This window comes from Leiobunum rupestre, chromosome 5 (genome assembly GCF_980474605.1).
Source record: "Leiobunum rupestre chromosome 5, qqLeiRupe1.1.hap1, whole genome shotgun sequence".
Taxonomy (NCBI): Eukaryota; Metazoa; Arthropoda; class Arachnida; order Opiliones; family Sclerosomatidae; genus Leiobunum; species Leiobunum rupestre.
This window is the reverse complement of record NC_143388.1, coordinates 16,161,471-16,233,559: the sequence shown is the minus strand read 5'-3', so window position 1 is coordinate 16,233,559 and position 72,089 is coordinate 16,161,471. Positions and strand designations below refer to the sequence as shown.

Below are 72,089 nucleotides of genomic sequence, written 5' to 3'. Positions count from 1 at the left end.
TCCGCATCCCGTAAAAGTAATTGTTTGACGTGAATATCATTAGCAGGCACATTGATACTTATCTTTAAGATATATATGATATTACTCCTTGTAATCCAAAGCCGCCATCGACAATTATTTCCCTGGCGCCGAACCGCCGCCGCCGATAAATTTTGATCCCACCGCCGAATTTTTTTTTAGATTTTCTAAGTAACTTTTTTTTTCCTTCAAAAACATTTTGGAATTTTTTTCCAAATTTTCAAAAGGGGGGGATAACCTTTTGCCCGTTCGCAAATTAAATCGGCGCTATGCTTTAATGGTAACCACTAAAATCTAATTAAATTTTCAAAATTAATTTCACTTTTCCAATGTAAAGAAACTCCGAAATGGTTGAGCGTTAAGCAAAATCCTGCCGTATTTGTAATGGATATGTCTACCAAACACCGCGAATGCACACCTTGCCGTTCAGAAAGTCGAGTGGCTTAACCTCGCTGTGCCAACAATTAGCAGCGTAGATCACGCCGGGAGAGTTTTCTGTACGTGGCACGCGGGGGAGAATAACATTGGCGCGAGGGTATTAGCTTACAAAATGCTCACGTATTCAAAGCAAGTACGCCAGATCCATCATAACACTGTCCTTATAATTTGCGCTCCACCAAAACATTTCAGCTGAGCCCCAGCATCTACATGTTACATTATATTATTATTATTTTAAACCACCTTCACCCGCGAATTACTTACGCTACGATTCTAACTGTCCGTCTCTGAAATCGATTAGCGTCGAGGATAATGAAATATAAAGGATATTTTATCAAGAAACATTCAGCATACTAGGCACTTTTTGTATTATACCATTTTCGTTGGGTTTTTAATCTTTTTAGATTTACATTTTAATGAGGTCGGTTATTCGCGATCGAAACTTATCGATGCGCCCCCTTTGGTTTGCCATGGAAACCTAGAAAGGTAGCGGCTATTAGTTTTTCCTCATCGTTATTATTAAATTTGACTTTAAAAATAATGATACTTACATTTTAATATGATTTTTGCATTGCTTGATTATATTTTGATAAGATTATTCAACAAAAAACGTTCTTATGACTTTTTAAATCGTCTGTAGCAGACACTAGATCGTAGGTGCCAGTGGCGTCACCAGACCCTTTGGGGGGGGGGGGCATGGCCCCTCCAAATTCAAAATCCCCCCCCCCCCCAAATGTTTGCAAAGGCCCCCCCAAAACGTGTGCCGTAACTCCCCCAACTGCAAAAGAATGTATAGACTACTAAGACAATACTTTCGTATCGATCTACCCAAGGACAGTAGATACAAGGACGAGAAAGCAGGAAAAAAATTCGATTTTAAACGTCTCCATATTCACGGGGAGTTAGATGTAAACAAACCGCGGCCATTGTTAAGACGTGGTTCACCATGGACAGTATTATTGTAGTTAGTTTTTACCATTTTGATGTTAAATTAAAAATAAAACTACGAGCGTAAATAAAAAATGCCCATTTGTTTTGAACACTTAAGCCTCGTCAAGAACCTCTAAAATTAGGTGACCGCCATTTTTTTGTTTACAACTAACTCTCCTTGCGTTTAGGTCGTGTTAGGTGATATATTCCAACAGAGGCCGCCAATACACTTTCTCGTCCCTGTATCTACTGTCCTTGATCTAGCAGCACATCTTCAGTGGCGTACCTATAACCTTTGACGCTCGGGGCGGATCACGAATTTGCCGCCCCCCCGAATTTCAAACTGAGCAATCGTTTAATAGTTAAAAGCAGTAAAAACTATGATACTATTTTTAACTATTTACTGGCTGACTTGTGCATAGTACTCATTTAACAAATAATCACACCACTGTTGCACAATAACACCTTTATTTAGAAACGCTACTGCTGTTTCGGGATGACTCGCTGTAGCGTTTCTAAATAAACGTATTATTGTGCAACGTAACCATTACTAAAATCGCAATTTTTTTTGCCGCCCATAGAAAATGCCACCCGGGGCGGACCGCCCCTCTAGGTACGCCACTGCTTATCTTAGGGAATCAGGTAGCTTAAGTGTGTTTTGTAAAACCGAAGGGAAAAATATATATTCGGCATTTCATCCTATCTAAGTTCTACTAGAAATAGTTGTCCCAGACTGGCCCCCCAAAATGAAATCCCTGGCGACGCCACTGGTTGGCGCTACCTCGGCTCGTTCAAACACTTAAAATTTGCAATTACCTTATTTTAATGGCATATTTTAGCAATTAAATTTGGTAATTTACTAAATATAAAAACACTTCCTGTTAACACAATCCTATATTTTGAAAGAAAAATATTGCAGCAATTAGCTACGCGTAATCTTAAATATCAAGCTGAATTAAATTAAAAGTTGCTTAGGAAAATAACGTTGATGTTAGAGTTTGAAATATAATTCATTTCCTACCGCCATAGTCACATGGCAGTCACAATACACTAAAACTAAAACGCGTATTCTCACTAGCCAAAGTTTGTACAAAACATTCTTGATCAACCAGGTTGCTCGGTGTGAAGGAGAAAATGTTTTCACAAAGTGTTGGCAACAAAAACGCTATTATTGGCCAAGTTTTGAAGAAAATGTGGTTTTTGTGACCGAGGCTTAGCTTCAATTATTTAAATCAAATACTTTACATACACATCCTTTAATGCTGAATTAAAATATTAAAATTAAATGCCTTTATTAATATAAATGGACACATTTTGTAATATAAGATACATTTTTTAAGACTCCCAAGTTATTTCTTATATGACGAGAAATCTCGATAAAGTTGGACAAAAATGTTCGTTCGTGTGAATATTTTTTAAATGGTTTCATGTATCCGATCGTGGAATAAAGCATTCGCCCACTTACTGTTGGAATAAAACAGGATACATGAAGAAGAAACAGTGATTGGACGAAACTACATCAATGGTTAAAAGCCCAAAGACCTCCAGTCCACGCTTACAATTTCGTCATCGTGTACCCTGCTGTATCGAAAAACACTAGCCGATCATCTTAAAGGACCTTAGTTGATGTAACGAAACACTGCTCGGGAGTTAATATTATTTTGTTTTTATATTTTGGGAGAGCTAATGGTTCATAGGAGTTATATAGGTTTTTGACAACTAAATCTAAACTTTTCTTTTATGTTAAATCCCGTAAAGAAAAGTTTAGATTTAGTTGTCAAAAACCTTTTTGGTTGCCATGGAAAAAGGAAGCCCATTGCAATTTTTCCCTTGGGGATATTTCAAGTTACATGAAGGTATACTAAATTCCCGAGTTTGAACAAAATCGGTGAGTAACACCTCGGGTCGTCTCCTTGTTAGTTCATTATTTCACAGTTGGTATTCCAAGGGTCACGTGAACTAATTCGAAATAAAATAACATCGAAATAGTTATCAATAGTTACTTTTAAATGCAATACTGAAACGCGCGACCGTTGCAGTTCTCAAATTTAAACGAAACTGAGCCCCACAAAGATCGAAGACGGCGCGAGACCAAAGTCAAGCGATCCGGCACTCGAAGCCAACAGTACGAATTCAAGCGTGAAAATTCGCCTTGACAAAATGCTCAAAATAAAATAAAAACTTGGCACTTTTCCGTAGCATCCAAAGCACGTACTTTCCTCTCAACTTCCCCATATCTCGCTCGCACTTCGCCTAAAAGTTAGAGATGTAGGTTAAGTTGCTTTTTGCGCCCGCGAGTTTTGTAGCCCCTGTCGGCGTACCTTCAGCGAGAGGACTGGCGGGGCTGGGAAGGGGAGATTTCGCAGGTGATCGATTAGCGTTTAGCGCCCGTGTCTGGCCGCGACCACAATCATAGGACACACTTTTCCACTTACCAGCACCGGCCGTCTCTTCTTGGCGGCGTGCTGGCCTTCCTCGAAGGCCGAATGTCGATATTTTGGGGAAGTTCCCCATCACCATTCCTCCCGCGTGGCGCGCCGGTAGAGATGTAGATGCGACTAACGTATGCTTTTGGTTTCTTCAATCTAAATTGGATAAGCAAAGAGTTTTCAAAATGTTGCCGGGATCACCGTGTCTCTCTCTCTAAGTACGCTATACGTTTTATAAATTTAAGCGAACTATAGGTATCAGGGTGTCCGATTCGTTAATGGCAAATGCGTGTTTCTATAAACAGCGGTCATTAAAGGGGATATATTTTTGTATAAAAAGCTCCCTCCCTTCATTCCGTCGACAGACACTGACGTGCCCCGAACCTTATATTTTTAAATCGATTTACAAAGTGACGTCTCTGTAACAAAAATCGACTGAATTCCGGAATTGAGAAGTGACGGTAAATATCACGATTTTAACGTTAATTGTGACTGTGCAGATATCACCGAGCAGTAAATAACTAATAGGGAGGTTTTTCGTATCCACAGATACCGTTTAAATTTTGGGGGTAGGTACATTTGTTCGAATTTCAATCGTCCGAACCGCCGAAATAACAAATGTTTCAATTGTTCGAATTGGACATCTTGTTTGTTTCATTCGTCCGAATTCTGTCGCTAAATTAGTATTTCTTATTGCTGTTTTTTTTTGTCCGGATTTTTTTTAGTGCAAGAATTACAAATAAAAAACTACATTGTAAATATCGTTGTATGTTAGTAAGTGGGAATTGCGTTGAATGTTGTGGATATTTTAGGTTAGGTTAGGTTCACGTTAATGTTACTTTTTTCTAATATTACCAATATTTAAAAAAAAAACAACCAATTCCTAATGTTCGAAAAAACGGACAAATGATTATTCGAACAAATGAAATTCGCCAGTAAAGTTAACATAAATTGAACGACTAAATCACCAACAAAAGTTGTGATAAATTTTTCTGGCAAATGAAATACGTTTTCGGACATACGATCCTGTTTTCCGGCATTCGGACAATTGATCATTCGGACATTTGTACCACCGTTCGGACGAATGAAATTCGAACAAATGTACCCAAATCAAATTTTTGGGTTGCGTTTATTCCTAACAAGACTGCCAGTCATCAAAAACATCGATGAGTAATCGAGGCCAACATTTTGTTACTGTACGATTTTTCACTTTTCCGATTTGGCGTCACGATGGGCATCCGATGCTCATCAAAAAACCATCTCCGGGAGAATGTTTTTTTTTCTGTCTTGCTGGCGGAGGAGTAAAAATTATACAACTGTAATTTAAATCAACAATTCTACTGGTTTGGTGAAAGGCCTATCATATAATTGGAATGCCTCAGCTACAGCAATGGCCGTTTTCACTTTTTTAATATAACACTGATCGCTGCAACAATAAAGAATATGGTCGTCAAAAATTTCGTCATTTACCAACTCATTAATTATTGAAAGTAATATTTTTCGCTTCCTGTGATTTTTGGGCCCCGTAACACTGGTAACCGCCATCTTTAAAAACAGCGCTGACTAGAAATAACACCGTTCAGTACCTTCCTACGTCACTATGACGGCAAGCGCTCATCAAACCAACATCAAGTAAAACGGATTTTTCCCAGATTTGCGTTACTGAACGTATCCATTTTTTCTCCCAGCATCTGATTCAAATCCGGAAGTTGAATCCGCCATCTTCCCTGTATCCTTGAGCGTAACCTCGAAGGTCAATTGTCCATTTTATTTCCGATTTTCAATAATTTTGTTTCAGATCGCCTGCTAGGTGGCGTTCCCGCTAAAAAACACCACCTGTGAAGCATCTCTGTGAGTTCATTACTCGCTGTATTAATCTACCTGAGTACATTATAAATATTTCTTAATCTTTCATGTTTGAAAATAAACTGCTACTTTTTAGAGTATAATTTGAGCAATTTAAAGTGAGCTGGAAATCATAAAATATCTTTGTAAACCAACAAACTGTCAAAAATGTTTGGATAGAATACCAAAAATTTTAAAAATATAAGAATGTGCTTCTTAAGTTTAATCACATTTTTGAAATCTAAATCCTATACACTCTTTTACGAAGTCGGCCATTTCATTACAGGCTTAATTTAAAATAGTACAGGCAAGGGCGCGTGCACCTGCTCATCAGCTCGAGACGTCGCGTGCACTTGACCGAGTGAATTAGCGGCCTTGCATGCACTATTTGAAATCAGACCTGTAATGAAATGGCAGCTCTCACAAATAAGGATATAAAAGAGTGTATATCAAGATAGTTTATTTTCAGATTGTGGAGTATGATTTTAAATATGATATTCAAGTATTTTTTTTACTCCCATTTCGAAATTATAGAGTAAACGGCTTTTTAAACTGCTTTTCAAGTTATCCTTTATAATATTTAAGGATACGTTTACGGTCTTAGAGTTGATTTCGTAATTTCAAAATCAATAAATCGATTCCAAAAGTCACTGTGTGAAAATTTCTCATTGAAACCGTTACATAACTAATTAGCCTTTTCAGTTTACATAGACGCTTTATTGAAAAATATTCCGCTTAGCAGACGAAAATCCAGCAGTTCATGAGCTTCTCGCATTTGCCACTACGTGGCTCTATGTAAACTGAAAAGGCTAATTGTCCAAATATATACTACGAAATTCGTTGTTTTTATTAGTGTATCCAAACCAAAAAATAAAGAAAAACAATTCAAGTCTGTACCCTTACAAACTAAATAAATATATAAACAAAAGTCTAGATAAACAAGCAAAGCGCGCCAAGAAAAAATAAATAAAAATATATAAAGTAAAAAGACCAAAAAAAAAGTAGAAAAAATATAAAGTCAATTAGATTTTTCCCTTTTCGTTGGAAAACTCCGTAAAGTTTCTCCCCGTCGAGAGTGTATACCCTCTATTAGTTGAAGCGGCGGCCGTTCGGAGGCGCGCGTGTCCCCCTCTTTAGCCTAATTTCATCACGTGCTCCATTTGGTGCCCAACCTAATTCCCCTTTTATCGAAAGAGACTTCAAAAGAAGAGCCATTTCTCAGCGCGTGGCAGCCTCTCCTTAAAGCTAGCTTCTCGGCATTGGATAAATTCCCCCAACCAAAGCGTTTTATGCTTTTTGAAAGGAACGAGCCGGCCCTATACACTTCGATCAGATAAAGCTCCAGATATGGTGATATAACCTCCGTACGGTTATCGCCCGGTAGTAGCGCCACCTGATACCGAGTTCGAACGCCGGCGCGAGGGTAAAGTTTATATCGGTTGACCTTGTAAGGGCTCCGATTATGGAAAGGAATGACAGCCCGCTCTGGTGGACGGAGGAGTTATAATTCACTTACAACTTCATACTTTCCCCTTTTTTTGCATCTTTGGAAGCGATGGATTCGAAGAAAAATGCTTATATCCGCATTAAATTCGGGTTTAAATTGTTGTGCCTTATCGATGGATATTGGTATTGTAGTAATAATCGATCACTTACTAACCAAACTAATAATAGCAAAAGTAGCATAAGACCCAAAAGTGTGTCAGCTGTACCTTCGCGCCTATTAAAATTTCTAGTGAGACCTAGTCGCACTATAGACTACATAACCTACTAGTTGGAATAGTACTAGCAACATTATATTTAGTCTATATTCTGGCGCGATTTTCTATCTTCGATTTACTCGCCCGTTGACCTACGTTCTAAAACGCCTCACTCGGCGGCGCTGGAGTACCTCGACTTTGATGACGTATTTTCCGACCCCCTCTTCGTTTCCCTTTTTTACTTTGCAACAAACTCTCATTAACTACTATACCGTTCTGACACCCTTTTGGGTCTTATGCTACTTTTGATAATAGGCTTTGAATTTATAAATGAAAATATATTTTGCCAAAAGTGTTATAATAGAGCGGTTAAGTCGACGCTAGAAAACGCGTAGGGATAACGTATAGAGTAAACAGTCTGCGCTTAATGAGACTACGTCTACACTCCCACACTTTACCCTAGGAGCAATAAACACAAGGCGGACGCAGCTTAACTTTAAACACGCTAACACAGAGTTGTGTACAAATTTCATTGGACGAACCTTTACGCTGAACGTTTTACGGGCGGGGGGAAGACAATTTCCCAATTTTCCCCTTCCGACGGCAGCAGGCGCTAAACCGTCTAACCAATGAAAATTGTACACAAGAAAATACACGACTTTTGACTGGCTGTGTTCTCCTCGTAAAAATTAAGTACACTCTGTACTCAGTTGCCGGTTTTGAAAGGCCAAATATCTACATTAATAGAGCATTTGGCGGAAAGATTCTAGCACGAATTTCCGGTAAATCGGCGGCGGGAATCTCGAATTTCGCCTTTTTTCTGTTGAATTCCTGGAGGTTCCTACGCGTGTTATAGTAATCCATTTTAAAAATGTCTATTTCGTAAATTTACAAGTGATCAATAAATAGTTAATGTAGATTATTATTTTTAAGCTTCATTATAGCGAATGTTTAGTATTATGCTCCTGAACAATCACCAAATCGCACGTTTGTGTACGTCAATGTGGTATTCTCGGCATTACCCGTTCTATACTTACCCTGCACTCGGAATTTTTTAGGTATGCCTCAGTTGTAGAACTAAAAATAAATTATTAGAACTGTTTTTAAATCTTATCTATGTTATCTATGTTAAATAATTAACATAATGATCACTTTGAAATATATCACAATAAACGGTATTTTCCAAAATTATATAACGCGCGCGAGTATACTTAGAAACTCAACCGGAAACAGACCAATTTCGAAATTCCCGCCACCGATTTACCGGAAATTCGTGCTAGTATCTTTCCGCCAAATGTACTAGATATTTTGCCTTTCATAACCTACAACTGAGTATAAATAAATGTTATTTTATAATTAAAAAAATCAAATTGAAATTCCCAAAATTTGTCCGAAAAACAGTTTCAAAATCTTGAAATCTGCCTAAAAAACCTGAAATCACACAAAAATCCTACTACCAAATCTCAAAATCAGTTTCTAATTTCTGAAATCACTTTGAGATTCAAAATCCCGTACTCAATGTTTTCAATACATTAAATTTAATTATTAAGATAAATAACTAACCTTAAAGTATTAATTATTTACCTTTAAACTTTTGTATACATTACCTGAAGTTATAGAAATAACCTAATAACATATTGCAATTTTTTTCCTCGAAATTAACTTATTTATTTTTAGCTAAACTTATAGAAATAACCTACTAACATATTGAAAATAATTTACTTTGAAATTAACTTCTTTATTTTTACCTGAACTTATAGAAATTAACTACTAACATATTGAAAATAGTTTACCTCGAAATTAACTTATTTATTTTTACCTGAACTTATGGAAATAACCTAATAACATATTACAAAATATTTACCTTTAAATTAACTTATTTATTTTGACCTGAACTTATAGAAATAACCTAATAACATATTGCAATTTTTTCCTCGAAATTAACTTATTTATTTTTAGCTAAACTTATAGAAATAACCTACTAACATATTGAAAATAATTTACTTTGAAATTAACTTCTTTATTTTTACCTGAACTTATAGAAATTAAATACTAACATATTGAAAATAATTTACCTCGAAATTAACTTATTTATTTTTACCTGAACTTATGGAAATAACCTAATAACATATTACAAAATATTTACCTTTAAATTAACTTATTTATTTTGACCTGAACTTATCTAAATAACCTAATAAAATATTGAAAATTATTGGCGTCGAAATATAACTTATTTATTTTTACCTGAACTTATAGAAATAACCTAATAACACATTGAAAATTATTTACATCGAAATTTACTTATTTTTTACCTTAAAAAAGAAGTTAAAGAAGAATTATATATACAAATTTAAATAAATAATAACACTCAAATCAAAGGTTACATAATATTTACGGGGAAGTATTTTATTCAAATAAGCGAAGCGAATAATACCAATAGTACGAAGGCGTATATTAATATAATAATGTAATATTGAAGAACATAGTGGCTTTGCCAAAGTAGGGAAGCGAGTTATCCATCTCTGATCAAAAAGTTGGTAAAAGGACCCGCCGACTTACAAATTGAATCAAGATAAAAATGTCCTTCAATTTTTTATACAAGTAATATATTAATGGTATGACACGAGGGAAAGGTTCGGCGGAAATTAGATTAGTTTCCGCTGTAGTGTTCTCTCCCCTAGCTAGTACCCTCACCTGGACTGAGTTCGTAAACGTATTACGCCGAATTTAAAAGCTTTTCGGATATCCCGACTTTACGAAATTTGGATTAGTACTTAGCTTTCGTAACTTTTATGGCTTCATCTGCCAACGCATTTTTGGTCGAAATCATAAGTAACAAAGGGTTTTTTTTTATCATATTTTAAATATTAATTATCTTTATAATTTTGATTCAACCGTTTAGCTACTACACAAGAGATGTCGCTCCGATAATTCATAGTTTTTTAGCTCTGAAGAATCTAGATATTATTTTCTGCTACATAATGATTCGGTTACGTGTAACGTTTCGACATATGCAGATAGTGTAGTTACGATATTTTTGATTACCAAGACACAGGCGCGTAGGAACGTTTTGGATTAAGGGGGGTACAGCTTGGATGCTAAATTTGGCGCACCCTCATCAGCATCCTTTTTGCACCCCTTCTAAAACAATTTGGCGCCCTTTTTATACCACTTTGGTGCCCCTTTTCAATTTCAAGGGGGGTACATTGATCCCCTGTACCCCCCCGTTCCTACGCCACTGCCAAGACACAGGGCCGGATTAAGACTTTATGGGGCTATAGGCCCAAGTTAATTTTGGTGCCCCCTTTCAATAGTTAGCGAAGCGTGCTAGGCGCTTCCTCAATTTATAATTGAGAAATGGAAGTAAAATTAATTTTGCTGCCAGATTTAGTTATGTCGTCAGGGGCTAGACGGCAGTCCGTCAGAGAATGTGACAATGTGACGTTTTTGGTTCATAGGGGTGGACGCATTTACTAAAATTACTCCGGAAAATATTTTGTGAAAAGCAAATGATTAAAGTTTTGTACTTTTATTTTTTTTCGAACCCTCTTGGTGCCCCTTGTAGGCTTGGTGCCCCTTGTAGGCTTGGTACCCCTTGTAGGCTTGGTGCCCCTTGTAGGCTTGGTACCCCTTGTAGGCTTGGTGCCCCTTGTAGGCTTGGTGCCCTAGGCCCAGGCCTATTCGGCCTATTGGTTAATCCGGCCTTGCAAGACAGTAGTTGAGATTTGCTTGCTAATTTTTGAAATGCCACCTGTTTTTGGTACGACACTTACGAGAACCGTGGATAAAATTTGATTTCCAAAATTGGATCGGAAATTGGTCTGTTCCAAATTCGTCTTTGATCGAAAATTACAATCCAAAATGCGTTATATTTGATACAATTACAATGAATCACATTCAAGTTTATTCCGATTTTATCAAAATTACGTGATTCAAACAGAATTGGATAAGACTGGATGTGTCTTGATTGAAGTAATTTTAGTTAGCGGTTCCATTTTGGTATTAAGTACGTACAAGCGGGTAACACAATGTTTCGAGTTTGAAGGACCACATGTAGAAGCTTAATCTTGGTTAATGAGATTCACGAAAGTAGCGCAAAGCACTAAAAGCCCTAAAAGGTGAAAGGTTAAAAAATGTAAGCTTAACCAAAGTGATTTTTTCCTAAGCACTAATTAAATGATGGGATGCTTTTAGTTCGCCATTATTAGTGCGAAAAATAAAGTAGCCTACATGCCTTTGCAAAGTAAATCGCCTAAATGAAAAGCAAATTAGATTTGACAGTTCGAAATGGCAACGCAAAAAAATATTTCCTGGTGCCATCTGAAGGTCCGTATATAATCAACCAGCTATAGTTGATTTAATCGTAAAATTTGTACAACAAAAACTGAAAAACTAAATGTGTACGTTGAAAGGGGATATAACCTTTAGTATTTCTACCACCCTCTAAAAGTTCCAATATTGGAAACTTCATTTGACGATTTGTGAAATTTTGAGCGTAAAGCCTTGTTCACACAGGCAGTGTTTTCCTGGTTTTCTATATTTTCTAGTTTTACCGCCTTTTCCCGTGGTTCTGAAGCGCAGAAACTCGACTGTACACACAGACAAAATTTGCCGGATTTTATCACAGCGAACGCTGCCGGGGAACGAGAAAACGGATAACTTTTTTGAGGGGCGTTGGGCTCGACCAGTCAGCGAGCGTTATGCCGTCACGTGGTAAGTAAGCCTACTTTTAAAGACTTTCAAACTCGCTCCTTATATCACGTGACAGCGAAACGCTCGCTGATTAGTCGAACTCAAAGAGCTTCAAAAACCGGGAAAATAAAGTAGAGATATTTCAACATTTTTTTCTCCGTTTTCTCGTTACCCGGCAGCCCTAACGGCGGAAAAATCCGTTAAATTTTGTCCGTGTGTACAGTCGTGTTCCCGCGCGCCAGAACCACGGGAAAAGGCGGTAAAACTAAAAAATTAGAAAACCAGGAAAACACTGCCCGTGTGAACCAGCCTTAACACCTCATTACCTAGTTCGCGCAAATCTTCTTTACTGTACACTCCTAATTAAATTTGAAACTCTAATTCAGAAAACATTTTCCCTTTTGCAAAACGCGATTTTCGTGCTAAACTGCGTCGTTCATTTTCTAAATAGCATTTCCTCGGCCCCTTTAAAGTCGGCTTACAGAAAACCGGATAAACCTTCTAATGAAACGAAGCGAGGCTCTCATGAATTTTGCACTATAGCTTAGATACTTTCAACTAGGAGCAACAAACACAAGGAGAACCCAGCTAGCTTTTAAACACGCTAACGCCTTAGACCAAATCCGACACAAGCACCAACGGAAACCACATCAAACGAGATCACAACGCTACCAACAACGACTGAAGTAGTCGTAAACGACACGGTGCTAGATGAAACAAAAAGACCACTATACGTTATGGGTCACATGGACAACTCCATAGATGAAGTGATAAACATGGTCGAAAAAGGAGCCAATGCTATTGAATTTGACGTGAGCTTTGACCCATCAGGTACTCCTACTCGCGTATTCCACGGATATCTGTGCGACTTGGGATGGCTCTGCGACAGACACGAGAAGATTGAGATCTTCTTAGACGCCTTAGCTAATATGACCAGTCCTGTTTAGAAATTATATCCTGGCACCTAGGAGCAACAAACACAAAGAGAACGCAGCTAGCCTTTAAACACGCTAACGCAGTGTTGTGTACGAATTTCATTAGACGTACGTTTACACTGAACGTTTTACTGAAAGGAGGAAGACAATTTCGGAATTTTCCCCTTCCGACGGCAGAAGTCGCTAAAGCGTCTAACCAATGAAAACTGTACGCAAGAAAATGCACGACTTTCGACGGGTTGCGTTCTCCTTGTGTGGGGTGCTGTGTTTGCTGCTTCTAGCTTTCATCATTCCAAATCGATGAGAATAACGCTTCATAGGTTTATTTTAGAACTACCAGATCTACCAAAACCAATAAGAAACCTAGGAAAACACGATAGCTAAGACAAAGGCAATGGAATAATAAAGATATACTCTTCCGAATCCTCCGAAATCAGCTTTCGGCACCGCGAATTTGAGTCCAGAGAGAGAGGAAATTTCACTGAGTTGAAGCGGCTAGGCCAAGACAGATACTGAAGTAAAAGGCAGGAGGCTAATAAATCTGTACTCTTTCGAGACCTTGCCATTGACAAGGAGAGTACCCGAGGTGTTTGTGGCCGATTTTGTTCAAAGTCGGCCGTAATGTAGACCTATATGAGATATGAAATTTCCCAAAAGGAGACGTTGCACTACCCATTCGATTTGCCATGGCAACCGAAAATGTTTTTTACCACTTAAAACAAAAAAATCTCCATTTCCTTGTTTTACCCAAAAATTGTTACAATTTTACCCCAAAAATGTTCTAATTTACCCAACCTTGATGAAATTTACCTAAGTGTGGTCCAAATTACCCAATTTCGTGATTTAAAAAAAAATTAAAAATCCCATGCTTTTAAAATGGAGATTTTTTGGTTTTAAGTGGTCAAGAACATTTTCGGTTTCTTTAGTCTACGCCTACCGTGTCAAAAACCCGTGAATTTCCAGTCCATGTGGTGAAAGCGAATCCTTAAAGTCACATGAATAGGTGAATTCCGAAAATAAGTGGGTTAAATTTTCCTGTACCCTACACTTTAACGTTGCCAGTTTCGTCGTGTTCACTTGATGGTTGGTTTTCACTAGGGCAAAACACCGTGTTAGGTCTAATGGGGATTAGTGAAAACCAGCATTAAGCTTTGGAAAGTTGGAGTCTTCACGAGATACGGACCGAAAATTTTCCCCCATTGACTTTCAAAATACAGGCTCAAAATATTATTTTCTAACGTGTTTCCAGTTGAAATGAAGTTAAAAACCTTTATTTTTCTATAGACTCAAATTTAAATAATTAGTTTGCAGTCGAAATGAAGTTAGAAATCTTTATTTTTCTAGAATCAAATTTAAATAATTAGTTTGCAGTCGAAATTAAGTTAGAAATCTTTATTTTTCTAGAATTAAATTTAAATAATTATTTTTCAGTCGAAATGAAGTTAGAAACATTTATTATTCTAGTATCAAATTTAAATAATTAGTTTGTAGTCGAAATGTTCAAAGTTAAAAACATTTATTATTCTAGTATCAAATTTAAATAATTAGTTTGCAGTCGAAATGAAGTTAAAAACATTTATTATTCTAATATCAAATTTAAATAATTAGTTTGCAGTCGAAATGAAGTTAGAAACCTTTATTTTTCTAGAATTAAATTTAAATAACTTATTTTCAGTCGAAATGAAGTTAAAAACATTTATTATTCTAGTATCAAATTTAAATAATTAGTTTCTAATCGAAATGATGTTAAAACATTTATTATTCTAGTATCAAATTTAAATAATTAGTTTGCAGTCGAAATGATGTTAAAAACATTTATTATTCTAGTATCAAATTTAAATAATTAGTTTGCAGTCGAAATGAAGTTAAACACATTTATTTTTCTAGTATCAAATTTAAAAAATTAGTTTCCAATCGAAATGATGTTAAAACATTTATTATTCTAGTATCAAATTTAAATAATTAGTTTGCAGTCGAAATGATGTTAAAAACATTTATTCTTCTAGTATCCAGTTTAAATAATTATTTGGCAGTCGAAATGAAGTTAGAAACCTTAAATTTTCCAGAATCCAGTGTAAACAATTATTTTATAATCTAAAACAAGACATCCGCTTTGATTTTACAGTTGTCTAAGCAAGAAAATGAAGGTCTATAAGACCTACGTGGTTCATGTCGGAACACGAATGTAAATATTTATTTATCAAACATTTCCAGAAACTGGAGAAGCGCGTTATTTTTCGATGCAAGCGAGAGAGATCCGAGATCCATGGCTAAATTTCAGTATAGCTTTGAGCGATAGCTCTTCTCGCGTACCGCGGACATGGGCCCGATTCTGTGTGTTGGAGTGTTAGTTTTGGCACCTAACGGACCGTGGAAAGAGGGAGGGCTCTTCGCTAGTGAGGGTGAAGAGTGGGCCCCGGGGGAGTTTTAATATTCATAACGGGTTCGTGGGTGCGTTGATTGCATTAGAGTCAAGGCCAGCGGGGATCGGAGGAGGCCAGCCATCCAGATACCTCGCGTACATCCCAGCCACGCTCGCGGTAGAACTACAGACTTGTAAAACAGGAAAAAAGGAAGAAAGCTCAACGGAGTAAGAGGATACGATATAGCTTCAATTCCCATGTTGCTAAATTGAGCGGTAGACTACGATATATTTCCTCTACCAGGTCTCCCGGTACTCCGGTGGGCCGCCTTGATGAGTGAACAAGTTGCCACGGAGCTCAGTCGCATTTCACACTAAGTAGACATTTTAGTCTTTTATACAGTCTCGAAATGTTAAATGGCCATAGTCGAATTTCGGAAATTAATAAAAATTATATTTCATTGCTATCACAGAATACGGAAAATCTGATCGAATTTTTCAAATGATTTCTTCTGGAAATCCGACACGAAATCGAGAAATCGAAAAATCCCGAAATCCGACGAGAAATCCGGTTATCCGTCAAGAAATCCCGAAAGCCGATGAGAAATCCGGTTATCCGTCAAGAAATCCCGAAAGCCGATGAGAAATCCGGTTATCCGTCAAGAAATTCCTAAATCTGACGATAAATCCGGTTATCCGTCAAGAAATCCCGAAATCTGACGATAAATCCGGTTATCTGTCAAGAAATCCCGAAATCCGATGAGAAATCCGATTATCCGTCAAGAAATCCCGAAATCTGACGATAAATCCGGTTATCTGTCAAAAAATCCCGAAATCCGATGAGAAATCCGATTATCCGTCAAGAAATCCCGAAATCTGACGATAAATCCGGTTATCTGTCAAGAAATCCCGAAAGCCGATGAGAAATCCGGTTATCCGTCAAGAAATTCCGAAATCTGACGATAAATCCGGTTATCTGTCAAGAAATCCCGAAATCCGATTATCCGTCAAGAAATCCCGAAATCTGACGATAAATCCGGTTATCTGTCAAGAAATCCTGAAATCTGATGAGAAATCTGATTATCCGTCAAGAAATCCCGAAATCTGACGATAAATCCGGTTATCTGTCAAGAAATCCCGAAATCCGATGAGAAATCCGATTATCCGTCAAGAAATCCCGAAATCTGACGATAAATCCGGTTATCTGTCAAGAAATCCCGAAATCCGATGAGAAATCCGATTATCCGTCAAGAAATCCCGAAATCTGACGATAAATCCGGTTATCTGTCAAGAAATCCCGAAATCCGATGAGACATCCGGTTATCTGTCAAGAAATCCCGAAAGCCGATGAGAAATCCGGTTATCCGTCAAGAAATCCCGAAATCTGACGATAAATCCGGTTATCTGTCAAGAAATCCCGAAATCCGATGAGAAATCCGATTATCCGTCAAGAAATCCCGAAATCTGACGATAAATCCGGTTATCTGTCAAAAAATCCCGAAATCCGATGAGAAATCCGATTATCCGTCAAGAAATCCCGAAATCTGACGATAAATCCGGTTATCTGTCAATAAATCCCGAAAGCCGATGAGAAATCCGGTTATCCGTCAAGAAATTCCGAAATCTGACGATAAATCCGGTTATCTGTCAAGAAATCCCGAAATCCGATTATCCGTCAAGAAATCCCGAAATCTGACGATAAATCCGGTTATCTGTCAAGAAATCCCGAAATCCGATGAGAAATCCGATTATCCGTCAAGAAATCCCGAAATCTGACGATAAATCCGGTTATCTGTCAAGAAATCCTGAAATCCGATGAGAAATCTGATTATCCGTCAAGAAATCCCGAAATCTGACGATAAATCCGGTTATCTGTCAAGAAATCCCGAAATCCGATGAGAAATCCGATTATCCGTCAAGAAATCCCGAAATCTGACGATAAATCCGGTTATCTGTCAAGAAATCCCGAAATCCGATGAGACATCCGGTTATCCGTCAAGAAATCCCGAAATCCGATGAGAAATCCGATTATCCGTCAAGAAATCCCGGAATCTGACGATAAATCCAGTTATCTGTCAAGAAATCCCGAAATCCGATGAGACATCCGGTTATCCGTCAAGAAATCCCGAAATCTGACGATAAATCCGGTTATCTGTCAAGAAATCCCGAAATCCGATGAGACATCCGGTTATCCGTCAAGAAATCCCGAAATCCGATGAGAAATCCGATTATCCGTCAAGAAATCCCGGAATCTGATGATAAATCCGGTTATCTGTCAAGAAATCCCGAAATCCGATGAGACATCCGGTTATCCGTCAAGAAATCCCGAAATCTGACGATAAATCCGGTTATCTGTCAAGAAATCCCGAAATCCGATGAGAAATCCGATTATCCGTCAAGAAATCCCGAAATCTGACGATAAATCCGGTTATCTGTCAAGAAATCCCGAAATCCGATGAGACATCCGGTTATCTGTCAAGAAATCCCGAAAGCCGATGAGAAATCCGGTTATCCGTCAAGAAATCCCGAAATCTGACGATAAATCCGGTTATCTGTCAAGAAATCCCGAAATCCGATGAGAAATCCGATTATCCGTCAAGAAATCCCGAAATCTGACGATAAATCCGGTTATCTGTCAAGAAATCCTGAAATCCGATGAGAAATCTGATTATCCGTCAAGAAATCCCGAAATCTGACGATAAATCCGGTTATCTGTCAAGAAATCCCGAAATCCGATGAGAAATCCGATTATCCGTCAAGAAATCCCGAAATCTGACGATAAATCCGGTTATCTGTCAAGAAATCCCGAAATCCGATGAGACATCCGGTTATCCGTCCTGAAACCCCGAAATCCGACGATAAATCCCGCTATACGACGTGAAATCCCCAAATCCGTCGACAAATCAAGAAATCCGGAAAGAAATCAAGAAATCCGGAAAGAAATCGAGAAATCGAGAAATTTCAAAATCGCGAAATCCGATGAGAAACCCTTTTATCCATCGGGAAATCGTTAAATTCGACGAGAAATCCCCAAATCCGTCGAGAAGTCTTGAAATCCAGCGTAAAATTCCGGATTTCAAAATTCCATACACATTTTTGGTGAATGTCCGACCTCTCGGGTCATTTTAAATAAAATTATCAGTTTTTAGTCTCTTAGACTGCATTTGTTTCTCCTTAAATTCGAAATTAGTTTTACGAAGTATATAACTACGGTCATTTTGTAGAACGGAGACTGGTAATGACCTTTTTCAGAAATATCAAGATTATTAGTGTATCTTCGGTGGCGTGGAGGAGTGGTTAGCACTCTCACCTCGCAGCAAGAGGAGCCGGGTTCAATCCCAGCTTGTAGCACTTTGTGAAAACTCGGAACAAATCCTTCCGCGTTGAGTTTGCAAGTTCTCTCTCCACTGGTTTAAGGGGTTATAGTAAGTGTAGGGAGCTGTTTGCTCGCGTGGCATGCAGGGCTTGCCACCACCCTCCTACGGATTGTAACCCGGCCACCTGAATTAATGGCTTTAAAAGTCGCTCGAAGACTTAGGCCTAAGGTGGTGCCTTGGGTATTAACCTAGCTGATTATTTTTATTTTTGAGCATTACATATCCACAATGCGCCAAAACGTATGGTGTAAATGAAGGAGTTATCTCCGTAAGAATACTCAAATGGGAGTGACGATAAAAACTAGATGCAAGCCAAGTAGAGTCGAATGACGCGGAACAGTTTTAGACAATTTATCTTTGGCATTATCACTGGGATGGACCTAACACCTTTCTCGCCCATCAGACACGCCAGAGCATTTCTCCCCCATCTGAAGATCGGATCGGGATTAGCCCGGGCTTTCCTCTTTTTGGACACGCGCCCGCCAACCAGTGTTAAACAATTCCACAGGGGGATTTTATTTTTCTGATATCTACCGGCAAAATCGAGGTTTCGTATGCAGGTGCTTGCCACCAAAGTAGGATAGCAATCTCTTTTTTTATCTATTTTTCCTCCGTCATAAGGGGAAAACGGTGGTATCATTTTCCAATATTTCGTATTCTACTTTGATTTCATCCGAGGGAGGTTTTTCTATTGTATTTTTGATTCGTGGTTTGAATTGCCATTCGTCCCGCGAGGACTACCATTAATGTAATAAACCATTTGAAGAAAAAGAACATCATGTTTCACATTATTGGTGCTTGATATCGAGAAGCTGAAACTTACAATGAATGTTTCGTACATATCTACAGTCATGCCTTTCACGATTTTGTGTCAAAGTGAATGGGAGCTCATGGGTTTTGGATAGTGTTGTTAATCGGAAAATGACCGAAGCCTTTTTTCGGAAACTTTTTCGTATTTTTCCGGAAAAAAAAGTCGTTCCATGATTGGTCTAATATTGTTTGCAGATTTAAATAAAGCGGCATTTTCGCCTCATTTTTTCGAATCTGAAAGTAAATCTAAACCCCTAGACTAGCTATAAAATGATTAACAATGTAACACTATAAATGTGTTTTAGTATGTTTACTGTTATTCGACATTTTATATCGATAAAAAGTTAAAAACATTAAAAACCCTATAGACCTTTATAGTCCCTTTAAAAAATTAAAACGTTTTGTAAAGTATTCCCTTTCAAAGCAACCCGAGGTTGGATCCAGCGTTGATATCGAGCCTTTTGGGAAAGCGTGGAAAGTCAATGACCTTGAAAGAGTATGCTAAAATCGCCAACGGATGCAAATCAAAATCGAACACTATCCCCAACATTTAGCGCTACTAATGCTTCTTCCCCCGCCGGCACGATTGTTATTATTAAGGCCGCCACCGGGGGGCGCCTTCGTTCGAAATTAGGCACGCTTCGACGCTACAATCACAAACTGAAACCACCTCCCTTTCCCTTAATCGCCGCAGCCAGCGCCGCTACCGTAACCTACGCGAAGCCTGACATCTAGTAGACAGAAATTTGAACAATAAAGATGGGGAGTTCGCTCGAAATAATTCAATGGCACATCTGCGCCCTCTATACACTAATCAACGTGTATTGTGCATTCTTCACGCGTAGTGGCAAAGCCGACTTTAACGGGGGAAATATCGTGTCGAACATTCTCTCCGCCAGGGGCGACAGCTACCAATAGGTCAGACGGGTCATGACGAAAAACAGAGTGTTCCGTAACCCCCGTCCGCCCGTCGCGTTATAAAGTTTTATTTATCACCAAAACGTGAAAAGACGTCCATTTTCCGTTGACGTCGGAAGATGGCGCTTTTAGGCCTACCTATATTTGTTCGCGTTCGTGCGACACGGTCGTTGCGGTTGTTAGTCGCGGCGCGAATCGGGTCAGATCTAATGGTGCTTGAACGATACAATGAATGGGGGCCTTGTCGCTGCGTTGCAATAATTATGGTTTTATTATGGAAATCAAAAGTCGGCCCTCTGTTTTGGGGATTTTCGAGTGCGGTTGTTCGTACTTTCATACACTGTCGAGGTCAAGTTTGTGGCCTCTAAACAACAACAACCAAAATCTTAAAATAACCCGATACTTTTGAATGCGTTACTTCGTAAATAGTTCTCGACAGTAGAGGTCGGGGATGGTTAACTTTTATTCAATAGATAAAACTCTCAAAATTATTCGTAAAACATTTTGATCAAGTAATTTATATTTCTGTATTATCCGATTAATTTTTTGATAAATTTGTAAAATTAATCGGAAAAACAACGTTTTTTTTCGATAAAAAGCTCAAAATTTACGAATAATTCATGTTTTTTAATCATTTTCCGAAATATTAACCGGTAAATTTCTTTGTTTACATTTTTTCCCCGAAAAAAATCAATTTAAACATGGATAATGATTAACCGTTACCGACCTCTAACTCGACAGTCAAAACATTCAAAAGCGACCAATAAAAATCTTCTACGTGAGCGGTCAACATCCATACTTTTAATAAACGTATCTGAAAAATCAGTTCGTCGGACAGATTACTTTTAGCGTTTTCCATTTGATTGCTCGAGACTCACTCCGAATCTGTCTCTGACGTCATAGATCTCACCCCGATCGATTAGAGTAAAACTGCATATGGAACATTCCATGAACATATTCCCGCAAGTTGGTCAATTTCCCATATTAGTGATCATTGGCGATTTTCAACTTTAAATCTCCATACTTTTTAAATTAGGACCAACTTGGTTAAAAATTATATTCTTAGTTAGTGCTGATCATTTCCGAACTACGTTTACGGTTGCATTAATAAATTTTAATTTTAAGTGACATTTCTAGACAATTTGCAGGACCCCACAACCCACGTATACACACTATTGTGATATTTTAATTTCGTACCAATTGAAAACTTCGATTCTTTCGGCGTGGTTTTTAGCGCACCGCACGTTTGTTATACATGTATGTGCTATGCTACGTTATACTATGATATCATGGGTATTGCTATACAGGGTTTTGGCTATGCTATATTTGGTACTTTCGGAGTTAATTTTGAATTTCGCCAATTTTGGTTTTTATACCAATTTTATTGATAAAATTTATTTTTTCAGGATGAATAACATGGTGATTAGGATCGTTGTTAATGCACTAGGTTGTTGAGTGGCTTTTTGTAAAAAAAATTCCTTTTAGGTTTTTATAGTGTGCCAATCAAGTTAATGTACGATTGTAACCTCCGAAACCTACCGAAACTTTGACCCTAAACAAATTACAAAAGAAAATATATTACCCTTGACGTCGTTCGATTATCATACAGTGCACGTGTTTAATATTTGGGTAGAAATATTTTTGGTATCGGACACAGTGGCGCTACAAGCAGCGCTACTCAAGTTATCAATCTAGAATCTTTGAACCGCATTACCCACCAGAGCTCCTACCGAGAGAATCGTGAAACTTTCCCCCCAAATATTAAGCGCTTAAAAACGTAATTCGTTTATCATACATTGCACGTGCTTAATAAATGGGTAGAAATCTTTCCAATATCAGCCACCGTGGCGCTAAAAGCGACCCTACACTAAAAGAACCAAGGGTGCCATCTAGATACGCGTCCTGTAGTTTATTTCCCGCACGGTACTGACGAGTCTCAAATAGGACGAAACCGGTCTACCGTTGGAATTTCTGGCTATTTAATTTAATTTAATTTAGTTTTTCACTCGAAGATCTATTTGGTCCGAGTTTCGCGTCTTTTTGTTCGGTCGAAGACCTATCGGTACTAGCTATTAGTAAGTTTTTAAATTTCATCAAATTTGTAGGGTTTAGCTTTATTATCCCTTTTCATAATGGACTTTTCTACTTATTCGCTAATTATATAATCCTGTAGTTTATTTGTCTACTTATAATAAAAACAATATTATGTTTTCCTTTTTTTTTAATTTCTAGTATTTCAATATAAAATAGAGAGTTTTAGAAAACCCATTTCTGCAACGTTCACGAGATTGGTAGACGTTAGCCTAAACGTTCACGAGATTGGTAGACGTTAGCCTAAACGTTCACGAGATTGGTAGACGTTAGCCTAAACGTTCACGAGATTGGTAGACGTTAGCCTAAACGTTTACGAGATTGGTAGACGTTAGCCTAAACGTTCACGAGATTGGTAGACGTTAGCCTAAACGTTCACGAGATTGGTAGACGTTAGCCTAAACGTTCACGAGATTGGTAGACGTTAGCCTAAACGTTCACGAGATTGGTAGACGTTAGCCTAAACGTTCACGAGATTGGTAGACGTTAGCCTAAACGTTCACGAGATTGGTAGACGTTAGCCTAAACGTTCACGAGATTGGTAGACGTTAGCCTAAACGTTCACGAGATTGGTAGACGTTAGCCTAAACGTTCACGAGATTGGTAGACGTTAGCCTAAACGTTTACGAGATTGGTAGACGTTAGCCTAAACGTTCACGAGATTGGTAGACGTTAGCCTAAACGCCTAGAAATGGGTTTGCTGAAACTCTCTATCGACGAATATTGAAAAAAAGCGACCACCCTACAAATAAAAATATATTTGGGGCATTAAGTTTAGAACCCTTTTTACTCTTGTAAAAAAGTGGACCTCTTTTTTTATTCGGTGACTTGCTTTACATAAAGAAAACAAGCCTGGGACGCTATCTTACTCTGTCCAGCTTTAAGACTGGTCTATTTTGTCTTTCAAAAGATTCCGGAAGTTGCCCCTTCTTTTCGTGGAAACTTCGAAACGTATCCATCCCAGTAAGCGAAAACGTCTGAGACATAGACGTCATGAAATCGCGAAGACCTCGAAGCTAAGCTCCAGAAGCAGTCAGAATCAGGACGAACTTGGCTATTTAACTTAAAAGCATACTCTATAAAAATACGCTAGAATAAATATAAAAAAACTTTAGGATAGCGAGGATCCTGCAGATTTTTTTGGCTACATTTTTCCGTCCATACAGAAACACGGGTAATCTGAGTGATGGCGAGGTTAAACTAGTCTTCCTTATCAGCCTTCGGCTTTTTATACCGAAATTGTATACAGGTTTCTTTTTTCCTCGCTTGTTTCTAAATGCGTCCACCAGGGGGCCGTCTTGGCTGATGTAGCCTCAAAGGTGGGAGGAAGCGGTTTATCCCCCCTTTTTATTTTACGCTTTTGAACTTTGCGATTTATAGTATATTGAACGATCCCCGGTGGTTTCATTTTTGGTTTAAGAAATGAAAAACATAAAATCTTTAAAACCATCTTTTGCATCTCTTAATTGAGGTCTTTATAAACCAAGAATATATTTATTTATTTTCAGGGAGATAATTTTTAGCGTTGTTCCCAATCCCTTTCATATTGGAAGAATAAACTCATTCCACCTGCAAAAAATCAAATTTGTTCTCTGCAAATGACGTACTCCCACGCGATTCCTTCCATCCTCACGTGCCCGGGGGTAAACTTAGAGGTCGGGGATGGTTAACTTTTATTCAATAGATAAAGCTCTCAAAATTATTCGTAAAACGTTTTGATCAAGTAATTTATATTTCTATATTATCCGATTAATTTTTTGATAAATTTGTAAAATTAATCGGAAAAACAACGTTTTTTTCGATAAAAAGCTCAAATTTTACGAATAATTCATGTTTTTTAATCATTTTCCGAAATATTGACCGGTAAATTTCTTTGTTTACATTTTTTTCCCGAAAAAAATCAATTTAAACATGGATAATGATTAACCGTTATACCGACCTCTAGGTAAACTCGACCAGGACGGTCATTCTCCCGACAGTAGAAATCGATCAATTCTTATTTAAACTATGTTTGTTATTTAATTAAAAAGACTGCAAATTTTAGGGTTTTAAGAAGGCTTATTTGAAATCCGTTAATTAGACTGAAATTAATGACCATTAAATCACATTATCAAAATTTAATCACCGAGACACAAATTTTAAGACTCAGTTATTAAACTAAAGCTTCTATAATTAAGATGCTGTAAATGTTATAAAACCATATATTTATTTTGGTAGTTTAAAAATCTTTAAGCCCAGTTACGTAAGCCGATGATTTTATAATTAACAAGATTTAAATGAGCTGAAATATATAATAATAATAATCAGCTAGGCTAATACCCAAGGTACCACCTTAGGCCTAAGTCATCAAGCTACTTTTAAAGCCATTAATTCAGGTGGCCGGGTTCCAATTAGTAGGATGGCATGCCACGCGAGCCAACAGCTCCCTACAATAACTATTACCGTTAACCTCAACAAGTTTTTTATAACACGTCAAGGATAAGACAAATTTGCAAATTTTATTTGGTTAAATAAAATGTCAAATATACAAAGTTGAACTTTAATTTAATTAAATGATTCTTATTTGACAATACTCATAATTTATTTATCATTATTTTTTATTAATTATTTATTTATTTTTTTATTAATTATTTATTTATTATTTTTTATTAATTATTAATTTATTATTTTTTATTAATTATTTATTTATTATTTTTTATTAATTATTTATCATTATTTTTTATTAATTATTTATTTATTATTTTTTATTAATAAACAAAAGAAATGTACTTAAATACATTTTCGTACCTAAAATTCATATTTAAAGAACGCGGACCGATAGGTCTTCGAGTAGGAGTTTTAACATAATTTAGCCCAGGATAAGATAACATTATTTGATCTATTTAAAGGTTTTCCTGTACAAACATAGCATCTATGGCGAAAATTCGATTTAAAATCCAATTACGTAGTCAATATCCTCAACTTCAACTTTGTAAATAATTCGCAACCAATACCACAACCGGAATTCTAACTCGAAACCTTTTGCTACCTATTTGCAGCCAGCTTTTGGAACCACTTCTAATCCATTGAAATACGTTTACCCGAGCATTCCATATCAGCCGGGCTTACTGCAAAAGCAAAAGCTGTTTTTGGGGTAAGAGAAATAGCAACGATAAAATATCCACCCACAAGATTCTTTACTTAGAGCTTCACCCAATATTCATTAGGCCTATTATGCGAGTCCTTTCGCGTCGGGCGCAAAGGCAGAGCTGGAGAGCGGAGCAATGATGGATGCGCTCCCGGGTCCTCTCGCGATAAACCATTACACGCTCTCCCATTAAGACTATCTAGAAGGCGACCCAGAATACTTTTAGCGGTACACACCAGGGCCGCGCCACTATACGCTCGTGTAATGTATCTTTCCAGCTCAACTCAAAAAACGTTTAAGATATACACAAACACACGGCGCTAGTAGCGGATATTGGCGACTGAAACATCTCTGCCTTTCGCTCTTCGATCATAGTTTATCGACGGGTATTTATGGCTGATATGTTTCGAAGGCGCGCTCGAAGATAGCGAAAACATGCCATTTACATTTTGTATCCTGGAACGTCAGATGCGACCAACCAACAATCCCTACCTCTATGGATATATTTTTTAAAATGGCCTACTTTGTATTTTGAGCGACTTGGGATAAAGAATTATTTTTCGCCAAGGACTGCTCTTTATTGAGTTTGCCATTTCTCTCCTTACTGGTTTAAGGGGTTTTCCCTCGAGCTCTTGGGTTTCCCCTTCCCATAAAAGCTTGTTGAGGTTAAAAGTAATAGTAAGTGTAGGAAGCTGTTGGCTCGTGTGGCATGAAGGGCTTGTCACCACCCTCCTACGCATTGTAACCCGGCCACTTGAATTAATGGCTTTAAAAGTCACATGATGACTTAGGCCTATGGTTTTAGCCTAGCTGATCATTATTATTATTATTATTATTATTATATAAACGAATTTTTAATACACTAATGTTAAAATTATAATTATTTGTTAATTTTGAAAAATTGCAAAAATTTATTATAATTAGAAATATTGGATCTAAAATTTTTTGTTAATAAAGTAAAATTTGGAAAACGGTCATTATTTACGTTATTCTTTCAATTTATACTGTTTCCGTTATTTTACTTACAAACAACCCTTTGTAACATAATATAACAAGAAGTTGAATACCCATAAAATAACATTTTTGAGTTTGATTTTACATTGATTTATTTAATTTTAAGTAGAAATATCATTATCCTCTTGAATTTTATACTGGTTTATGTTATTTTACGTAGTATATTACGCCATATTATACTATACGTAATAATATTAATTGTTATAATGTAACATAATATACTACGATAATATTACATTCTTCAGTTTGATTTAACATTGACTTACTTTATTTTACGCAATACATTACGGCATTATTAACACGTACACTGTAAAATGATAGTTTTAACATAAAATACTGTGGAAAATAGCACTCTTCAGTTTTATTTTATTCGGTTTTATGTTATTTTACGTAGTACATTATATCATAATTTAAAACATGCATTGTAAAATGATTCAATAAAGTAAAAATGATAATAAGTTCATAGTTTTAATATAATATACTACTAAAAATAACATTCATCAATTTGATTTCATTATGTTTTATGTTATATTACGTAGTGCATTATGTCACAATTTAAAACATACATTTTAAAATGATTCAATAAAGTAAAAATGATAATAAGTTCACAGTTTTAATATAATATACTAATAAAAATAACATTCATCAGTTTGATTTCATTATGTTTTATGTTATATTACGTAGTGCATTATGTCACAATTTAAAACATACATTTTAAAATGATTCAATAAAGTAAAAATGATAATAAGTTCACAGTTTTAATATAATATACTACTAAAAATAACATTCATCAGTTTGATTTCATTATGTTTTATGTTATATTACGTAGTGCATTATGTCACAATTTAAAACATACATTTTAAAATGATTCAATAAAGTAAAAATGATAATAAGTTCACAGTTTTAATATAATATACTACTAAAAATAACATTCATCAGTTTGATTTCATTATGTTTTATGTTATATTACTTAGTGCATTATGTCACAATTTAAAACATGCATTGTAAAATGATTCAATAAGTTAAAAACATAAAAATGTTATAGTTTTAAGATATTTTACGAAAAATAGCACTCTTCAGTTTTATTTTATTCGGTTTTATGTTATTTTACGTAGTACATTATATCATAATTTGAAACATGCATCGTAAAATGATTCAATAAAGTAAAAATCATAATAATGTCATAGTTTTAACATAATATACTACGAAAAATAACATTCTTCAGTTTGATTTCATTATGTTTTATGTTATTTTACGTAGTACATTATGTCATATATAACACATGCATTGTAAAATGATTCAATAGAGTAAAAATCATAAAAAATGTTATAGTTTTAAGATAATTTACGAAAAATAACATTCTTGAGTTTGATTTTATACTGATTTATGTTATTTTACGTAGTACATTATATCTTAATTTGAAACATGCTTTGTAAAATGATTCAATAAAGTAAAAATAATAATAATGTCATAGTTTTAACATAACATACTTGGAAAAATAACATTCTTCAGTTTGATTTTATTGTCTTATGTTATTATACTTAGTGCATTATGTCACAATTTAAAACATACATTGTAAAAGGACTCAATAGAGTAAAAATCATAAACATTTTATAGTTCTAGCATAATATACTACGAAAAATAACATTCTTCAGTTTGATTTTGTTCTGTTATTATACTTAGTACATTATGTCATAATTTAAATTGATTCAATAGAGTAAAAATCATAAAAATGCCATAGTCTTAACATAATCTACGAAAAATAACATTCTTCAGTCAAACTAGAAGACCGTAGCAGGCTTACAAGTAGCGTGGCCTAGCTGTCTTGGCATTGCAGCGGTGGGAAGCAGCAACTATAAGAGAGGGGATGCAGGGAGGCGCAGGAGGGGATGCAGGGAGGCGCAGGAGGAGGCTGCCTTCATTTCTCTCTCGTTTTACTCTTCATATTTTTGGCCTCTGCGGCTGACAGCTCGGAGGGGTTCTTTTAGTCCGCGCGCGAGACGATATGACAAGGGACAGAACCTAATTAACTGCCAACCAATATCGGAGGCTGGGCCGAGCACTCCACGCGCTCATTCCGCCTCAGGTCGGTGCAAAAGGGCGCGCTTAATGTATTACTTTTCAAGCTTGGGCGCTTTCACGATGGACTTCCCTATCATATTCCCCGCACTCCCCGAAATGCGTCGTGGCTTAAAACCCCGATAGGTAAACACAGGTAGGATATTCAAACAAGGGATCCAAGTGCCCTTTAATTTTCCAGGCAAGGGTTTTACGTCCCTTTGTTATTATACCGCAGCCTGGCTTCCCATCCGCGCCAATCTTGGTCTAGAACGCGGTAAACGATAAACAAACCGCCGACACATCGATCCTTAAAACCCGGTTTAAGTCGGTTTTGATTGCCAGTTTTGACCAATGAAATGTATAGTTACTCATCGTGAAACTTGGTTTCGAGTGATAACCGTAGTTACTTACAGCCACGTAAGTCGGTGTTTTCAGTTCAGAAAATTCGCGATTAACTAACGAATGATAATATTATATTTAATTGGCCGCGCCACGTACACCATACTTCAGAAGCTAAATCATACCTTTTTTAGACAGGGGGTTACGATTAACAAATCAAAAACGATATTCGATTTGTGATAGAAAATATGTATAACGTAGACTGAAAAGAAACATTTTCGGATATGCTGTTGCAAACTTTTTCCATGAAAAATTAGAATAAAATGGTATGATAGTAGCTTGGTTTTGCGCTTGTTGCAGCCTACTAAGTGTGCTGGCTATAGTAGGCCACACTTTGAAGCTCTTTTACTCATCGTAGGAAAATGGGGGAAAAAAAGGCATACTTCTCAACTCACCCCCTACAACTCCTTCAAATATTTACATAACCTTACTAGCCAAAATTATATAATTTTAATTTGTTTTAAAATACACTAATTTGCAAGCAGTTCTGGGTTACGTTTACTCATTGGTTCCCTACAACTGACGTCTTTTGAAGGGCACTTCGGTGACGTTTTTCTCCCCCCCCCCTTCGTGCTGTTATGAAAATCCACCAATGATGCAAAACGGCTCCACCCCCTTATTAAAAATCCCGCGTTTGTTTTATAGTATTGTGTTAATTTATAACAAAACATGACACCAATCTTTATACAATTCCGGGGTACGTCTCCGCGATAAGGATAAACGTGAACCAATCCGCTAATGTTTCTTGATAAAGCGACCGCGTTTTGCTGCGTAGCTAGAAGGTCGTTCGACGATGGCGAACATACAAAGCTAGTTTCGTTTTATACTGAGCGGCGCGCGGTGCCACGGAGGGAAGGGGTAATGGCTAACGAATGATAATAAAATGTTTATAGAAGGTAGAGAGGGCCGTTCCTGTTTGCTCCCTTTTATAACACGCCAGCGGGCTCATCGCGTACGAAGTTTTTAATCTGCGGGAATTAAGCGAAAGATCAGCTCCCCGGAGCGCCATCCGAATTATTGAGACGTGCCATAACGCCAATAATGTTCCCCGGTTTCCTCATCACTTTCCGGGTGTTTGACCTGAAATGGTACGCTTCGCCTCGTACGTGGATGTAAAAGTTACGTTTAGAAAGTTAGGCATTGTCTTATAGACTTATACAAAGTGGTTCGCATTTCCAAATCTTAAAGCAATAGTCGGCTCTATCATTGCCACTTGTTATTAAAGATTCGCAATGAATCTATCCGATTCTTCGAACAAACGACTTTACTGGAGATCGTAGTGCCATCTATTATTGACAAAGGAAGCTAATATTCAAAATGGCGAAACAATAACGTCGTCAAAGAACCATTGTACAGTATTATAACTAGACAACTAGAGGTCGGCGGAACAAATAAATTAATCGTAAAAATTTCAACTAATCATTAAAATTAGTATTATTTGATTTATACGAATAAATTATACGATTAAACAACGATTTAACATGCAAAATTAATCAATTTTTTTCGAATATTTCTGAATAATTCTCGGTTATGGATAAATATTAACAATCGTATAATTTCTTATTCAAACGCCGACCTCTATAGACAACTTATACTCTAATAAGTGAACTTTGACCTAAATTGTATATCATATAAAGTAAATTGTGAAAAATTACTAAAATTTAAGTTATTGTCAAATTTGAAAACGAGCCAATCAACGCGAGGGGTACTTTTATGTCCCGCCTTTTGGGTCAAAATGTAGCGTAAGCATCTTGTTTTGATTTAGACGCTAGCGACATTTTTAAGTCATATCTGTATCTGTTTTTCATACTCTAGTTTTATACGTATAACCAGAAGTATATGATATTTCTATTACGAGATAAGTATTCACCAACCTAATAATGATCTACAAAACACGTTTGGGAAGAAAAATTGTGCATTTTCTAAAACTATTTGATCGATGAAATATGGTTTATTTATGGATAAATATCCATACGCGGTGTTATTTCTATATTTTACGTCTTTATTTATAGACTCGGTCAATTTTGAACCGTAATTTGGCGTGCAATTCGCGGCCAATGAACCAGCTAAGCTAATACCCAAGGCACCACCTTAGGCCTAAGTCATCCAGCGACTTTTTGAAGTACAGGTTTCATTAAAATGGCGTGATAGAACACTGTAAACCAAACTCGTTCATCCTTCGTTATCTGATCTGACAGATCAAATCGGATAGTCTTATTTGATCTGCTTTTAAATTAGTTTTTTCATCCGTTTATGAAACTACCAATATTATGCTAGCTTATTAATATACAGGGTGTCCACTAAAACGATCCTGGGTTAATAATTGTATAGCACGGGCAGAGTAAATTAGACGAAACAAAACTCAATGACCTTGAACCATGTCTTCAAGGTCATTCAAAAACTATCTCGAGAACCGTTTGGTTTAGAGACTCTGTTCCAATTAGAAAGGTGTGCGGCATCGTATTTTATGTCCAAGTGGCTCTGAGCAGATGTAAATTAGCCAATAGGTAGCTAAGAAAATAAATTTTAAAAACATTTAGGGAAAAGTGTCTCTATTTTAGAACAAAGTGATTTCTTCAGATTGTAAATTGGGTAAAAGAAAATGGTTGATTGTTTTTAATATTTTTATTCGGATTAATGTTATTCATTTGACTTGATTATTTGTATTAATTTCTTTATTACAAAAATTTGTTCTAAAATTATCTTTTCAATTTCTGAACGCCGAATGAGCACTTGATAAAAGTAGTATTTTTTATTAGTGAAATTTGTCAATTTTATTTTAAAAGCATGTTTTCCCAAAAATTATTTAAAAAAAAACCACAACTTTTAAAGATTTTCTTCAACAAATCCATATTAATAAATCAACTTCCGTGGAATTCTAGAAAATCAAGCGGAAGTATGTGATGGTGGTGTTGCTCGCTCTCTCTCTAAAAAGGACTCGCTCTATTTGAGCATCCATTAAGGGAATTACGGGAAAGCACGCTTGAAGGGGCAATAACAAAACCCATTTACAGGCATCCTCTCACTCTCTGAGCCAGATCGAAAATTCGACCAAGACCGCTGAACGCCAGCGTACAAGTACTCTACGAAGAAGCGTATCTCCTTTAGTCGACGGAGCCAACCAACCCACCAGTGTTGAGTGGAATCTGGCGTTACCAGAAGTAGAAGAAGAAAGAAGAATGAAGCCTGGCCTCGGAGCATTGTACGTCTGCGAAGGGTCCATCCAAATTAATAAAGTTCTCCGATGTGATTCCTGTTTTATACCAACGCGCAAAGAAGAGAGATTCTTGACGGAACAAAAGTTTGTCATTCCCAAACACCAACTAGGAAAAATGGGTGAATTGCATAGAGGAAAACGTGCGAATGAAAGGTGTTAACATCCTTAATTTCATCACGATCTAATTATAGCGGAAAGTTGGACTGTTCTTAGCTATACATCAACAATGGATAACATTCTTGAGTTGAAATACAACGATAAAAAAATAGTTATTTTATAAAATAAAATGAATTAAAGGGGAACGGTCAAGCTTTAACCAGTTAGATAGTCATATAGCCCTTTAAAAACTAAAATTTATGACGAAAACCGCATCAAAAATATCAAGCGGTTCATTTTTAATAAAATAAAGAAATTTTAGGAAATTGAAAAGCGCGCGTTGGCTTCGACACCTGGTGAGAAATTGGTGAGCCACTCCTTGCTTGATTAAAATTGAAAAACAATATAAAAGTGCACGCTGCTGAAGACGCGAAATAATTGTTTTTATTTTTATTTTGCACGCGCGGCGCGTTCCAGTTATACGAAACCTTAAGCCTAAATTGCGCGATTTCAAAAATTAGGATGCTGGCACTGGATAAGATTTAAGATTTATTTACTGACAACCCTTTTGGAACAGGGCAGCTCACTCACAAACGAGGAGCACAGTCGAAAAAATACAAAATACATACACAAAACCAGCATCGAATATAATCCAGGAAATACCAAAGACCCAATCCAGAATTTTAAAGCAGAAATAAAACCCGCCAAAAACTCAATTCAAAATAAGCATATAAATAAAAATACAGATATATAATACCAGAAATACATGTATTTCTGATAATACTATAAGAGCGAAGGAAACCGATTAATTATTATTCAAACGACGCCAAGCGTCCTTGGCCTTCTTCCACAACCCAAGAATCCATTTGACCTGATGGACATCTGAACCAGTATTACCGAAGCCTATAAGCACCTCTGTAGGGAGGTGTTCGTGATCCATCCGCCATTCCGACACTCCCGGATGGTTCTCCAAAGCTGGACACGACAGAAGGATGTGACTTAGGTCTTCGACCTCATGGTTACATAGTTTGCATGCCGGCAAGTCACCGAAACGTTGGGCCTGTCGTTGACCAGTTAACAAAGCACCACAACGGGCATCAAAAAGTAGGCCACTCTGCCACGATCCGTCGTAGAAGGGCTCTGGAGCTGGAACACTTTTCAACTGATATAGGCAGAGGCTACGCTTCTCTCTTATTTCAGTCTTCCACAGTTTGCTTGCAGATTCCCGCACGTCCTTTGTTACAATAGTGGCCCATTGATGTTCGTTCGTAGCCTCACTCCTTTTAGTGCCAATACCGTAAATTTTGTCAAGATGTTCTAGCCGCCGAAAAAAACCTGTACTAACATTTTCTTGACGCAAGGCCCGAAACACGATACCAGGAAACATGTGGCTTGGCATCAACATCAGCCGACCCAAGTACTTCAATTTGCTGACCGCCTCACGCTCACGCATAGTGCTCCAACCAAGCTCCCCCTTAATAGCAGCATTCGGAGTACAGGGACCCGCAGACAAAGCACTCCTACCGGCTTCTCTTTGTGCATAGTCCAGCGCTGCAATGGAAGTTTTCGAGAGTGCCATCACCTCATTTGCATACGTAAGGGCGGGAACCGCCACCGACTTCCATAAAGTGCGCCCAACAGAGTAGTTGTTATAAGAATTTTTCGCCAAATTTTTCACTGCCCATCGGAGACTCGTCGCCTTAGACACCAACTTCCGTTCGTAGGCTTCCGAATATCCATTTCCGTTTGAAGAAAAAATAATTCCTAGGTACGTGTACTCTGTAGCGACCTCAATTTTAGCTCCATGCAAAGTGAACGTATCGCTTCCATCCTCTGAACCAAAGATCAAAACCTTAGACTTATCACTCCCAAAGCGCAATCCACACTCTTCCGCAAAAGAGGTGCAAGTATTCAACAATTCCTGAAGGCCTCCCGCTGAATCCGCCAACAAGAGAATATCGTCTGCGAAGAGCAAGCAGCTCAAACGACGTCCATATTTCCCGTTCACAAAAGCACCATGAGGGGACCACTCCAGGTGATCAGCCAATCCATTTATGTAGATAACAAACAGTAGGGGGGACAATGGACAACCCTGACGAAGGCCGACAGAAGTCTTCATAGGAGTGGTGTTAACTCCTTGCGCTTTATAGACACAACTACTTCCTGCATACAAGCGCTCAATGCTGTCTATCGTATCAGAATCAACTCCCATGTTCTTCAAGGCCATCCAAAGTTGGGGTAACCTAACACTATCATAGGCCTTCTGTAGATCCAGGAAACCGCAATAAAGCGGACGCTTCTTTAATTGGTAAAGTTCAATAAGTTGTGTTAACACGAACAAATTATCAGCAATTCGTCGACCATGTCGAAACCCATATTGCGCCTCGTTTAAAAAACCATTCAACTCCATATAAATAGCAAGACGTTCCTTCCACAAAATTGCGTACACCTTATACATAATAGAAGTAACGGCTATCGGCCTATAGGAATCCAAATCATCTTCGGGCTTCCCTTTTCCCTTGTGAATCAAGCTGACCCGACAATCCTTCCAACTACTAGGAATATCGCCAGACTTTCGGATTTCATTATAGATGGACAACAGACATTGAAGAGCTGAAGAACCAAGAGCCAGAACTAGTTCCCCGTAGAGGTCATCCATCCCAGCTGCTTTACCCCGTTGTAATTTTTTAATAACGGCCAAAAACTCCGGTAGTAAGAATGGTTAATTAAGGCGTTCGGCTGGAGTTACAGTTGGAACTTTCACCACGGAGTGCGCTTGGCTATCCGTCACAGTAGGACGACTCAATAGCGTTGCCTCCATGTCGGCTATATATTCTTGAATTCGGGCTTGCATGACGGATTTTTCATACAGAAGAATACCAGACTTAGACCGAAAACCCTTTAATCCAGAATCAGATTGGGAGGATAAACGTCGCATTTTAGAAATATACCTCCAGAACTTTTTCCCCTGTGCTTTGCCAGCCTTGATAATATCATTCTCAATACGTTTATTAACAAGTTGGATCTTTTTTCTTATCAATTCTTTAGCTTCATTTTTCTTCTGTAGATAATAGACCCACTTTGTAAGCACCACTTCCACCGTGCAGCCCTGAGATTTCGCCTGTCTATGATCCTTACACGCTCTTTTCCTGGCACGAATGGCATCAGCAATTTCCTTATCCCACCATTTCTTTGGCACAATACCTTTCTTCAAAATGACACTAGGTGATTTTTTTATTAAGTTTTTCCGCGCTGCTGCTTCCATAGCCTCCACAAAATCACCATACGAGGGTTGAGCAGTTAGCGTAGACACCCACTCTTCCATTTCGTCACTGTAAGCCTTTAGAGTTGTCTCGTTATCGAAGTCCCAGAATGTCTTCACTGGTACACCGTCAGGAACTGAATCAGTTTTTGGTTGATCGTTGTTTGCTTTTAAATTGGAACGAGGCTGAAGTGAAACGGAAACCAAGTTATGGTCACTACCAAGGCTATCTGATCCAGATTCGTCAATTTCCATCGACATAACATTATCGACAATGTTAGCACTAAAGAGGACGTAGTCTATGGTAGACTTACTGTTCCTACTACTTCTAGTAGTGCGACCAACACAATTGTCTAACAAATTCCCTATGGTAAAACTTTGTTCTTCTGCAAATTCTCTCAAAAGTTTACCGTTATAGCAATCCGAACCATCAAATTCAGTAAGATGTCCATTCATATCTCCGCCGATGCAAAAACTAAGAACACCATTAGCCCGAAATTCCTCAATATCCTTAGCTAAACAGTCGTAGATTTTATGATTGTAAACTCCACTACATTTACCCGTAGCACAATACACTAGAGCTATGACAAGATCCGGGAACCTTTCATGAGAAAACCAAATATGCTCTGAACAAGACTTAACAAGTTTACAAGATTCACTAGCTCGGCACAGAACTCCCAACCCTCCACCTTTCTTCTCACGACCCTTACGATTCAAACCGAACCATGTGAGACCCTTTAATGGAGGAGGAAGGTTCCCCTCCCGCAAATGAGTCTCAGAAAGGCACAAAAAATTTAATTGTTTGTTACTAAAAATTGAATCTATTTCCATCCACTTTTGTATGGAAGCACCCTGCATATTAAGAAAACCAAATTTTAAAGAACTATTTACACTATTTGCCAAAAGAGATCGAACACGTCTATATTTTTTACGAATTCCCCCGCGTGTCCTTCGGGTAGCCAAACGGCATCCCACATTGGAAATCGGGGTTTCGTGAATTACTAAACCTTCACCATCCTTGAGGTTTTTTCGCCACCTCTGAAATTCGGAGAATGTTCTTTCCTCCCTAGAGCGATCGGGCGCTAGTCTAACGCGACTATACTCCGGTACTTGATGGTTTCTCAACCTTTTGGCGACAAGAAGTATGGACTTTCTACTTTCAGCACTGTCCAAGCAGATCAACACCGGTTTGTCTTTTTTATCCTCTCTTCTACCAAAGCGTTGACACGATTTGACACTGAAATGAACAGTTTCATCAATCCCCAAATTTTTCCGAAGCCAATTTTCAGCGCCACTAGGTGAGTCCAGATCATCAAATGCCACACCAAAGGCGACTAAATTAGTAGCTAGATCATCCACAACATCACTTTCCTTGGAAACAAGAGCAGTGTCAGAGTCTTTAAATTTCATAGTCTGACCCTTTAGCGTATCAACTTGTCCCGAGAGAGCCGAAATCGAGTCACGCATTGCCTTGGATTCGTTTTCACGTCCCTGCATTGTAATTGCAACAGCTTCCACCTGTAATTTTAGACCGCTGATATAATCCTCCTGGTCAGTCTGTCGTTTTTCCATGGTTTCGAAACGTTCTCTGTTAACCAAATCACGTCTATCCAGTTCACACAAAAAGATAGATTGTACATCCGTCAACCGCTCTTCCATGATGGAAAACTTTGAGACAATCAAAGACTCCAGACTAGAGAACAAGGCCCCCAAAGCAAGAGTATCTTTAGTTCCACCCAAAATCAGATCGCCGCTAGTTCCAACCACAATCCCGGAGTGACTCGCAGATGGTAGCTCTTGCAACTGCTCCTTCACTAGACTTTGACTAAGCTGACTTTGGCTTAGGGAACGGGTTGCCACCGATCGAATAGCCACTAAGGGCCCTTGACTATATACCGAGCAATCCTTCTTGAAACAGTTACTGCATTCCCGCATATCCTTTAGCCGACGGGCATCCCCTATGCGCAGCTCCACACATTCCACATGAAACCACTGCTTACAAAGCCTACAATCAATCCATGTATTCGGTTTCCCCGTGCCTTTATTTTTAGGAGCATCTTCCTCTTTGCATAGATAGCACAAGTCCTCATTTGTTACGTCCGCTTTACTCGAATTCATTTTCGCCCTTTATTTGCAAGATATAAAGACAACAACAACCTAAGACTAAGCCTAATACCCTACCACTGCAGGATGGCGCCTCTTAGCCCGTGCTTTTGGCACGGGCCGCTCTTCCTTCGCTACAGCGGTAACTCCGCTAAGCCTAACTAACAGAACTATCGAAAACTTTTTTAAAACCAAGAAAAACACCTTTTTGTTCAGAGTAAAAGAAAAATGGACGTATCAGGAAACTCTCTCAACAAATAAATTACAAAAACCTCACTAAATAACACTAAAACGAAGATAATTAGGGAGCAAGCAACGTATCACTCAACTTCAAATCACGCGCCATTTAATATACACCTTAAGATGGCGGCGAAAATTCAAACCCAAATACTTTACATTATTTGGCGTTTCAACGTTTTGGGCCAAAAACTATTTTTTCAAGACCAAATAAGGTACGTGTAAGTATATTGAACGTCTTGTTGATCGTTTGATATTTAAATAAGGCGATATTTGGAAAAGCTTGGCCGTTCCGCTTTAAAATAAAAATAAAATATGTTGCTCTTACGTCACAAGACACAGCTTTATTAGTATATTTTTCACACACGCAATTTAAAGGGTTTGACTCCTTACCTGTGTAGGTAGGGTGTCGGCTGGAGTTGCTACAGCATCCATTCTTAATCCCACTGCTGTGTGCGAAGTGGGAATTGGTCCACCCATTGCTGCACCTTCTGCTAGGTTGAGTGGCTTGCGTCAAAGGTGCGATCATCAGTAGTAGGGTACTACTACCCATGCTGGATTTGTCACCTGTCCGGGCCAGGTGGACGCTGGCGTAGGGCACTATGATGATAGGCCTCCGGTGGTATGGTCTCTGTTACTAGGTACACCGGGCTATAAATTCCGACACACTGCTACAAAAATCTATATTACTCTGGCAACTTTAGCACGAGCAGGTAGACTGGTAAAAGTAAAAGACAATGACGTAAAAGATACATTAAAACAATTACAATAATGTCTTAAACTAAATAATTTGTCCTAAATCTCGTACCGTAAAGAAGACATTTTCCGAAGTACTGCGATTTTATTATTAAATTTTACTCGGTATGTTTTACTCTTTTGTAGTTATTTATTAAAACAATAAGGCCAAAGTTACTTTATAAAAGGTCGATTTATTTATTTAGTTATTTGATAATTTATCATAATTTATGAAAGGATAATTTATCATCTTCTCAATAAGCCTTTAAATATGAGGACGGGCTTTTGTTTGATCATCGATACATCCAAGTTGAGTTAGGGTTTGTTCTGGAACAAAAGGTGTACACCCCTTACGCTAAATTAAACTATTAACTAATTGTACTGATGGAGATAATTATTCCACATCGTGAATTATATTTCGTCAAGTTCAGAGTATTGGAGCTACACCTTCTACTCCTTCTCAAAATTATTAGTAAAGAGAGCAAATTTATAAAATCACCTGCTTTATCTGGTAAAGTGGCCTTAGGAATCCATTTTGGGAAACCGTTTTTACTCTGACTCGAAATATTAACCACCACATAATCGAAGTAAAATGACGTGGTAGGGTTACTCCAAAATCCCAGAACAAGTGAAATGTATCTACTTACTAATACCATAAGTTTATAATATTATTCCATAAGTTTGTCACTTTGGGGAATATTTTACTGAGAGCTTGTAACGGAGTGACGTCATCACAAGAATAAAATCTCCCCCTAGTAGCGAGGCGCTGTCAAAGGCTACGTGTGACGCGTTAGCAAGCGGACGCAAAACAGCGACGAAGCCCGTAATGCAGTCTGCCTTGTAAATAGCTCTAAGTAAAACTTTTGCATGTGAAGAATAGAAAGTATCACACTTATGTAAGAATATTATACACTTATGCTAATAACTATTAAAAAAGAACTACTGAAAACATAAAGAACTAAAAAAGGATATCGGCTCGCGGGGTGGATGCGCGCGCCGGATTTTCACGTTTTAAAAACAGATCACGTGAAACAGCGCGCGCGCGATGAAATAGTCAAATTTTAAGCCTAATATCGTTTAACGAGGTACAATAGCTTAAATCTGTAACGTTCTCCACAATTTCAAGATGTTTTCTAAAGCAATCTTATTCGTATCAATATCTATAACGATTGGTAGGGGAGAAATAGTTTGCGAGAATCGAAAGCCAACGGAGCTATATTTTCGACGCGTCAATATGGAAGACACTACCAGCGCCGACGTTTGCGAAAATCGAAACGTCGTTTATGAAGACCGCAACAACAATACCCACGTTTATTTTCAAGCCTTCAACAAGCAGTTTCACTTAATTTTAACCAAACCCTACGAGCCCAGTCTGTTGAAAATGGAGGCTCCTCCAATTTCAAGATCTTTTAACGAAATCTTAAGCTTAAGAGCGTTCGCGGATATTAAGTCACAGATGAAGATTCTTCGAGGGCGAGTAGATGGTTATAACAACTCGTTAGTGATAGGGTACGTGGAAAAAAACGTATTTTACGGATACGTAGAAACGGAGAACGACTCCTACTACGTGGAATCGAAAGGATCGAAAAACTCCGGCGAACGTAATAAAAGTAACGCCATCGTGTACAGATACGATGATATCATTAACGATCTCTGTTTCAAAGCCGAGAATACCTCCAACTGTCACTTAAGTACTCGATTTGAAAAGTTCCAAAACACAAACGCCATGGTTGGTTCCGTATTCGTGACGGAAACCACGAGTAAAGTCCGACGACCAAGATCGGCGCCTTCGATTCGCAACGGGAAATCCAACGTTGCTTACTACAAACGCAATAAGAACATTTCGTGTAAATTAAACGTGATGGCTGATCACACGTACTTCAACTATCATAAAAAATCCAGAACGCAGGTGGAAAAGGAAATCGTACAAATAATAACAAGCATCGCTGAGATATTTAGAAAACTAGATTTCAACGGCGATTACAGAACCGAAGATTTCAATTTAGAGTTGAAGAGTTTAAAAATATATCCCGATAAGAATTTAAAAGGGTATCCGCTTAGCGACGACAATCTTCAACCCGTCGACCTACTCAAGACGATCAGCGCGCACAACGACGAAAATTCGTGTCTGTCCATCGTCTTCGTATCCAGAGATTTCTACCCCAAAAGGTGCCTCGGCGTGGGCTTTTTGGGCAATTCCAATCCCAAAGCGCCCGATGGCGGGATCTGCTCTCCTTACCAGTACTATCCCGGTTTTGGCAAGGGTCGCTTCAACACTATGTTGGTCACGAATAGACACGGCCAGCTCAATCTACCCACGGGAGTCCTGCAAATGGTTCTCTTTCACCTCATCGGACACGCCTTCGGCAGTCGCCACGACCAGAAGGATAGTAAATGCTTGCCCAACCTGAAGTTACCATCATCAGTCATGTCGGAAGTGTCGACGAGTGAGAGTTTTCACGCCAGCATGGCTTTCTCTACGTGCAGTCTCATGAGAATGGGGCCCTTGATTCGAAACAAAGGCTGGTGCCTATCCCAATCTTACGCCGATAAGTACATCAAAATAAAAGGCCCGTGCGGAAACGGGAAAGTGGATCCCGGTGAAGAGTGCGATTGCGGGACAGCCACTACGTGCCCCTTCGTGGACAAATGCTGTATTCCCGCCGGAAAGCCCAACGAGTGCAAACTCGATAAAAGCAAAGGTTACGAATGTAGCTTGCACACGACGTGCTGCAACCAAATGTGCCAAATAGCCACGAAGGACCAAGGAGTGATTTGCGAACCGTGGACAGAGTGCAAAGAGCAGATCTGGTGTACCGGAAAGAGCTGGTGTCCCGCTCCGGCGAACCTCGCGAAGAAAAACGGCCATCCGTGTATGGGTGGCGTGAAGACTTGCAATGGTGGTGTCTGCAACAGTACTATTTGCCTAGATAATGGCTTGAAGGACTGCGAATGCTCGGAATTGGAAGATCGCTGTCGGGTGTGCTGCTTGCGCGGAACGAATTGCGTTCCCGTTACCGAGACCAATGCCAAGTTCCCTCAAAACATCGAACCCATCTTGTTCAAAGCGGTCGGGAGCTCGTGCATGGGTGGATTAGGCAGTTGCGACCATTTCGGTAGCTGTCAACAACAGTCGAAAGAGTGCTTTTTCGTAGACAACATCCTCGGTTTGGATCGACGAGGTGACTTTCCTATTTTTTTCATCAACCACGGCTTTCACATCCTACTGATCCTCGTTTTGGCGCTGATGGCAGTTGTAGCCATCGCGGGGTTGAGCGCTCTCACTTCGCTATTTCTGGGTCCTTTGAGCAACTTTCGGAAGGCCGTTGTAGTTTCGGAGGCAAAGATGTTGGGCGTTTCTCCAATGAGCGAAAACGAGTTGATGTTGAAAAGAGCCAGTAGACTGTCAGCCATGTTTCCTTTCGCGACACCGGAAGAAATCGGGGAAGTTGTCAGTGCCACAGATACGGAACTTGAAGCGGTTACCAGTTTCCTCAATAAAGGTCACGCCATGAGGACCAGCTACAAGACGGTAGAACCGGCTACTATTGATCTACCAATCGCGTAGATTATTTCTAAGTTCTCGTTGTATATACAAAAATATCTTAGTTTGTAAAAATATGTTAATGTAACCATTGAAGATATTAATTAAATGTTATTTAGTTCCACTAAAGTCTTTCATTGCTACAAACCCTCTTATGTTACTGTCAAATTGATTATAAATTATCCTGCTAAATTACTTTAAATAAGAAGTTCCCAAGGATATTAGTAAATTTTCGTATGAAGCTTTACTTAAGGATAATGAATATGTTTGATACGAATCGAATCCAGTATGCCAATGTGATCCTCCCCTTCAACTTCAATCAAATTGGTCCAGAATCTATGTAGCTAGAAAATAATTGTGAAACGTACGATGTCAGATTTTATTTGTATTTACTTTCAAATATTATAATATCAGTTGATATGGGTCAAAATCCAAACCAGGAAGTTTAAACCCGAAAGTAGACCAAAAGTTAGCAGATTTCAGATCCCCCGATTAAATTACTTTCGAAATTTTAATCACTATTTGCTTTAATTTACTTACACAAAATTATATATCTACTAATCGTACAAGTCAGATCAGTTAAGATCGGTTTCTTGAGATAATTAATTGGGTGGTGGAATATAAAAGATAAACCTGATATGAAAAAACCTGAAGAGTTGAAAACACTAAACGGATGATGAGGGTGAGCCATCACTTCCTTTATTTTGTTCCGATTCACTCTTTTTACAGAAGTTATTTTGATATTGAAGATGCAAGTAACAATAAGATGAAATAAGCATAAAATTGATTTCGATAGATTCGTCCAAACAGAAAATCGCCTCGTCGTATATCTTGTTTCAGACAATTATCTTAAGTTACGCCAGATAGTCTAAGAAACCATGGAAGGCTTAATGCTCAAGTCATGTACCTAGATATTTTTCTGAAAACATCGACTTACATATTTGTTATCTTGTTGTTATCAATAAATTCATTGCGCAGTGGCGTAGCAATAATTTTGAGACCCGTGGCAATTTTCTGAAAGGGAGTAAGGGACTCCTGAGATTTCGACTGTTCAACATCTCTCTCCGAATTAGACGAAATTAGTACAGTTAGTAACACAATGTAAAAATTAAAATAATGTAATTTTAGATGAAACTATAGCGTAGGATAACTAGAAAACATGATAACTTTTCTAATATTGACTCTTATCCAATAATGATTTAACAGTCGCTGTCAAGTCAGCGGTACACTTTTCTATTGTAAGTATAAGTAAGTATAACATCTGCAATTTTGATTATTATTGGGATACAGTAGGAGTAATGATAATGACAAATAAATATTGGACGATACTAATAAATGTGAAGTTTTAAATGGTGTACATCGCATAAAAATTTAAATATGAATAGAATAGTTGATTTTATAAAATAAAAAGTGGTCTTGCCCAACTTGTTAAAATGTAGCTCTTACGTCACAAGACACGGCTTTATTAGAATATTCTTCACACGAGCTATTTGCACGCGCGCTAGAAAAACCTATAATCCTCGCGACTGTAGCGCGCGCTAGTAGGCTAGTGAAAGTAAGAGACTGTGACGTAAGAGCAACATTTAAACAAGAAGGCCACGTTAGTTTATAAAAAGAACTATTTTGTTATAATATTAGAAATATAATTTAGTACTAGGAGTTCTCACGGCGCCCCTTTGTGTACCAGGTCCCGTGGCATTTTGCCACCCATTGCACCCGGTTCCTACGCCACTGCATTGACGGATGAGATATTAGAAAGAACACTTTATAAAAATAACGAAAGAGATTTAGAGCTGTTCATTTCCATGCTTAATTTTGAAGTATACGAAATTGTGGATAAAAAATAATGGCCCGGGCCTCAAGGAAATTTTTCGTCTTAACGCAGTCTACCAAAATAAAAATAAATAAAAAATATTCTTGGAGTGATACTCTGTTACTATAAATATTATACAAATTTCTATCGCTACGCGGTAGTTATATTTATTAGCATCTCGTTATGGACGTCAGCGATAATATGGAGAAAAATAAGTGAAACCCGTGGGCTTGGCCAGGAGGACTGAATGCCGAATCAGCATCTCGAGTTTCCAAATAAGGCGAGGCGCCCTGCTCAATCTAATTGCCGAAAATATCCGGGAAAAGTCTGCGGGCTAAAATTGGCCCTTTGCGAAAATTTTGCGCGTAGAAACTTTTATTTGCCGTCTCTCGCTGCCAGCGAATATTTAAATGAAGAGTCTAATTAACGTCAAATTTGAAAACTTGCTACAGATTATTAGCATCAAGAGTTCATCGGAGCAAAGGCAAAAGTCGAAAAGAGCGTATAGCAAAACTAAGTAGATAGATTATTTTGGCTAGCAAAAGGCCCGTTATCAGTCTAGATATAGTAACTAGGCAAAGTTGCTATTTTGAGGCTGTCTAAAAGTTGTCGGTGGATACGGGGACTGGAGAGAGAATTACCCTCCCGTTCTAAGTGTGACAGGGACTTAGCTTTAGTTTTGAATGAAGTTCTTTAATTTTCATCCGCGTCAAGGAATTGCCTAGTTATAAATTCATTCGTTCTAAATAATCCTAATTTATGTAAAGAGTTTTCCCCTAGAGATTAGTTCCAGCGAATGCACCGGGATGTAAAAGGTGAGCCGCAATTCCTTTATAAAACGTATTGACTTGACGTGAGAGGAAATTAAACTTTAGGTTACCTAAGCGAGAAGTAAAACGTTTAGTTACCATGAAAGGCCATACTTAAAAGGAGTTTATAAGTTGATTATGTCGTGGAATGAAAAGGAAATTTAATAATGAACTTATAAATAATTAAACTTTTAAATTGAGATACATCTAATTATAACAGACGATGCTTGTGATATTTAACGTTATTTTCTTGATTTTATAATCAGAACAATTTTAAATATTTTCACATTTCATGTATCAGCTAAGTCTGGCAAAAATTAAAATACAATCTTCGGGATAATACCAAATTCCATAATGTGACATAAAGTTAAATATTAATTTTCGATCAAAAAATTAAAATCTTTAAATTGTAAGGCTTTAAAGCGCTTCGTTGTAGAGATATGATTAAAAGTAGAAAGTATTTATCCGATGTTTTTTAAATTTTACTATCAATAGAAAGCTCAAAATTATCTAGAGCAGTGTATTTTCGTGCATCTCGGGTTTTATAAATATTATAAAGGAGGTGCCTCCTAAGACTACAATCAATCAATGCATAGGCCTAACAACCAAAATATTTAAAGTGTTGGTTGCACGAAATTTTAGCTATGGCTAATTAATGGTTCATTAGAAAGAGCAAACATTTTATAGCAAGTACAGAAAATTTCATCAAAATCGGTTAAGTGGTTTTTGAATTATTATAAAAAGAAGTCGAAATGGTGGAAATCGAGTTTTTCGACGAATTTCCAGACTTCTCGGCACCCATGACGTCAGAAAATGCGAAGCGTATCATTGGCTAATTGTCTGTAATACATTTCTTTACATCTGGGATTAAAAGCAGGTTGATATAACACCCAGGAAAAAGTCCTACGCAGTAGTAATTGAAATAGGCATACACAAGCCTACGTAGTAGAAAAACGATATGAAACCGAAGGCTCCTTGTAAATTCTTCTTAAAACGTCGGGACGCGCGCGCCGCGTAGCGCGCGCGTAATTTTTTTTTTATTTCGATAATAAGCCTAATATTATGATTAAAAACCTCTGGTTTGAAAACTTCTACAAATAAACCGAATCCTTACACTTCAGTTCCTTCTATTTTTGGAATAAAACTACAGCTTTGATTTGCCCCAAATTGCTCGTGCTACGGAGGAGAAAATTCGCCGAAAATTTCATGATTTTGGGGAGCGAAAAAAGTCAGTTTCGGACTCAAAGTTAACACACTTAGGCTTGGAAATTTGTTTCGACAATGAAATTTTTGGAAAGAGAACGTCCTGGGCTTCAAAACAAGCCCGCATTAATTCGTTTTTATTACTATCGATTTTTCGTGCAACCAACACTTTAAACATTGTAATTTCAATAAAATTTCATTTTAAAAAGTTAATTTTAAATTAAAAAAAATTATGGCATGTTTTCCGTTGAGTTTTCGTTGGGGGCGGGGATAAATAGGGGTGTGGGAATTTGTGGGAAATTTACTATCCAGCAATGGGAATTTTAACTTCCAAACATTGGCAACACTGTTTAAAAATAAAATGGCGTCTTTAGACTGAGCTGGAGGCCACAATTATAAATAAATTTACTGTTTTACCTTATAAATTAAATTTAAAAGTTAATGTAATTTTTACGTTAAAGTGGTTTAACTAATTAAGTTAAATAATAAATATGAAACAATGACAGGGATCTTAGTCTTATTTAGAAACAAGCAGACCTGTTTATGTTTTGTATCCAGAATAATGCCAATAATAATCTAATAGTGGATGTTTTGTATCCAGAATAATGCCAATAATAATCTAATAGTGGATATATATTTTAAATATTATTTTTATTATATGAAGGGCTTGCCACCACCCTCCTACGCATTGTAACCCGGCCACCTGAATTAATGGCTTTAAAAGTCGCTCGATGACTTAGGCCTTAAGTGGTGTTTATTATTAACTAAACACTTAAGTATTCTTCAAATATTTTCCAAAAGTCACGTATCTTCCTCTCAGGTAGAGTTGGAGTGTTATTTTGTTTGAAAATGTTGAACACATAAGTGGTAAGCTAATTTTATAACATTTTGAAAGCTTTAAATTATGTTTTTCTCTAAAATATTCTATTAAGATATGAAAATTTTAGTCTACACAGAAGCAACTTTTGAAGAACATAAATAGATATTATCATGGTCATGCTGAAGTTCAAGCCAATTAAAAATAAAAAGGAGTTAATTTTGAAGTGTATATGATTTAAGTTTATTTTACTTTCAATGCAATTATATTTGAAAATAAATTTCCGTTTTAATTAAAATACAATTTATAAGAAAACAAACTAATGTAGTTACATAATAACATAAACACAATTATAAACAGTAAGGTATGAAATTCTATGTTTTTTTTGACATAAATTTAATATTTATATTAAATAAATTGATAAACCAATAAATTTAAGGTTTATATCTTTATCACAGTTGTTCTAGTAAGATAAGAAAAATTTGTACAAACTAAGTTTTAAATTTATAATTCACCTCATAATTAATATAATTTTTCTATATGCATTTTCAATCCTGGATGTTACGTTTTCACATTAGAAATCTTGAATTATTTATCTCGTCAATTCTTTCACTTATGATTCTTTGTAGAATTCCTATAAATTGTATTTCATGATAAGGTGAAGTATTTAGAAAAACTACCAAATTATTTCCCCAATATTTTGAAATACATTTTCCATTCACACTCTTTCCCATTTTAAATGATATTAAATATTTAATTTACTAAAATATTTTAACTTAATAAAAATATACCTTTCATAATTTCATCAGCGATCATAAACGTCATCCAAGACGCGTTATTTTAAACTTTATGTTTTGAATTTGTTACGCTAGAACATGTTGCTTATTATATCTAAATTTGTAGAAATCCCATTTTCTACTTTAATCTTAAATATATTATTAATACTTTCCTTTTTATATTAACATCTAGTTGATTAAATACCATTGGTCCGCAGTACATAGCATTCCTTTGGCTCTTGGATTTATTTAGTTTTGGAATTTAGAAATTATACGCATCTAATGACCTTGTACCATGATTATGGTTTACTAATAACAATCAGCTATAGCTAATACCCAAGGCACCACCTTAGGAATAAGTTATCAAGTGATTTTTGAAGCCATTAATTCAGGTGGTCGGGTTACAATGCATAGGAGGGTGGTGACAAGCCCTGCATGCCACGCGTTCGAACCAACAGCTCCCTACACTTACTATTACCGTTATACATTTGGTCTGACTTAGCTTTAGATTTGAACATTTTATTTTCAAGACCTCGGTAGCCCGTTAAAAAAATTTTAAATCTGAGCCCAAGAAGTTAATAATTTTTACATTTAAGTGGTTTTTCGCGATTTTCGACTTTAAATCTACATACTTATTTAATTTAATTTAGTTTTTCACTCGAAGGTCTATTTGGTCCGAGTTTCGCGTCTTTTTGTTTGCTCGAAGACCTATCGGTACGAGCTATTAGTAAGTTTTTTTAAATTTCTTCAAATTTGTTTAGGGTTTAGCTTTACTATCCCTTTTCATAATGGACTAATCTACTTATTCGCTAATTTTATCATCGCTAACAATGCAGTCCATAGGTGGTTCCTTTTAACTTAACATTGCGTATATACTAATCTCCACCACTCTCCCCCTATTCGGCTTTCCGTTGCTATGCAACTCATTTTGAAATTTTTAATGTTTAGGCTTAGTTTATCTTTTCGGTGTTTTCCCGCACGGTACTGACGAGTCCCAAATAGAACGAAACCGGTCTACCGTTGGAATTTCTGGCTATTTTATTTAATTTAATTTAGTTTTTCACTCGAAGATATATTTGGTCCGAGTTTCGCGTCTTTTTGTTTGCTCGAAGACCTATCGGTACGAGCTATTAGTAAGTTTTTTTAAATTTCTTCAAATTTGTTTAGGGTTTAGCTTTACTATCCCTTTTCATAATGGACTAATCTACTTATTCGCTAATTTTATCATCGCTTACAATGCAGTCCATAGGTGGTTCCTTTTAACTTAACATTGCGTATATACTAATCTCCACCACTCTCCCCCTATTCGGCTTTCCGTTGCTATGCAACTCATTTTGAAATTTTTAATGTTTAGGCTTAGTTTATCTTTTCGGTGTTTTCCCGCACGGTACTGACGAGTCCCAAATAGAACGAAACCGGTCAACCGTTGGAATTTCTGGCAATTTTATTTAATTTAATTTAGTTTTTCACTCGAAGATATATTTGGTCCGAGTTTCGCGTCTTTTTGTTTGCTCGAAGACCTATCGGTACGAGCTATTAGTAAGTTTTTTTAAATTTCTTCAAATTTGTTTAGGGTTTAGCTTTACTATCCCTTTTCATAATGGACTAATCTACTTATTCGCTAATTTTATCATCGCTTACAATGCAGTCCATAGGTGGTTCCTTTTAACTTAACATTGCGTATATACTAATCTCCACCACTCTCCCCCTATTCGGCTTTCCGTTGCTATGCAACTCATTTTGAAATTTTTAATGTTTAGGCTTAGTTTATCTTTTCGGTGTTTTCCCGCACGGTACTGACGAGTCCCAAATAGAACGAAACCGGTCAACCGTTGGAATTTCTGGCTATTTTATTTAATTTAATTTAGTTTTTCACTCGAAGATATATTTGGTCCGAGTTTCGCGTCTTTTTGTTTGCTCGAAGACCTATCGGTACGAGCTATTAGTAAGTTTTTTTAAATTTCTTCAAATTTGTTTAGGGTTTAGCTTTACTATCCCTTTTCATAATGGACTAATCTACTTATTCGCTAATTTTATCATCGCTTACAATGCAGTCCATAGGTGGTTCCTTTTAACTTAACATTGCGTATATACTAATCTCCACCACTCTCCCCCTATTCGGCTTTCCGTTGCTATGCAACTCATTTTGAAATTTTTAATGTTTAGGCTTAGTTTATCTTTTCGGTGTTTTCCCGCACGGTACTGACGAGTCCCAAATAGAACGAAACCGGTCTACCGTTGGAATTTCTGGCTATTTTATTTAATTTAATTTAGTTTTTCACTCGAAGATATATTTGGTCCGAGTTTCGCGTCTTTTTGTTTGCTCGAAGACCTATCGGTACGAGCTATTAGTAAGTTTTTTTAAATTTCTTCAAATTTGTTTAGGGTTTAGCTTTACTATCCCTTTTCATAATGGACTAATCTACTTATTCGCTAATTTTATCATCGCTTACAATGCAGTCCATAGGTGGTTCCTTTTAACTTAACATTGCGTATATACTAATCTCCACCACTCTCCCCCTATTCGGCTTTCCGTTGCTATGCAACTCATTTTGAAATTTTTAATGTTTAGGCTTAGTTTATCTTTTCGGTGTTTTCCCGCACGGTACTGACGAGTCCCAAATAGAACGAAACCGGTCAACCGTTGGAATTTCTGGCTATTTTATTTAATTTAATTTAGTTTTTCACTCGAAGATATATTTGGTCCGAGTTTCGCGTCTTTTTGTTTGCTCGAAGACCTATCGGTACGAGCTATTAGTAAGTTTTTTTAAATTTCTTCAAATTTGTTTAGGGTTTAGCTTTACTATCCCTTTTCATAATGGACTAATCTACTTATTCGCTAATTTTATCATCGCTTACAATGCAGTCCATAGGTGGTTCCTTTTAACTTAACATTGCGTATATACTAATCTCCACCACTCTCCCCCTATTCGGCTTTCCGTTGCTATGCAACTCATTTTGAAATTTTTAATGTTTAGGCTTAGTTTATCTTTTCGGTGTTTTCCCGCACGGTACTGACGAGTCCCAAATAGAACGAAACCGGTCTACCGTTGGAATTTCTGGCTATTTTATTTAATTTAATTTAGTTTTTCACTCGAAGATATATTTGGTCCGAGTTTCGCGTCTTTTTGTTTGCTCGAAGACCTATCGGTACGAGCTATTAGTAAGTTTTTTTAAATTTCTTCAAATTTGTTTAGGGTTTAGCTTTACTATCCCTTTTCATAATGGACTAATCTACTTATTCGCTAATTTTATCATCGCTTACAATGCAGTCCATAGGTGGTTCCTTTTAACTTAACATTGCGTATATACTAATCTCCACCACTCTCCCCCTATTCGGCTTTCCGTTGCTATGCAACTCATTTTGAAATTTTTAATGTTTAGGCTTAGTTTATCTTTTCGGTGTTTTCCCGCACGGTACTGACGAGTCCCAAATAGAACGAAACCGGTCAACCGTTGGAATTTCTGGCTATTTTATTTAATTTAATTTAGTTTTTCACTCGAAGATATATTTGGTCCGAGTTTCGCGTCTTTTTGTTTGCTCGAAGACCTATCGGTACGAGCTATTAGTAAGTTTTTTTAAATTTCTTCAAATTTGTTTAGGGTTTAGCTTTACTATCCCTTTTCATAATGGACTAATCTACTTATTCGCTAATTTTATCATCGCTTACAATGCAGTCCATAGGTGGTTCCTTTTAACTTAACATTGCGTATATACTAATCTCCACCACTCTCCCCCTATTCGGCTTTCCGTTGCTATGCAACTCATTTTGAAATTTTTAATGTTTAGGCTTAGTTTATCTTTTCGGTGTTTTCCCGCACGGTACTGACGAGTCCCAAATAGAACGAAACCGGTCAACCGTTGGAATTTCTGGCTATTTTATTTAATTTAATTTAGTTTTTCACTCGAAGATATATTTGGTCCGAGTTTCGCGTCTTTTTGTTTGCTCGAAGACCTATCGGTACGAGCTATTAGTAAGTTTTTTTAAATTTCTTCAAATTTGTTTAGGGTTTAGCTTTACTATCCCTTTTCATAATGGACTAATCTACTTATTCGCTAATTTTATCATCGCTTACAATGCAGTCCATAGGTGGTTCCTTTTAACTTAACATTGCGTATATACTAATCTCCACCACTCTCCCCCTATTCGGCTTTCCGTTGCTATGCAACTCATTTTGAAATTTTTAATGTTTAGGCTTAGTTTATCTTTTCGGTGTTTTCCCGCACGGTACTGACGAGTCCCAAATAGAACGAAACCGGTCAACCGTTGGAATTTCTGGCTATTTTATTTAATTTAATTTAGTTTTTCACTCGAAGATATATTTGGTCCGAGTTTCGCGTCTTTTTGTTTGCTCGAAGACCTATCGGTACGAGCTATTAGTAAGTTTTTTTAAATTTCTTCAAATTTGTTTAGGGTTTAGCTTTACTATCCCTTTTCATAATGGACTAATCTACTTATTCGCTAATTTTATCATCGCTTACAATGCAGTCCATAGGTGGTTCCTTTTAACTTAACATTGCGTATATACTAATCTCCACCACTCTCCCCCTATTCGGCTTTCCGTTGCTATGCAACTCATTTTGAAATTTTTAATGTTTAGGCTTAGTTTATCTTTTCGGTGTTTTCCCGCACGGTACTGACGAGTCCCAAATAGAACGAAACCGGTCAACCGTTGGAATTTCTGGCTATTTTATTTAATTTAATTTAGTTTTTCACTCGAAGATATATTTGGTCCGAGTTTCGCGTCTTTTTGTTTGCTCGAAGACCTATCGGTACGAGCTATTAGTAAGTTTTTTTAAATTTCTTCAAATTTGTTTAGGGTTTAGCTTTACTATCCCTTTTCATAATGGACTAATCTACTTATTCGCTAATTTTATCATCGCTTACAATGCAGTCCATAGGTGGTTCCTTTTAACTTAACATTGCGTATATACTAATCTCCACCACTCTCCCCCTATTCGGCTTTCCGTTGCTATGCAACTCATTTTGAAATTTTTAATGTTTAGGCTTAGTTTATCTTTTCGGTGTTTTCCCGCACGGTACTGACGAGTCCCAAATAGAACGAAACCGGTCAACCGTTGGAATTTCTGGCTATTTTATTTAATTTAATTTAGTTTTTCACTCGAAGATATATTTGGTCCGAGTTTCGCGTCTTTTTGTTTGCTCGAAGACCTATCGGTACGAGCTATTAGTAAGTTTTTTTAAATTTCTTCAAATTTGTTTAGGGTTTAGCTTTACTATCCCTTTTCATAATGGACTAATCTACTTATTCGCTAATTTTATCATCGCTTACAATGCAGTCCATAGGTGGTTCCTTTTAACTTAACATTGCGTATATACTAATCTCCACCACTCTCCCCCTATTCGGCTTTCCGTTGCTATGCAACTCATTTTGAAATTTTTAATGTTAAGGCTTAGTTTATCTTTTCGGTGTTTTCCCGCACGGTACTGACGAGTCCCAAATAGAACGAAACCGGTCTACCGTTGGAATTTCTGGCTATTTTATTTAATTTAATTTAGTTTTTCACTCGAAGATATATTTGGTCCGAGTTTCGCGTCTTTTTGTTTGCTCGAAGACCTATCGGTACGAGCTATTAGTAAGTTTTTTTAAATTTCTTCAAATTTGTTTAGGGTTTAGCTTTACTATCCCTTTTCATAATGGACTAATCTACTTATTCGCTAATTTTATCATCGCTTACAATGCAGTCCATAGGTGGTTCCTTTTAACTTAACATTGCGTATATACTAATCTCCACCACTCTCCCCCTATTCGGCTTTCCGTTGCTATGCAACTCATTTTGAAATTTTTAATGTTTAGGCTTAGTTTATCTTTTCGGTGTTTTCCCGCACGGTACTGACGAGTCCCAAATAGAACGAAACCGGTCTACCGTTGGAATTTCTGGCTATTTTATTTTATTTAATTTAGTTTTTCACTCGAAGATATATTTGGTCCGAGTTTCGCGTCTTTTTGTTTGCTCGAAGACCTATCGGTACGAGCTTTTAGTAAGTTTTTTTAAATTTCTTCAAATTTGTTTAGGGTTTAGCTTTACTATCCCTTTTCATAATGGACTAATCTACTTATTCGCTAATTTTATCATCGCTTACAATGCAGTCCATAGGTGGTTCCTTTTAACTTAACATTGCGTATATACTAATCTCCACCACTCTCCCCCTATTCGGCTTTCCGTTGCTATGCAACTCATTTTGAAATTTTTAATGTTTAGGCTTAGTTTATCTTTTCGGTGTTTTCCCGCACGGTACTGACGAGTCCCAAATAGAACGAAACCGGTCTACCGTTGGAATTTCTGGCTATTTTATTTAATTTAATTTAGTTTTTCACTCGAAGATATATTTGGTCCGAGTTTCGCGTCTTTTTGTTTGCTCGAAGACCTATCGGTACGAGCTATTAGTAAGTTTTTAAATGTCTTCAAATTTGTTTAGGGTTTAGTTTTATCATCCATTTTCTAATGGACTAATCTACTTATTCGCTAATTTTATCATCCTTTACAATGCAGTCCATAGGTGGTTCCTTTTAACTTAACTTTTCAATTAAGACCAACTTTGTTGAAAATTATACTTTTAGGTAGTACTGATCATTTCTGAACTACGTTTTTCGGTTTCATTACGAAATTTTAATTTTAAGTGAGATTTCTGGCCAATTCGCGGGGCCTCATAACCGGCGTACGCATTATTGTCATATTTTAATTTCGCACCATCTAGCTTCAAAAAACATGGCTACCTTATTTCCAAAACCAGGTAACTCGCAAAATTCGTTTTGTCTAAAAATTAATTTAATTTTCGGTGTTCGCGTTTCGCTACCTTATTTCTAAAACCAGGTAACTCAAAAAATTCAATTTCGATAAAATTTCTCTTCGGTTTATTAAGTACAGGATGATTGAAAATTGGTTCAAATTTCAACTTAATACTTAAAATATATTTAATACATCGGGGGATTGTGTATATATAAATGTCCGTGACATCTTATATTTATTATCTCGTTACAGTTTTCCAGATTTTTCCGTGATGTTAATTATCTCAATTTTATTTTTATAATAATTAATTTTAGCCAAACGTTAATTTATTTCTGTAACTACGGTATTCAGTTTTTAGATCCACATTAAAAGGTTCTCGAAGAGTTCGCGCTTTACCATACATTTTAACAGATTTCTCGAAATCCATGGCTTGATTTATTTGTTTTTCCTAGGTATATTAGTACAGGGTGGCCACAAAATTTTGAGATTCTAATTCCCTGACTATTCTCTGTTTTCCCTGACCATTTTAACAGATCTCTCGAAATCCATGGCTTGATTTATTTGTTTTTCCTAGGTATATTAGTACAGGGTGGCCACAAAATTTTGAGATTCTAATTCCCTGACTATTCCCTGTTTTCCCTGACCATTTTAACAGATCTCTCGAAATCCATGGCTTGATTTATTTGTTTTTCCTAGGTATATTAGTACAGGGTGGCCACAAAATTTTGAGATTCTAATTCCCTGACTATTCCCTGTTTTCCCTGACCATTTTAACAGATCTCTCGAAATCCATGGCTTGATTTATTTGTTTTTCCTAGGTATATTAGTACAGGGTGGCCACAAAATTTTGAGATTCTAATTCCCTGACTATTCCCTGTTGTCCCTGACCATTTTAACAGATCTCTCGAAATCCATGGCTTGATTTATTTGTTTTTCCTAGGTATATTAGTACAGGGTGGCCACATAATTTTGAGATTCTAATTCCCTGACTATTCCCTGTTGTCCCTGACCATTTTAACAGATCTCTCGAAATCCATGGCTTGATTTATTTGTTTTTCCTAGGTATATTAGTACAGGGTGGCCACAAAATTTTGAGATTCTAATTCCCTGACTATTCCCTGTTTTCCCTGACCATTTTAACAGATCTCTCGAAATCCATGGCTTGATTTATTTGTTTTTCCTAGGTATATTAGTACAGGGTGGCCACAAAATTTTGAGATTCTAATTCCCTGACTATTCCCTGTTTTCCCTGACCATTTTAACAGATCTCTCGAAATCCATGGCTTGATTTATTTGTTTTTCCTAGGTATATTAGTACAGGGTGGCCACAAAATTTTGAGATTCTAATTCCCTGACTATTCCCTGTTGTCCCTGACCATTTTAACAGATCTCTCGAAATCCATGGCTTGATTTATTTGTTTTTCCTAGGTATATTAGTACAGGGTGGCCACAAAATTTTGAGATTCTAATTCCCTGACTATTCCCTGTTTTCCCTGACCATTTTAAGAGATTTTCCCTGACTTTTTAAGGCCAAATTTTTATTTCATATTTGACTTTTATCAGAAGTTAATAAAAGTAAATGGACTTATATTTAAGTAAAAAGGTTATTGCGATGTTGAAAAAATTAGCAAACTTTCAGGGAAATAAATGATAATCATAGAGTTTGTCATAGACCTTAAAAAAGTGCCAAGATAAAATTTAGTTCCCTGACTTTTTACAAATTCTAAAAATTCCCTGACATTTCCCTGACTTTTTAGGTGCATTCTTAAATTCCCTGACTTTTCCCTGATTTCCCTGTTTTCCCTGACGTGTGGCAACCCTGTAGTATATATTTTTTCCGTTTTTGATAAATTAATATAAAACTGTTAAAGATCAATAAATTCTTCCATAGCCTTGTCAATGTCCTTAATTTTTAAAACCGTAGACCAGTCTGCAAAATTTAACAAAGTTTGTAATTTGGCATGGTTATTGTTAGGATTCCCGATTAAATTTATCAGTTATAAATTTTGATTACCGAATTTTAAAAAAAATATGGTCTATACCAGATATCGGTTCGTCGGTAACTCTTGTACAATTGTTTATATACGATGTGAAACCATAATTGGATATAATATCAAAATATTCGGAGTTATTAGGCGTATTAATTTGGTTTGCTATATCGATGTTTATATAACTATGCTATAAGTCGCATGAAGACTTGGCCCTCGAATAGCTAAAATCAATTGACTTAATAATAAAAAAATATTTGAATTTGAATCATTATACGAAAATAACTCCAGTTCGAGGTTTTCGATGAAACTGTTCTTATCAGAATAAGGAGATCGATTAATTGCCCATAAGTCACAAATTGATACGTTTAGTTCAATAAATGTCTCAAATTTTAGGCAATTACTTTCCGGCAACTTAATTTCATTATACTTTACATCACTATGTTTCTTAATGAATACTACTAAGCCATCCGAGCAATTATTCTATTCACATCGATGTCACTCTGATAACAAATTTATATCAAAAGATATTTTTAATTCGTTAAGTAAGACTAGAAATTCGTCAAAATGTTTAGTAATACTGCTTATATTAATGTGTATCAATTGAAATCCACCTATTAAAAAAATTTGATAACATCCTTTTTTTAATTATTATTATTATTATTATTATTATTATTATTATTATTATTATTATTATTTTGTTTTATTATTAATTATTATTGTAAACGTTATTTTTAATTGAAATAAAAAACTGTTAATCATTAGTAAAGAAAGTATAAGTAATTAAACATTTCAAAGTTTAGACTTCGCTAAAAAAAGTAGAAAAAGAATTATAAATATTCGATTGCACTAATCTTTTCAATACCTGGAAGACTATTCTGTAAAAATCAAAAATGACAAAAAAATCTCAATCCGTCAAAAATGGCAATGCGCATGTGCAGAAGGGGCGGATATCGAAATATCAAACTATTGATTGTGTAAGTTCAATTTTAAGTAGTGGCATTACGCTATATCCGGTATTTGAGTCAAATCATAAACTAAATGCTTAAGCGGACGAAATATACCTGTGTATTTTTGGTGCCCAAGACTTAAATTGGCACCATCGACCGTATGTCGAAGCATTTCATTAAAATCCCTTACGACGACATTACAGACCGCCACGACTCGTGTTGGACAGCAATGTTTCGCAATTCGTGTTGGTCAACGATGTTTCGTGACTTGTGTTGGACAGCAATGTTTCGCAATTCATGTTGGTCAACGATGTTTCGTGACTTGTGTTGGACAGCAATGTTTCGCAATTCGTGTTGGTCAACGATGTTTCGTGACTTGTGTTGGACAGCAATGTTTCGCAATTCGTGTTGGTCAACGATGTTTCGTGACTTGTGTTGGACCGCAATGTTTCGCAATTCGTGTTGGTCAACGATGTTTCGTGACTTGTGTTGGACAGCAATGTTTCGCAATTCATGTTGGTCAACGATGTTTCGTGACTTGTGTTGGACAGCAATGTTTCGCAATTCGTGTTGGTCAACGATGTTTCGTGGCTTGTGTTGGACAGCAATGTTTCGCAATTCGTGTTGGTCAACGATGTTCCGTGACTTGTGTTGGACAGCAATGTTTCGCAATTCGTGTTGGTCAACGATGTTTCGTGACTTGTGTTGGTCAACAATGATTCGCGGCTCGTGTTATTCAACGATGTTACGTGGCTCGTGTTGATCAACAATGTTTTGCGATTCATGTTGGTCAACAATGATTCGCGACTCGTTTTATTTAACGATGTTTCGTGGTTCGTGTTGGGCAAAAATGTTTTGCGACTTGTGTTGATCAACGATATTTCGCTACTTGTGTTAGTCAACAATGTTTCACGGCTCGTGTTATTCAGCAATGTTTCGCGACTTGTGTTGGACAGCAAAATTTCGCAATTCGTGTTGGTTAGCAATGTTTCGCGACTTGTGTAGGACAGCAATATTTCGTGACTCATGTTGGTCAACAATGTTTCTCGACTCGTGTTGGCCAACAATGTATCGCAAAAACGTTGTCTCGTGTGAATAGGCCTTAAGAACAGGCGGTGTCGTGGATTCGGCCAGGCGACTAAATTGAGGTTAGTCAAGCGCGTGAAAAAGAACTGTTCGGGAGAGCAGGAACTTGGAAAGCACGCGGCGCCACTTGGGTCACCAGACGAACTTCTTCGCGAGATATCGGAGGAGAGGAAAAACGAGCGGATATTGCCATCGGCCGCGATAGACTAATACACGCGCGAGGGCAGACCATTCCTCCCAAATGCCCCTGGGTCATTCGCTTACCGCCCGCCTTAACTCATAGAGTGCCTCCAACGTCTGATACTTTTAGACTCAGAGTCCTAGTTTAGACCAGATGTATATTCAGATACTACGGCGTTGCCCATTTACGACTTTCTAGCCCAATTGCGCGATTTTTATCTATAAGTTGGGCTCTGGATTTCAAAAAAATAAGTAATGTCAGAGCATATCTTGTCATCTGGCTGTTTTGAAGTATGTTGTTGTTGCTTTTATCACCTAAACATTCTTTCACACAACACCGTCTATGATTTCAGGTCATTTTTATCAAAATCTGATGCGCAATGTCTTCTTGAAAATACCTTCCGTATAGAACAATTTCCCTTTCTATCCCAGATGGTGACGTATAGACAGAGTCAATTTATATAATTTTATTCCAATTTTTGCTAAAAGTCGGTTTATACCGGAAATTTTATTTGAAACTAATAGATTACCTTATTTTGAGCACGTGGGCGAGATCATTTCGAAAATGACAATATTTATCGTTTTGAAGGAAATCACATTTCAACAAGCGTTTGAGAGCGGTTTTCGTTAATTGTGAAAATTAACAAGAAATCACCGCCAATATTATAAATTTAATCATACAAAAACATTACCATGGTAGAAAGGTAAGAAATGTAAATTAGTTTGGGCTGTTTCCTGTACAATCTTTGGGCTGCGTAGAAAAAAAATTGGCAACCCGATAGCGAGAGGAGAAATGTTGAAATGGCCAAGTACACATCAAAACTCCCCCCGAAAAAGTTTATTAGCTATAGCCTAAGGTCTATCAAATCATGCCAACCCCGAATGACGAAACCTTGACGTTAAAATAGGCTAGGAGGGAGACCATCTACGAGACTGCAAATTGAGTATGTCCGAGAGGGATGGCCGATAGGAAATGAAGGCAGTTTGGCCTTCTCCCTGACCACCAGCCCAAGAATAACACGCGCGGAGCTAAAAGGGACAGAAATTGTAAAAACGAAGAGAAGGGAATGAGGAGGCCCCGTTTCGTGTTTCACATAAATTGCCAACAAATTGAGGTCCAATTTCCAACTGGGGATTCAGTGATATTGGATTAACCAACTGCTAGAGCGAGAGAGAAGTAAAGTCTTATAAAGAATGGAGAAACTTGCGGGGTTTCGAAACACGTGGGTTTACTACTGAGGGGAAGAAGCGGTGCCAATGTTTCCAGAGATAATGAAAGAATAACATTAATATATCCGAATTAACGATACTCGGAAGAACTATCTAAAAAAATAAAAATATACCGACATTTTCCTAATTGTTTTCCATAATAAATAGGATATCTTAACTTACGAATTTTAATTACTTAAATTATAATATTGCTTATTTTGGTTCAAAAATTTTAAGATATAGTTTTTTCAACTTCAGTGGAAATTGTTTATGCTTATTAGAAATACTGCCAATTTTATATTTCAATTCTCGAATATGAGATTTTGAGATATTGTTTATAAGTCAAAATGAATATCGACTGGAAATTGTTACTTACGCTTAGTAGAAAGACTTAGCTACCAAAACGGATATCTCAATTCTCGAATTTGAGATTTTGAGATATTGTTTATAAGTCAAAATGAATATCGACTGGAAATTGTTACTTATACGCTTAGTAGAAAGACTAAGCTACCAAAACGGATATCTCAATTCTCGAATTTTAATAACATAAATTAAAGTTTTTGTTTATATTCTTTCAAACTAATAAATTAGACAAATAAACTAGTGGACTCGAATTATTGGAAAGATTTTCACCCAAATCGAGCAAGTGTCGGCTCGACGTGAATTAGTTCTTTTTCAATAGATGTCGCTAGCGTCGAAATAAAAACCAGATGCTTACGCTACATTTTAACCCAAAAGGGTGGACTCGCGTTGATTGGCTCGTTTTTAAATTTGTCAATAACTTAAATTATAGTAATTTTTAACAATATGTTTTTTATTCGATATAAAATTTAGGTTAAAGTCCACTAACAAGTAAGTAGAGTATAAGCTGTCTAATTATAATACTCAATAATGGCTCTATGACGACGTTATCGTTTCGCTGTTTTGAATCTTAGCTTCCTTTGCCATTAATAGATGGTACCACGATCTCCAGTAAAGTCGTTTTTGCGAAGAACCGGATAGATTCATTGCCATTTCTAATAACAAGGGCCTTATTATAATGCAAGTGGCCATGATAGAACCGACAGTTGCTTTAAACACTCGCGTAAATTAAGCGAAATATATTAGACCTAGTATGTTTACCTCGGTATCTAATGACTTTGCACATGATCTTTGTATTAGGGTGGAAAGGTTTCGCGATTCTTTCGGTAGGAGTGCTGGTGGGTGAGTATTTTATAGAGTAGTTTATTCGTAGTTTTAAAATTACTCGTAAAAATTTCCTCGAAATGAACTATAAGACGTAATAGAAAAAATTCAATCCGAAATATCTTAAAAATTGATCATGGGTAAATATTTAGAAAATTTATGAGTGTTTACAACGAGAAAATGTTTCGGAGAAGTTCGTGTTGATTTCTCTTCTCGCTCAAGTGAAGCGCAGATTTTCTATTTTCGAACGAGTTCTATCACTTTCAATCAATTTACTGAGGCGATATTTCAAAAGAAATTCGCGAAATCGGTTTTATCAATTCGTGAGAGGCCCCCTTTTATATATACAGGGTGTCCTCTAAAAAACGATCCAGAGTTAATAATTGAAAAGCTTTTTTTCCTAGGAATGGTTGATTTTATAAAATAAAAAGTGGTCTTGCCCACCTGGTTAAAATGTTGCTCTTACGTCACAAGACAGAGCTTTATTAGTGTATTCTTCGCACGAGCGATTTGCCTATATTCCTCGCGACAGTAGCGCGCGCTCGTAGACTTGTAAAAGTAAGTGACTGTGACGTAAGAGCAACATTAAAACAAGAAGGCCACGTTACTTTATAAAAATAATTTTTTGATAATTTCAGATCGTATAGCACTCGCAAGGGGTCATTAGGTGAAACCAAACTCAATGACCTTGAACCATGTCCTCAAGGTAATTCAAATACTATCTCGAGAACCAAGTGGCTCTGAACCGATGTAAATTGCCCAATAAGAAGCCAAGAAAATAAACACCAAAAACAATAAATTCATAAATAAAAATGTCCAAGATATCATGCTTAGGTGTTAATAATTTAGTACTTGTGCTACGGCATCGAGATTTTCGGGACAAATTCACTCTGGTAAGATCTTACGCTATTAAAATTTGGTTGACCTTGAACCATGTCTTCAAGGTCATTCAAAATGTATCTCGAAAACCGTTAGTTTTGGAAAGTCGGTTCCAATTCGAAAAGTGTTCGCCATCAATTTTTAGATCCAAATTTATTTTAACCGACCTAATCTGAGCGTAATTGAAATAAATTTTATTTATTATCTTCTTGTTTTTGGTGTTAATATTCTTAGCTTCCTATTGACCAATTAACATCGGTTCAGAGCCACTTGGACGTAAAATGCGATGGCGCACACCTTTCTAATTGGAACCGAGTTTCTAAGCTGAACGGTCCTCGAGATAATTTTGTTTGACCTTGAGGACATGGTTCAAGGTCATTGAGTTTTGTTTCAAGTAATGACCCCCGGTGCGTGCTATGCGATCTAAAAAATTTAAATTCCTTGGAAAAATAGCTTTTCAATTATGAGCTCTGGATGGTTTGTTAGTGGACACCCTGTATATATTTTTAGCTTTTCGCAAAAAGAATTTAACAGGCGCACACTCAAGAACGCGTTTGCCGAAGTTCTTAACATTTTATTCTATAAGCAACTTCAAAATAAATATTCTTCAAATATTTGTTGGCAAAGCAAATAGAGCGTTAAGAATTTAGGAGGTTATTTTCGTTTCCGGTTAAAAAACCTCCAATTTCAAAAAAAAACTTCCAGAAGAATAATCATAAGTCAGCGATGGGTGCGCTAAGCTCAATTTAGAGATGGTTGGAGTGTTTGGAGTCAAAATAACTTTCAAATAATTGAACGAAGAGTTGAGCTGTCATTTTACTCTTAAAATCTCAACTAAAAATTGTAGTTTCAAGGCTATAAAATCTGCACTTATACGTTGATTTTTCAGAATTTAAAATTATTTTGATAGTTTTAGAAATTATTTTGTTAATTAAATAAGTAATATGATAGAATTAGCTAAAGTGATCAATAGTTTATAATAAACTATGTCAGTTTTCTATGTTTGGTGAGCTGTTTGATTAGACGAGCGCAATCTATTATTAACTCTGCCCTATCAGTTATATAAGGCCTATGGGGAAAATTAGTACAGCCAAAGGCAGGAAAGTTGACAGTCGGACCACTAATAAATGTCTTTTCACTGTTCACTAAGCATATATCTGAACCACTCTTAATATGAGCGTGAGTGACAAATATGTCCAATAAATATGAGCCGTTTGCGAGCTGAGATTGGCTTGTAGCTTTGGCTTTTCTCCGATGTATATAGAATCAAGAAAGAATCTGCCAATTTTTTACTCTTGAGGTGATTTCTACAATGCGCTAGTTTCGTTAATTCGTACAATAATGTTCGATAGTTTTCGTATTTATTGGAGAACTGGTTAAAAAGTAATGAATTATAGTTGTTACTTTTAATCAAGTAATACTTCTGCACATACTTCCATGCCAGAGTTCCTGTGAAAAATCATAACACCTCGGGTAGGAATCGAACCTTCAACATTTACTGTCCCAACGCCACTACCATTATTTCAAAGTCAATTAATTAGAACAGGTCCTTTATAGCCTGTAGTCATAACAATGAGATAATTGTATATATATATTTAACTCTGTTATGGAAACATGCGCAAAAGTGTTCCTTGATCAAAAGAAATTTCTATAATTGTATTAATTTCTGCGCAATAAACAATGGTATGTAGGGAATAGAGCGCTTGATTAAAATAGCATTTGTTATAATAGCGTTTTCAAAAGCGCATTTTGTTGAAACAGCGCTTTGTTAAAACAGCGGTTGTTGAAATAGTGTTTCTCATTACAGCGGTTTGTCGAAAGAACGTTTTGTTAAGTCGGCGTTCCTTGGTTAAGAGCGGTTTGTCAAAACAGCTTTTTCCATAAACAGCGTTTCTAAAGTAAGCGTTTCTCATGTTAGCGATTTTGAAACAGCTGTTATGAATTGACGATGGAAAATGTATAACATACATATGACCTTCAGGGGTTAGGTTAGGTTAGGTTAAGTTAGGTTATGTTAGGTTAGGTTAGTTTGCAATACTAACTATCGGCAGAAACCGTTAGGTAATGAGATTTGCCCAAATTACAGAAAAATATGTATTACAATTGGTCTATATTATTAGTGCTATAGAAAGCAGTGTCGTTTTGGGAAACGCTGTTTCGACAAAATACGGTTTTGAGAACCGCCGCTATGACAAAGCGCCGTTTGAACAATTTGTGGTTTTGGGAAACGCTGTATAAAGAAACGCTGTTATGAAAAAGCGCTATTTCGACAAAACGCTGTTTTTGAAAATGCTGATTAAACAAATGCTGTTTAGGAAAACGGTGTAGTCCCTACAAATCATAAACAATTTATTTAAATGTATAAAGTTTTTTAGTGTTTTGCTTAAGTCAAAAAATCTTTTAAATAAACCCAACTTGATCTAAGAGCTATAAAACTTCAATTTATCTTATATGTAACTTCGAGTAAGTGTAACGCCGATATCCACACCAATTTAAAATTTACCACCAATTTTCAAGCGCTCGATAATATTTTGTTTTCCTGAAATTGATAATTATCTCAACACCGAGGGGATCGACATTTGCGAATTTTACGTACGGGATTTTGAATCTTCAAGTTATTTCAGATATCAGAAACTGATTTCCAAACTTTAGAGCACAATTTTCGAATTGAATTCCGGTTTTTTAGACTGATTTCGAGATTTTGGTTCTGATTTTTGCCCAGATTTAACGATTTTTAACTTTATTTCAAGATTTATAAAAACACTTTTCTCTAGAGTGTATAGTGCTCGGATTTCGATTAATTTTTATCCATGAATAAAATAAGCTCGGTGATATTTAAATAATATTTATTTAAATAACCAATAGTTGAATAAAAATTGTAAAATGTTTAAATAATCGAAAGTGAATAAGACTATTATTTAAAAAAAAACCACAATTATTTAAATAAATGCCACTTTTATTCAAATGAATGCTTGATTGCGTAAAAAACATAATTAAATAAGTTAAAATGATATTCTTTTTACCAAAGTTTTTTAAATAAATCGGAAAATTTGTGGATAATGAATAAACAATTCCGAGCACTAAGAGTGTACGAGATGTTTACGAAAGTCGACTCCCTTGCTCAACATAGCTACGCTCCCTAACTAAAAATAATTACATTCTTTGTAACATAATTAATTTGAATTTTCCGTACCTGGCAACGCTATTATTATAAACTCGCTAACATTTGGTCATTAAGTCATCACATTCTCCAAGAAAAAGTTATTAACCATTTTTGTAAGTGGAGTTTTAGTGGTAAACTGACAAGGAGAGTACCCGAGGTGTTTATTGCCGATTTAGTTCAAAGTCGGCCGTAATGTGGACCTATATGAGATATGAAATTTCCCAAAAGGAGACGTTGCACTACCCATTCGATTTGCCATGGCAACCGAAAATGTTTTTGACTACTTACAACCAAAATAAGATTTTTCCCTTATTTTACCCAAAATTTGTTACAAATTTACCCTAAAAATGTTTCAATTTACCCAAACTTGATGAAATTTACCTAAATGTGGTCCAAATTACACATTTCGTGATTTTCAAAATTACATTACGCCCGACTTTGAACAAAATCGGCAATAAACACCTCGGGTACTCTCCTAAAATGATGAGCTTATGGATGGTTTTGGCGATGAAGTAGGAGAGGAGAGGTGATATAAGGTACAGAGAGAGTTTCCTTTCAGCTCGAATAGCTTGAATTAGGAATCGCTCGAAAAAGCAAATGTCGGGGTGAAACTTCTTCGATCTCTCTCTTAGCAGGTAGCGACTGTAACTGCATTTTTTCCACGGCGGTCTCGATTACTATTCACTGGAACACGTGCCCGGCATTCTTCTACTCAACGCCACCCGCTCCCGCCTACCGACCGTTTTTCATTCGAGACACCCCCCAAAATACCGAAACCCCCGGAACCAGAGTCCTGCGAGGTCGCCATTGCTGTCCAACATAAAAGAACCGAAATTATTATAACCCAACACCAAATTTAATTTGGAAATTGACTTCTGAAACGCTTCCAGTAGTGTGCTCCGGTCAACCTACTTGGAAATTTTGATTAGGTATGTTAAAATTTTAAAGATATTTTGAAGGTCAAGATCACCATGTTTATATTTTTATTATAAGATTTTGGTATATTTTCGAATGAAACATTTTGACAGTTGAGATCGCCATTATGAAGGTCGAGATCGCCATTATGAAGGTCGAGATCGCCATTATGAAGGTCGAGATCGGAATTATGAAGGTCGAGACCACCATTATGAAGGTCGAGATCGGAATTATGAAGGTCGAGACCACCATTTGCAAAGTATAGAGATTTCTATTTTCCAATTCGATATTGCTAATTTCTAAGTCGGCATTGCAATTATCACGGTCGAAAACGTTATTTACAGAAGATCACCCAATAGGGTACAATAGATTCAGAAGGTTCCTCATATATTTGTATAAAATCCCCCTTTATAAAACTTTATCTATAGGAATTGTGTTACTTAGAAAACCGCAGGTGAAAAAGTTTAGAAAATACCCACTTTGACTATTAAAAATTGTAACTGCGTTTTAAAAAAAAAAACAAAAAAAAACAAAAAAAAACCAGGGTAATATTTTTAAAAATCCAAATATTTTGAAAAATCAGCTTTAGCCACACATGTCTTTAATTTAAACCATAATTTTTATTTTTATTCAGTAAAACTTAAGCAAGAGGAGCCGGGTTCGACCCAGCTTGTGGCACTGGGTTAAAACTCGGAACAACTCCTTCTGCGTTGAGTTTGCAAGTTCTCTCCCCACTGGTTTTCCCCTGAGCTCTTCGGTTTCCCCTTCCTTAAAAACTGGTATAGGTTAACGGTAATAGTTAGTGTAGGGAGCTGTTGGTTCGCGTGGCTTGCAGGGCTGGCCACCACCCTCCTACGCATTGTAACCCGGCCACCTGAATTAATGGCTTTAAAAGTCGCTTAATGACTTAGGCCTAAGGTGGTGCCTTGGGTATTAACCGAGCTGATTATTATTATATAGCTGAAGCTTATGACATTAAAAAAACCAGGCGAAAGAATATTAAATCGGGGTCTAGGACCTGGAGTAGAGTATATCAACCTTTGGAAAAAGTTATTGTTTTAATTTATGCACTTATTGTTATCTTCTAAACCTTTTTTATTTCATTATAACATTATCCATGTTTAAATTGATTTTTTTCGGGAAAAAATGTAAACAAAGAAATTTACCGGTCAATATTTCGGAAAATGATTAAAAAACATGAATTATTCGTAAAATTTGAGCTTTTTATCCAAAAAAACGTTGTTTTTACAAATTTATCAAAAAATTAATCGGATAATACAGAAATATAAATTACTTGATCAAAACATTTTACGAATAATTTTGAGAGCTTTATCTATTGAATAAAAGTTAACCATCCCCGATCTCTATTTTATCATTTCTTCCTATACTATTGCGCAAGTCGCTAAACAAAGAATTAAATATCCAAATACTTATTTGAAAATAAAATTGAAAATTATCCCCTTGGCCTTCATAGTCGATGGGAATCTGGTAAATTTGGGGGTAGCTCAATTCCGAATCAAGCCTCTGTAGGGGCTACTTCTTGTTTGCCCTTTTTTTAAAGAGAGCTGGAATATTTTTCTCGGGGTTGACTTCCTGGCTGGCTCCACTCGTAGCAGTCTTTCAAAGACTGCTTTATAATATATCGCCTGGAAAATCGTCCAAGCGAGATCCGAGTTTTCGGACCAAGTCGGGAGGTGTGAAAAAGCTGGGTACTGTAGCTTTTTTCGCCCCGTCGAAAAAATATAAAATAAATATACGATTATATGATATAAAGAGAGAATGAAGGACTAGCGACGACTTTGAAGGAAGTTTGTCAACAAAAACTAATGGAAATTCGACTAAATATTTGAGTCCTCACTCGAGCGCTTAGCAAAAATGAAAGGGAACCGATTCGGCGTATTTAAAGTGGCCTTTGAATGATATATTTTTCATCTAATAAAATCGATAGACCAAGTTGCAAACAATTCAAATATTTATCTTGAAACGCGACATTCATTCCATTACCATCCATTAGTCGGGCATAAGTTTATAATTACGGTTCACGTAAGTGTATCACTTCCCTAACTTAAAATAGGGTTGCCACGGTACCTGGAAAACCTGGAATTCCTGGAAAAGTCAGGGAATTTCAATGTGGGTCTAAAAATCAGGGAAAAGTCAGGGAATTTCAATGTGGGTCTAAAAATCAGGGAAAAGTCAGGGAATTTTAAAAGTTCGTCTAAAAATCAGGGAAAAGTCAGGGAATTTTAAAAGTTCGTCTAAAAATCAGGGAAAAGTCAGGGAATTTTAAAAGTTCGTCTAAAAATCAGGGAAAAGTCAGGGAATTTTAAAAGTTCGTCTAAAAATCAGGGAAAAGTCAGGGAATTTTAAAAGTTCGTCTAAAAATCAGGGAAAAGTCAGGGAATTTTAAAAGTTCGTCTAAAAATCCGGGAAATGTCAGGGAATTTAATTTCAGAAACCTTTACTAAAATTTAGGGTAAACAAATACAAAATTTAGCCACAAAATAAGTCAGGGAAAATCTCCGGAGATAGTCAGGAAAAAACCTGGAAAAGTCAGGGAATTTTTATGAGAAAAAACTGTGGCAACCCTGTAAATGTTTATTGATAGCTATTTCCAGAATAATCACGCATTTTTAGTGGAATTCAGACGACATCATTATAGTCTCTCTTCGCCTCGATTTCATAGTGAGTGTTGGAGTTTAAAGTTGCTTATTATTCCCGGTAGAGGCGCTTATTTTATTGAGTGTGACGTCAGTTAGCCTTTCCAGTTAACGTAGAACAATGATACGCTAGATTCGAATTTAGTGAACTTTCGCCGCGTGACCTCCCAAAAATAGTCCTTCGTTGGTTTTTATAGGGACCTATCTATAGTTGGTTACCATGGTAACTATAGAACTACTTTTTTCGGAGTTCCTGCGGGAAGTGGGTAAACGCTATTAACTGCGCGCGAGGCAGAGATTTCAAATACTCTATTTTCATCTTTTTACTCGGCTAAGCAGGCGATAAATCCAAAAGCATCTGTTTAGCAGACGAAAAATCTAGCAGATTATGAGCTTCTAACGTTGGCCGCTACGGGCTCTGTGTGAACTGAAAAGTTAATTCCACACAATAGTGTAGCTATAATTATTTCAACTAACTGACATACAAATGGTACATAGTTGTATACTTGGATATATAAAATCACACCATTTGAACAAAGTTGCGAAGTGTAACGCAACGTTTCTGAACTTTTATAATCTGGTTACCCTTATTTGTTTACAAAATCCTATTTTACCTATCACACGAACCCAAACCTTAGTGTTCGCATTTTCCTGCAGCTTGGTTTTGCGCTTGTTGCAGCCTACTTCCAGGGGCTAGTAGGCTCTCTTTTACCTCATCGTAGGAAAATGGGGAAAAAACAGGCATACTTCTCAACTCACAACCTACAACTCCTTCAAATCTTTGCATAACCTTTTGAAACATAATAGTAATCAGCTAGGCTAATACACAGGAAAATAGTCTATAGATAAATACATAACCCTACGTGAAATAAATTTTTCAATTGCTTCCTCAGGCGGAGTAATAAGGTCTTTAAATTTTAAGCCGTGATGTAGTTCGTGGGGCAGATCGATCCAGTTAAATATTTCACCGATAAATGGGATTACAATTTTTTTCAAGCCTTTGCTTGTAACATCTACAGAGGTCTTTAGAATTATTATAAGAACAGGGACGGAATGGTTCGAAATCATCACGAACAATCACCGCTAGGGCAGCGAAAATGGCGGACGTACTTATTAGAAATGGCCGCATTAGTGGCGGCCACATTTTGACGAAAAAGTAAGTCTCTATGTTCCTTTACATATTTAGTGGATGAAGTGGACGAAACACCTCATCGTCTTTATTGCAATATCCTAAGCGTAGAGTTCTATAGGCCCGTTGGGCCCGAGCCCCACCAAATAGCTTAGAGGTCATTCCAATAATTTGGAAATTTTAGAAGGGTGAACCTTAAGTTTTTCAAACAATGCAGATTACGATTATTAGTAGTCATGTAGTATTGTCAGAAGTAAATGAACCTAAGTTATCGAAATAGCGCTCAGAATCGGAGTTCGTTAATTTCCCTCTCCGTCTTTTGACGCGATAAATTGCGCTTGGGAATTGTGGGTTTAGCTATTTATATGTATAAAAACTCTAGGAGAGTGCAAAATTTCCAATTCGAGGTTAAAATGTAACTTCATAAGGAAAACGCCTCCAACATGGGGAGTATAGCAGTCTGATACTTCGGTTCATTTACTTCTGGTATTGTCTAACCTACCAAAGTGTTTGTCGTGTATCTTACTTAACGAAAAAAAAATCGAGAAATTCACCAAAAGTAGCGAACACATGGTCCTGGAATCTAAGGGGACTCACTGTTCAGGCTTTAAAAGCAAGCGTTAATACTGAGAATAGGAATTCACGAGTAATTTTCGTTTAATGTGGACAAACTTGGCGTCGCTGAAGTCGATTTCCGGCGTACTTTCGTAGAGAAGCTGGAGGACACGGACTCGCTGTTTTAGCTTCGGCAACGCGAGAGCAGGGCATTAAATAAGCACAGGACACTGGACATTGTCCGATAAATTTTGCATATGTCCGATAACTTTTCAAAATCTTAGGGGGGTCATTGGACATTTGTCCGATAACTTTTTCAATAAACTGGGAATGTTTTTTCTACAAAATGAAAATATTAACAATTATTTTACAAAAAATATGAGGAAATACCGAGTTACTGAAGTTGATACTTGATAGTCTATTCTGTAACTGTGAGTCTGTGCTGTAGCTGTGCTAAAGAGAGAGGGATGGCCGCCTGGCGGCCCTGGAGGGCAGTGGCGGCACAGGGATCCGGGGACCGAGGAAGCTGTGTTGGAGCCTCAAGTGCAGAAGCAGAAAGAGGCTTCAGTATTATGAATAATATAAAAACCAATAAACGCGCTAATGAACATTTAAGTCAATGTATGACTATTATTTGGCATGGTCCTTCCATAACAGATTTGCAATCAGAAAAATCTATTACACAGTGGTACAAAGAAAAAGGAAGAAGACTTGCCTGTAAAAATTAGTTCCTATATTTATCAAAACTAACTTTGCATAGATCTCATTTTAAATAAATATTCAACTTGTTTTTCAAGTGTTTTCATTGGACAATGTCTGATAAAATTTTTGAAATGAGGGGGGGTCACTGGCAGTGGCAGCGCTAGGGGGTAGGCCCTATAAGGGGCCCCAAATTGATCTAGAAAGGGTCTCAAAATTGTCCCAAGAGATAAAATTATTTATAAATAACAATGAAACAAATGTCGATAATGTATTTAGAAATTTTTGAGGTATCTCCTAGTAAATAAAACCAGTTCTTTTATATTTGGACTCGTTTTACTGTTGATAGAAGTTTTTTGTTCGTCATGTACATCACTACTTTATTTTATTGAAGCATTTCGTTGAGAAAAGGGCGGTCCCGGGTCGGGGGCCCATTTATTTGGTTTGCCTACCCTCGCGAAAATTCCTGGCGCCGCCACTGGTCACTGGACAAATGTCCGATAACTTTAATTTCTTATTTCCTTCCCTGCGCGAGAGCTATACAATTTCGGACATACGAGCGTAGCGCCATCGTAAAAATAGGCGGAATTTTTTGTCTCTATAAATGTTAACTACTTTTCATTCTATTCTATTCACAAGGATTTTTTGTACAAGTTGAAACACGAATATTCTAATTTCGGAGATGTTTATTTAATTGGAAGGCAAAATAAATAAATCTTTAACACGATTTTAAAACCGGCACGCATTTCTAACCAAGTCCCAACGAACACGCGGACGATATTTTGACTACGGTGTCCGCTAGGTGTCTCTAGTATCTTATGTCCGAATTCCCCACATTGCCAGGCCTATGAATCCCATATTAATTTTCCCCTCAGTATTTCCATCCTCCTAGCTTGAAAAACGCTAGAGGGAAACGGGCGCGTAGACCTCTATAAACACGCAGATTTACAATGTTGTAAATTGCGGGGTGAAGTAGAACTAC

At 36.8% G+C, this 72,089-nt stretch overlaps 1 protein-coding gene across 1 annotated transcript; it reads left to right on the top strand.

Moving 5' to 3' along the window:
* The first annotated feature begins 39,774 nt into the window (after window positions 1-39,774).
* On the top strand, window positions 39,775-42,469 carry LOC149943648 (disintegrin and metalloproteinase domain-containing protein 10-like). The gene has a single exon (XM_090175112.1). The coding sequence runs from the start codon at window positions 39,923-39,925 to the stop codon at window positions 42,362-42,364; it is 2,442 nt and encodes an 813-aa protein (XP_090031238.1). The 5' UTR covers window positions 39,775-39,922; the 3' UTR covers window positions 42,365-42,469.
* The last annotated feature ends 29,620 nt before the right edge of the window (window positions 42,470-72,089 follow it).

Excerpts from the sequence above, each read along its gene's own strand:
- LOC149943648 (XM_090175112.1), top strand. The coding sequence starts at position 39,923 with ATGTTTTCTAAAGCAATCTTATTCGTATCAATATCTATAACGATTGGT.